The 72,089-nt window shown below is 41.1% G+C and overlaps 3 protein-coding genes across 12 annotated transcripts; 1 reads left to right on the top strand and 2 right to left on the bottom strand.

Annotated features, from left to right (window-relative positions):
- Positions 1-12,797: 12,797 nt before the first annotated feature.
- Positions 12,798-55,919, bottom strand: rnf144aa (ring finger protein 144aa). 9 transcript variants are annotated; one of them, XM_034674803.1, is made up of 10 exons: positions 55,630-55,862; positions 55,249-55,521; positions 54,642-54,824; positions 30,552-30,702; positions 28,209-28,313; positions 27,159-27,219; positions 25,109-25,325; positions 22,567-22,714; positions 20,528-20,617; positions 12,798-17,892 (listed from the first exon to the last, which is right to left on the bottom strand). In XM_034674803.1, exons 3-10 carry the CDS (start codon positions 54,707-54,709, stop codon positions 17,761-17,763), a joined length of 972 nt encoding a protein of 323 aa, XP_034530694.1. In that variant the 5' UTR covers positions 54,710-54,824; positions 55,249-55,521; positions 55,630-55,862; the 3' UTR covers positions 12,798-17,760. The 9 variants fall into 9 exon arrangements, with proteins under 9 accessions (XP_034530694.1, XP_034530696.1, XP_034530698.1 ...); XM_034674805.1 differs by having other exon boundaries at positions 55,249-55,484; XM_034674807.1 differs by having other exon boundaries at positions 55,249-55,484; positions 55,725-55,843.
- A 5,244-nt stretch (positions 55,920-61,163) lies between these two features.
- Positions 61,164-64,713, bottom strand: rsad2 (radical S-adenosyl methionine domain containing 2). Of its 2 annotated transcripts, XR_004629717.1 has the most exons (7): positions 63,360-64,713; positions 63,119-63,280; positions 62,712-62,941; positions 62,478-62,627; positions 61,815-61,847; positions 61,258-61,513; positions 61,166-61,220 (listed from the first exon to the last, which is right to left on the bottom strand). XR_004629717.1 is itself a non-coding variant. In XM_034675622.1 (6 exons), exons 1-6 carry the CDS (start codon positions 63,682-63,684, stop codon positions 61,349-61,351), a joined length of 1,065 nt encoding a protein of 354 aa, XP_034531513.1. In that variant the 5' UTR covers positions 63,685-64,713; the 3' UTR covers positions 61,164-61,348. The 2 variants fall into 2 exon arrangements, 1 of the variants encoding a protein (XP_034531513.1); XM_034675622.1 differs by having other exon boundaries at positions 61,164-61,513.
- On the top strand, positions 64,201-69,873 carry cmpk2 (cytidine monophosphate (UMP-CMP) kinase 2, mitochondrial). The gene is made up of 5 exons (XM_034675621.1): positions 64,201-65,168; positions 66,421-66,535; positions 66,870-67,071; positions 67,258-67,491; positions 69,289-69,873. Exons 1-5 carry the CDS (start codon positions 64,578-64,580, stop codon positions 69,407-69,409), a joined length of 1,263 nt encoding a protein of 420 aa, XP_034531512.1. The 5' UTR covers positions 64,201-64,577; the 3' UTR covers positions 69,410-69,873.
- Positions 69,874-72,089: the final 2,216 nt, after the last annotated feature.

Genomic DNA, 72,089 nt, shown 5'->3' with positions numbered 1-72,089 from the left:
CTAATGTTGTTTTGAGCTGAGCTGAGCTTGATGTGTGTTGGCAGTGAGTGAACAAACCACAAGCTAAACACCAAATAGCAACTTTTTATATGTTCTATTATCTACACAGTGCATCTGGTCTACGTGAGTTGGTTCACTGAAGTGTAAAGTCTATAAGTTGAGTCGGAGAAGAGCTTGCAAGCTCTTTCAAGTTATAAATTTGTATTCAGTATACCTTTGAGATATTTAAGGTGTCAGTTCTACTTTGCTGTGTGCCGCTGCTGCTGCTGCTGCTGCTGCTGCTGCTGCTGCTGCTGCTGCTGCTGCTGCTGCTGCTGCTGCTGCTGCTGCTGCTGCATTGCTCATTTGCAAACACTTGCTCTTGCTGCGGTTTCTGCAGCTGGTTTTATGCTGTGCTGAGCTTATTACACTTACTTTAGTACAGCATTTATTAGCCCTGCTTCCATACCCGGAATCCACCAGTATGCTCTGAAGGCCCCACAACTCATTGAAGGTGCTTGTTAGATGGTCCAAAACAACCCTGGAAGCCCCTTAACTCCACACCTGGGCTGGGTTGTGTCCAACATTTTCTGTAACTTTCAGCAACTATTCACAACCACTGCACACAGCGACTGGTGAGGAAAGTGGGCTGGGGTGTGAACTTTTCTCTCAAGCTTTTTTTTTTGCATTCATCACACAGCTACTGCTACATTTGCATGTTGCATAAACTGCTTTATCTTCAGCTTGAACCAGCTCCGAGACTTGATCCACGTAAGACGCAGACTTTTCCATGTACTCCCAAACCCTGAGCTTGAATGTATGCTTGTGATAAGTGAAAATGCCAGACTCATGAGCCAATAATTGCCTCCCTTTTAATTTCAAGGTTCCTCACTCAACAAAATTGTCACTTTTTCAAGAAGAGATGATTCAATCTGGCCTATTTGCACATTCTTGTGGCCCCTGACTCTTTGGTTTTACTGAAATCAATCAAAAATAAACAAAACATTTTATTCTCCACCAATCCAGAAGATGGTTGTCTAGCAATGAATCTGTCTGTACTCGAGTTTTCTGCCTGTTAAAGGTGACATATCATGCAAAATTGACTTTTTAATGGTTCTTTACCTGAAATATGTGTCCCTGGCATGTCTACAAACCCCCCGAGAATGAAAAAAATCCATTCTGCCCCCGTTTTGATTTCTACACCTTTCTGTAAATGTGTGTGAAACGAGCCGTTTCAGACTTCTGTGTTTTTGTTACGTAACAACAATATCCGGTCTGTCACGGAGTCAGAGCTCGGAGCTTGTTCAGCCCAGAGACTGTATAAAATAATACTGAATCCCTCCTCCGTTTTTCATTACCTGCACAAATGTGTGGTAACAAGGAGCTTAGGAGGGAGGCATGCTAGTTGTAGGCTGTCTTAATAAACACAAAGGTCGGTTTTACTCCCCACGTCTACAGATTTGAAGATCTAGAGGATGATTTTTATTTATCATGGATAAGTGCTAGCGCTAGTTAGCATAGCTACATAGCTACATGTTCGTAGCTGTGTACCAAGACACACGTCGACATACTGACAAATAAAACAACAAGAAACACTAAATCTGTGACCAATCCTTCAGAAAAGGTCCCGCTGCCTTTCTGGTAGAGGTCGGTTTTACTCCCCACGTCTGCAGATTTGAAGATCTAGTGGATGATTTTTATGTATCATGGATAAGTGCTAGCGCTAGTTAGCATAGCCACATAGCTACATGTTCGTAGCTGTGTACCAAGACACACGTCGACATACTGACAAATAAAACAACAAGAAACACTAAATCTGTGACCAATCATTCAGAAAGGTCCTGCTACAGGCGCCTCTCCGTCAGGATCAGATTCTGGATCAGATTCAGAGGGTTGAAGTAACGCGATCTCTGAGCAGCCGTGTATATTCAGCCAACATGTAAACATTAGATTAACGTGCTGGAGAGCCGAGGCACATCCACTTCCTGAGGGGGCGTGGTCAGAGAGAAAACAGAGTGTTCTGAGGAGGACTGAAGAAGAGGGATTTTCAGGCATGCCAAAATCTGATTTCAAAGTGTTTTTTTGAGCATAAACTTTAAAGACATGTTTTGGGGACCTCTTAGACCAATATATATTGATGAAAAAAGCGTGATATGTCACCTTTAATAGATATTTTTCCTCGCCACAATTGCCAAATACTTGCTCATGGGTTGATTTATGTTAGGTTTTTGCAAATAATATCACACACTGTGGTTTATATGTGATTTGGCGCTTTATAACAAAAAGTGATTCATTGAAACCAGTAAAGAGGTGTCAGTTTAATTTTATTTGGTGTTAGACTCTCAGGGATGTTGATGTTTGAGGTAAAAACCTGGAAGATCCAGAAGATGCCTTGCGGGCCTCAAATACACAATCACTGCTGCTGTGGTTACATTTCATAGAGTCTTGGCATTCTTGGTCTCATCTTCAGGAATGGGAGTGAGATAACTTGTTGTTGCGCATGTTTGTGTATCTTTTCAGAGGGAGCACTTTGGCAGGCACCATTACCGCCCAGCAGTAAATTGCCTTGTAAATTACAGTGCCGGGGTAATAAAGCCAGATTTGTATATCACCGGGAGTGGAGACTGTGTCTGTCTTGTAAATTTAATTAAACAGCAGGTGCAAAATCAGGTCATATGGCTTTGATGTGCCCCATGTGAGAATGACAACCAGACAAAGATTCTAATACGGGAAGCATTTACATATTTTTGCATGCGGCGGGCGGCTTGTACAGAGGTAGGGGGAGCCTTGCCTATCACCTTGTAGTGTATTAAGTTTCCGCCAAATAAAGAGGATTCAAATTAGCTGTCACCTTCAATTTTAACAGATCCACTGCAAAATAAATGGTTAAGCTCCTCAAAAAAAAACAAAAAAACAACCGTATGACTGTTGAGAGTGTGCATATAAACTCAGCCATTACCAACACACTGCCGACTGAAACACTTTCAGACTAATTGGCTTTTATTGCTTGTCTACTGTACGTTACATAAACTCAGGATGAACCCATTAGAATCCAATTAAAATACTTCTCAAGAACTTCAGTTAAACAAGATTAGACACCGAGCCACACCAGCACCTGAGGTTTAGAATATTAGGTATACTGTTTATTCTTGGCAACTAGAATAGTGTTTTAATATAGATCTCCTTCCGCCTGATGTGCACTGAAGCCAAAAATCATCCTCTTATGGCTGTACTTGACCTTTGACACTGTCAACGTGCTGTCTGGGCACCAGAAGGCCCTTTTCTGTATGTCGGTTTGAGCTCACTGCCAGAGAGCCCACGAACGTGTCAGCGGCATCAGTTGACCTGACGGCAACACCTTCACTTGTTTCTTTTTTTGTGTGTGTTGGGAGGAAGTGGTTGATAATTACCACCTAGGATGTAGCCATCTGTGCCGCCCTTTCACGGCCTGTTAAGCTCGCTTTTCAGAAAGTTTACTGTTGACAGAGGGCACGCGAGAGGAGTGAACGCCAGAGCGCGTAAAAAAGACTGCACACTCAAGCAATATTAAAAGCAGCTCTAAGGAGCTGATTTACAAGCAGAAGGTAGAGGAGGAGGCAAGGGAGGAGAGGGGCAAAGTGGGCGAGGAGGAGGTGCAATGATATGGAGGGGGCTTGGAGAAATTGTTTAGGTCGCGCACAATTATTAATAAACTCTTACAAAGAAGAGTTATCTTGTAAACCTGTTTTGAAGTACAAGAGTATCAAAAAATGTGAAAAGATTGAACTGAAGTTTGTCATAAGTGATCATATTCATGTGGCAGCAATTTTGATTTTTGACCATATTCAAGGTGTAAAGCACAAATGCTGTGTCATTAATATTTCAACACTTCCTAAATAGTCAGTGACTAAAAAGACAATGAACACTGAAAATTGGAAGGTGTCTTCCTTCCATTTTTTTAAATGAATATGGTATTTGAATACCCATTATTAATATTCACATTTAGCATATTGCTAACTCCTAGCTCATGATACAATCAGTTTAAGACCTGTATGCTCACATAACCTTTAATAGTGTTAAATAATAAGATATAAAAAGGCAATAACTTTTTAAACAAGGTAGCAACATAAAAACACCTAATGTAAGCAATCGGCACCTTATTTGCTAACATTAGAATTAGCTCGGAATAGACACCTTCTCCAACGTACTTAACCATATGGTTACAAGTGCATTCAGTCACTTCCTGGGTAATATTACTGTTAGCCCAGGAGGGCTTTAACCCTAGAACACTATGGCTAAAATTAGTAACACCAATATACCCAATAAAAAGTACTTGTCATCAAAATATGACAATACATGACATATTAGAGTAGTGTTCTTTAAACTGTGCCAGGTCTAACAAAATGAAAAAAATGCATCATTGGAAGACCCTATGAAAAAGCTCCAAAATGACTGAAAAATTTGGAATTTGAGACCAAAAATTCCCAAAACAAAAAAAATGATGAAACTGGAAACTTGGTGTTCGGTCCACTCATTCCTGGGGCATTTGAGACTTCCCTGGTGAAAGCACAGTCTCAAACACAAACAGCTGCAGGGGAGAGAAACAAAAAAGGGTGAAAATCCCCCGAACACATGCCTGTAGGAAAAAGCGGGTTTTGGAGTTGGGAAACACTCACGTCTTCAAAGACCTCAAAGACAATGCTGAAGCTACCCAGGGACCCATGACAAATGCAACATAATGAAAATCATGTAAATGTGTTTGCTCGGGTGAAAATCACCCGGCGTTAGTGTTCTAGCTAACATTGCCTTTTGATAGTGTCACATGACAATATAGGAAAGGCATTAAGACTTGATAAAGAAAAAGAGCATGTTTGATAAACCATTAGCTAGCCCCAGACACCAGCTCATGGTAGTTCTGCCCCTTTCCTTATAATGGTTCTATAAGCTAGAACTTGTATTGATGCTAACATCAACAAGCTCCTGTCTATTGGTAGCTCATTGTTGATTAAATATGCTGTTGTTTGAACCTGAAATATGGCAAATGTCCCTTCCGAATTCAGTTTTCTGTTGTTTTTTTTTAGAATACGTATCAATGAGGAAGTGACAAGAAAATAATTATCTGATTCCTGATGGTCATAAAGCTAACATCCTTGAGGCACAGCAGTAAAACATCATAGCAGCAGTTGAGTAGCCCACCCTGAGCGTGATGGTCGTGGAAAAGGCCGAGCGTGTTGATTATAAACTGACTCACTTTCACAGTGGCCACACACAAGTTCACAATCCCTATCTTGTTTTAGTCCCAGCATGTTCTCCACTTGTTCCAGCTCTGTAACTTTTCATCAAACCCGTCCATCACTTAGAGCTGCCTCTTGTCGTCAGCCATGAGGGACACCTGTGTTTCTGCCATAAGGCAGCAGTTATCATCAAGCTGTCGGATATCTGTCACTACGACTGGATCTATGTGGAAGCCTTTGCTGTCAAAACCTGTCAAATATCACTGAGTCTTTAATGAGAAAAAGCCAAGTTGAAACCACAGGCACAAGTGTGTGCATGTGTGTGTGTGTGTGTGTGTGTGTGTTTGTTAGAGAGAGAGAGAGAGAGTGTGAGGTAGAGCAGGCTGAGGGAACAGGTGCATGGCTTGAAGCTGTGGTGGTTCTGGTAGGAGCAGTGTGGGCTCAGCGCAGTACGTCATCTCTGATAGCTGACGGTTCCAGGCTCACTAATCAAACCCAGATCATCTGCCAGAGACTAAAAACCTCATGACTGACATTACATAAAGAGCAGTGGGATGGATATTGATCCGGCTCCATCTCACAAACTTCCAGATAAATCCTCACATAAAAGTATTTCAGTCTTCTGTAGCCTCAGGCGTTAAAAAAAATCTGTGTGTACGTTGTATATAAAGAAAGTTTCCTGCAAAACCAATTGTAAATCAAATTTGAAAACACTGTGATTTCTCCTCAGATCTCTTTACACCTGGCAATATTGTAATCAACTCAAGCGTGTTTGTATTTGACTATGCACTCATCTCAAACCAAATCCCTGAGGTCTTCGCTGTTCTCAGCTATGTCATCATGACAGAAAACAGAGTTTGTTACTTTCCCTACGGCCATTGACAACCGTTATCCTCACCATGCAGGCCTGCCAACCTAACAGGCCTGTCAGAGGCCAGGTGAGCAGGCTCAGGTGAATGACCCCAGGCAAACTTTCCCCAGATAAAGTGGAGAGAAAAGGAGGGAGAGTGGGGAATAAAACGGTAGGCAAGCGGAGCAGGAAAGCAAACACAGGTGGAGGTAAAGAGAGAGCGTCTACTGAATGAGATGACTTGTGAGATAGACTGAAAGAGTGAGTAGAGAAGCTAGAAGCTGCAAAAGTTGTTAATGAGATTAGCATATTCTTATGAAAGAGCCTCTTGTAAATATATAAATATAGTGTTGTGTGTATGAGTTAATTAAAAAAGCGTTCTTTGTTTTCATGCTGAGGAATAGATGATGAGATGTTGCCCACTCTTCTAAAAAGCACAATTTGGGGAATGTTTTTGTTCTGTTTTTGTTGACATCAGGAAGACACTTCTTTTGGTAAGAGATTAATAAACGAGCAATACTTATGCCAAGTTTTAAAAAAGAAAGTACAGTTTGCTAGTTTCTTTTTAACTTTTCCTTATTTTCCCTTTTGGACAGAGCCAAACTAGCCATCTCGTAATGAAACCACTTTGTGCTTCCCCGAGCTCAGCACTTTTGTGTTTGCTCCCATTTTTCACAGCTTCATTAAGAACTCAGATTTTATCCGTGCACAGAAGAGAGCATTTTTTCTGATGAATCTTGTTTGTGACCACTATTTTGTATAATAATCCATCCACCTGGAAGGTGTGGCATACCAGTATGCTGATTTAAGAGCATGATTATTACACATCTGTGCCTCAAAAGAGGCTTCGATCAGACAGCAGGCAGATTTAGTTTTCAAAATTAGATTACTAGGGCTGTTTTCGAAACGGCAAGCTACATACTACCTACTAATGTAGTAGGCAGTAGGTGCTGTCTACTACATACTGCGTTTGAATTTAGCATGTAGTATGACTGCTCTGTTCGATCTGTGTTGCAGTACGCTGAGCCAGACGTCACTGAATTTCTGGTTTTGGAATGCGGAAGTAAACAACAACCAAGGTGATCACAAAACTGCTTCTTTAGCATCAATTTCTGATTTAAAAAGTTAGGAAGTGGTTTATATGTAATTTAATAATTTTCACAGCACATAAAAACTGAGTGTTCCCCTCAAAAAAAAGAAGAGGAAAGGAAAAGTGGAATGCGCGCTGTGCATTGTGGGAAACAGTATGCGATGTATGGAAACAGTATGGTCCGATGCATACTGAGAAATTAGTAGACATCCGGGGAGTTTTGGCTTACTGCAGATTTTGCACTTTTTCACATACTACTTACTACATACTGAATTTTGTCCAAATCAGTACGTACTGCTAGTATAGTAGGCGGTTTCGAAAACTGCCTAGGACTGATGGTTCACATGGTAGGGGTGAATCCAGGAGGTGGCTAGGGGTAGTCTCCCCCCCCCCACCAAGTCTGATTGGGGACCCTAGTGGCTGCTCTAATATCCTAGAACGGAAGGCTCCAAGAGTCATAAGTTCAGAGAGTTTCAATGACGCTCTACAGACTTCATTGAAACTCTCTGAACTTATGACTCTTGGAGCCTTCCGTTCTATCCTGAGGGACAGACAGCGTGAGAGCACTGAACAGTGCCTGTGTTTTAAACCTTAAATTATTGCTTGTTGTTTTGTCACAGCTTCCACTCCTCTTATTCATACTGTAAAACACTATGTATTTATAAAGTGTACGTTTTAATTTGTGCTGTCATTTTCGTGTGACTGTTTTGTGACATGTGCTGCTGACCTCTTGGCCAGGTCACCCTCGTGAAAGAGATCCTGATCTCAATGGGTTTTTACCTGGTTAAATAAAGGTTAAATAAAAAAAAAATAAAAATCCTAAACCATGATTGGCTCTCTGGCCTTGTCAGAAGCTGGACTTAAGTTCAAATCAACCACTTTAGTAGTTGTCCTTACATTTAAATCCTGCAGCATCTCTTTCTATTAATATTTTACTAAAATTGTGACTCTGGTCGTAAATCTTTGTCCGTAAAGATTTTAGTTAAGTAGATGTATATTTTGTAATTTTGTTGTGTTAATATTTAAATTTAAAAGATATACACAGGAATATAGCATTTGCATGACACTTGAATGTAAGTAGTTAAGGTGTTTTTGATCAGACAGAATGGTAAATGAATTCATTTTTGTGTGCACATATACGTCATACCACCCCTGAAAACATCAGTGCCCCACTTTGGCCACCCCATTCGAAAAAGCTCTGGCTCCGCCCCTGCATTCTGGTATTTACAAGTGATTATAAAAATACGTTCAGACACTAGACTTCTATCTGCATGAGTTGCTGTAGTAGTGCTGAATGTATATACAACTTTTTCACGCTGCTGACGCGACATTTCAACGTGCAGCGTTAGAAGTAGAGTCATGATCTGTCCCTTGAAACAATCACAATGTCAAGTCAGGTCACAGAACTCATCTGTAAATTACTCAGGAAGCCTTTTATCCACTTCCTTCCACTCTGGAGTTGATGTCAGCATTTTGTGTTGTGTAAGGAGTGACGCAAAAGATGCTCGAATTTGAGGCTCCAGTGTCCAGACTGAAACACTCAGTTTTTCATGTAGTTTGTAGGGGATGCTCAAACATTCTTAATTCATTCAGGGAACAGTCTGGATACTCTTGAAAAATGAATTTGTGCTAACAGTCCTGAAATGCCACTGATGTTGCAAGTTTTGGGGAAGGGTGTAGTAGATGTGATGACAGCTGGTATGTATGTGAGGCAGCTGCCTGTGACAATTATTTACCACATTATGCCGTCTTAAATGCCATTTCCAAAAATTTGGTAGGATGTCCAACTGGCCTGACAACTGCAACCAGCTCCTTGATATCTGGCCTCTTCACCTGCAAGATCAAACTTACCCAGCTTACCCAGTAAGAGAGATTTTATCACATCAGCTGTTCTTTAATAACCTTAATAGATATGTTTCTGCCTACAACTAGTTGCTGGAAATGAACTTCTCCTTGTCACAATCTCACCAATTACTGTTCAGCAACATGAACAAACTGTGTTGTTGATGTTCACATCCTTTGTTGTTGATTTGACAGGCCTGAGTGCCGTCTCTAAACCACAGGAAGCTAATGAGAGCTAATAAGTGTCATAGGTTTAAGGGACAATGAGCGGCACAACTGCATGCTGGGATATGTGGATCAGAGGCGGGACCCTGTCATCTTATGTCAGTCACTGGCTGATGTACAATGGCCTCTGGTCACAATTAGAGTCCTGTGTGCTGTGTGTGTGTAAGCATGACTGAATGCACATGCCTATTATTAACCCTTAACCCCCCACAGAGAGCTGGCAGGGAACTCTTAGCTTTTAATGTCAACGTGTGTTTATGCCATTCCTTGATCGGCAGGGATGACTGCTGCCCATCAGCGGGGCATGTCAGGGCTGAGGAAAGACCCCCAGTTGTCAGCATCAATGTTCAATGAAACAGAAGCAAAATATGGATGTATACTGAAGGATGCTGACTGTTCCGTGCCATCAATGACACACCAGCAGACAAACAAGGGTGCTCATTTGACCGTAGGTGCTGTGATATTTTTCGGTAGCCTTGAAAAACGTGCAGAAGTGGACTCGCTTTAAGGACAGGGAAAGAACATTTCAGCTCTCAGTGTTTGTCAGAGTCAGTGTGTTTGTTGTTGACAAACAGGCTGTGCTGTTTTTGCAGCACTCTAGTTCCCTCTTCTGGCAAGCAGATTTACCATAAACTTCAAGTTAGTCATTATATTACAACACATGTACATCATGAGCTTCTGTTTCTCTGTACTGTAGTATTTAGAGAGAGTTTCCCTTTCAGATTCCCCTTGGGGGGACAACTGCAACCAGCTCCTTGGGGACTGATACATCAGGTCATGTGAGGATCAATGGCAAGTAGGGGTATTCATCCAACCATACATGCAAACAAACATACCATATTAAGAAAGCTGGTTCTGTATTCAAAGTCAGGTTTAAAAAATAGAAACAGATAATGAGGCACAGTCAAAAAGTCAAAGCTTAAATGTACTTCCTGTGCAGAGGACTGAGCAGTTTTGAGGATGTAATTTCGACTACACTAGTTCCCAACCTTGAGTCTGGGATTCTTTATAGACTGTACATAAGAAGCAAATGTAGCTCCCATTGAACCCAGTGGAGTAGTGTTATAAACCTGCTTTCTTTCTAATGACCAGCAGAGGGAGACTACAAAAGAGCAAAAAAGCAACCTGATGTAAAATGGCCTTCTGTTTGAGTGTCAGGTTTTAATAGCTGGTTCAGGGTCCTCTTCAGAACAGCTGGTTAAGCCTCAGGAACCACCTTCACCTTCTCAATGACAATAGTGACCCACATGTCTCAACTTTGATTGGGCACTAGCATGAAGGTGCATGACTGCCACTGACTATGTTGTAGTTTGAATAATTAACACTAATACTGCAAGTGCACTTTGTCATACAAAACACTTGGCCATCAAAATAAAATATTGTTTTTACGGCACATGTTAATGATATTGATGACTAGTGATGGTGTTGAGGACAATGTCATTGATGATGATGATGATGATGATGATGATATTAAGGTTAATTAAGATTCTGGATGATGATAAAGGTTGCTGTGAGTGATGAGGACATCTATGAATGTTTAAAAATTTAAACAACCCTGCTTCTAAACACCCTGTGTGCTGTCTAGCTCTACATGTCAGCAACTGTGTCCGTTTGAATTGAAGCAGTTAGTTGTCTTGCCTGTGTTGAACTTACTCTCAGATGTACGTCGCTTTGGACAAAAGTGTCTGCTTAATGAAACCGTAACATTTTGACACACACCACCCAAATGAAATTTAGTCACGCACACTTTTGGGTCCTGACCTACAATTTGAGAACCTTAGCAGTAGGGTGTGGCTATCCTCCCTGGCTAATGGCTACCACAGTGACCTGTCATCCAGGATTGAGTTGTAGCAATTTTGTCAAGTCTAGATTTTTCCACTTTTGGTTCCAAAAGAAGGAAAAAAAACAACAATCTGGTGACAGCCTAATGCCAAGTTTGAGGCTTTGAAACTGGAATTCATGAACCCATTCTTGATGGAAAGAAAACGGCAGCTGTATCCTTCTAAACTGTGATTCGCTTGTGAACACTTGAGTTGTCTATTTGGGCATCAAGTATGGGAAATCTGTTTGGATACCCTGGGATGAGTGGTTTATTGTAACTTCACAATCAGAGCTGAAAAAAAGTGCTGGTAACCTTAAGACTCGAGTATATCCAGAGAATATTTTAAAATATTTTCAGTTGCATAGAAAAGACGAGCACAGAAGCAGAACAGTGCTAGAAGAGATAACCTTGCATGACTTGAACAGGATTTCCATGCTGGAAATGTGCTTTTGTGCTACAGTGTGAGGGCTTTAAGGTTAAGTTGGTTGGTTGGTTTGTACGTGCAGAGCAGCAGAGGAGAGGATGCTGCTGTGGAGCAGCAGCAGCAGGAGGAGGACTTGGCAGCGAGGTGTTGGAAGGTAAAGCCAGCTCAGACCAGGCTGATCGGCCTGCAGCCAGCACACATGTGATAGCTGAACCTTGTGTTCTATACAGAGCAGGTGCGAAGGCCTTGTCTCCTCTCCTTTCATCCACCCCTCTCACAGCCATGAAGCTTGGCTCTCCCTCTCTGGTTTCTCTGAGGTCCAGCGCTTTGTCTTCCAGGCGATGCACTCCTCCATGTCTCTCCAAACCATCTCTCCATTTCCGTCCCTCTCTCCCCCCCCACCTCTGTCTCTGACTATCATACTTCATTTGCTCAAGATAACACATCAGCCTCGACGCCCATCCACAAACTCTTGTCACCATGATGCCCACAGATGGTAACTTCCTGTGGTCCTGCCCAGTGATTGGTGGAGAGACTTCCAAACAGAGAACAGCTGGTGAGGGATGATATATCACCGAGCGTTTGCACTTTCATTTTCAGGGTTGTCTTGTTAAAGCTCCCGATCCAGCATCTGGCAGGAAATAGACACAAAGGCAGAGAGAGGGAGCGGGAGAACAACCTGTTCTTTGGCAGACCTTAACAAAAGGCTGACACATGTCTGATGAACACACAGGGCTGCCACAGAACAGGGAGAGATGTTTTGAAGGAACGAGGCTTGACGCAGGAGAAACAAAGGCTAGATAAGGGGATGTGAACATTTTATGTAATATGTCTTTGTTTGGAGGATGAAATAATGAATGTGCATCCTGAGCATCAAGAAGCATCATAAAAAGTTGATGTATGACTGAATGCTTCAGTCTGCCTTTTTAGTAAGGCCTCAAACTATTAAAAAATTGCTAATTTTGTAGAATGAATCCTCATTTTTTCTTTTTTTAAATTCCCTGAAAAAATAAAATAGGGACTCTTGAAGGGAAAAATATGCTTTTGTAACCTTGCCTTGATAGCAAAGGAGAAAAAACTCAAACTGACATTTTTTTTAATCACAAATTAAGTTATTCAATTATTTTTCTCATCATATCTTAAGGAGACAGAAGTAAAAGTTGAATATCTTACTGGTTTTGATAATTTGTGCATAATTCCTAGTACAATGTAATCAGATCTACTCTTAATGAAAAGGTGTAGTTTTCACTCTGAACACCAGAGGGTGCCATTTCACAGCCAGAGTTTTCACTATGATTGTGTTGCAATCTTCTTATTTCAATACATTATTGATAAAAATGAACGGAGCAGAATCACAAAAAACAACAACCTTTAATACCTGGTGTCACAGTGTTAGTGGAACTGTAGATATACTGAGATGCTGATTCTAAGTTGTACAGAACTGATCCAATATATGCCGTTTTACAATGCAGATCTCTTTGTATCGCCCAGGTCAATTGAACCATCAGTAACTGACTAAACTAGTGACACTGTTCACCATCTTTAAATACAGAATCGTAGTGTACACACAGCATTTTCTCCTGACAAGAATTCACTTTACTGAGGTGACTGATTGAAACAGAATCGACCAATCAGGCCTGAAGAGTTCCTTTTAAAACAGATAATGCAAATACAACGAAAAGTAGATGTAACACATGTATGAAAAAAAACAATGAACAGTTAACATACACATGAAGCCAACCTGCCTATAAAGAGGAAGGCTGATGAACGTTTTATATCATATGGCTGAACATGACAACATAGTTTCTTAAAAAAGAGAGGGGGGTAAAAATCAAAGTGAAAACCTGACAGCTGGGAGATCGAGTGACAAAGCTACCATTCCAAAGATCTGTAGAGGCTACAATATTGTAATATTTAACATGTAGAAGTCAGAGAAAAATCATGCAGCTTCATCTCTTGACACAACAGGTTATAAAATATAAATTGCTGCTCGTAACCAAACTTGATCTGAGAACAGCTGCAAAGTACGTCTTTAGCCTTTTGTAAAAGAATTATGAATTTGCCTCTTGCTTAAGCGCCAAATCTTAGAATCAGTAAAAGCGTCCTCCTCTGACCCCTGTGCTCTTATTGGCTGTTACAACGAGCCCTGAAAGCCCCTTTCTGGCCCTTTTGTAGAACATGATTTGTGCAATGTAGCACTGCAGTGATTGTAATGTCTGCTGTTTGGCCCTTTTATGTTTGTTGCATATTACAGAATCTACCTGTTCAGTGGTGCCCTGCCAACCTAAAAGAATGTGTGAAAAAAATGAGTGGCTGTAGTGCCAACTAAAGCTAAATGAATATTTTTCGCACTATCTCATACATGTTTGTTTATTCTTGTGATATCAGCCCTGATACAGTTTCAATCTCTCATATGTATCGACTTTTCTGTTGAGTTGACATTGATTTCAGCTGCTAAACTCCTCTGTTTAACGCAGCAGGCACCATACCACACACACGCGCGCACACACGCGCACACACACACACACACATCACAGATCATATCAAGAAATAAACAATGAAACCCATATGCAGTGCAGCGTTTTACATAAAGAAGCGTTAAAATAGTTTCCACTCTGTAAAAACTGTTAACACGTTACCAATACATGTCAAAATGCACATACAGTAGACAGCTCTGTTTCCTTTTTCCTCTTCCAGGAAATCTGCTTGGCACGATTGTCATAAAAACAACAAAAGCTTGAGGAACTTCAACTAATTTGCAGGGGAAGAAAGCACCGAACTTTCAAAGATAGAAATTGGACTGACTTTGATATTGAATAATCATGCTTATACAGTAGATGAGGTCAGTGAAAGCAACACAGGCTACAGATGCGATATTCTGAAAGTTAAGGCTACCAATGATGGGGATTATAAAACTGAATACCAGAGCTAAATTTACAAGGAGAGGAGGGAGCTGCAGATGATCAGCTACTGTTGAGCTTAAATGAGCTACTACTGTTAACTAATGATCGCCTTTCTTTTGGTTGCTGTAGCCAGAACGTGCCATGAAATGCTACATGAACTCCGGTAACTGACACCAGGAGGGAGGGGAAGGTAGCAGTTGTAAATGGCTTTTTTCATAAAGGAAGAATGGCTTTGCATGGTAACATAAAAAAAAAAGGTGTGAACTTTAAAGCTCCTGTGAGGAACTGTTGGCTTGTGTCGATTTCGGCGCCCCCTCTGGACAAAGCAGTATATCTTACCTCTTTGCTGTTTTCTGCCCTGTATATGTGTTAAGCCTGGTTTATACTTCTGCGTTGACACTACGCAGCAGTGACCGACACGGACGTGAACACTACATACTTGTGCATCGTATCTGCGTAGCTCTGCAGTACTTCGACGAAACTCTAGAGGGCAGTGTGGTCTATCTCATAGTTGGATCGCCTGCTTCCTGTCCCGTTACGTGTCCTGCTTGCTTTTTCACAGCGATCCTGAACATTTTATGTTAATTTGGAGCAGACACTTGTCGCTGTTTATAATACAGCAATTATTACATAGAAGAGTAGAGAGGAGAAGTCAGAGGAGATTCAATGCAAGCCTGTTGTACTGCGATTCCGAAAGTTCTGTTAATGCAGGAAATATGTTGTCGAGCGGACCAACCCAGGACATGCAGTCTGCGTTGTTTCGACACAGTTACATTTTGGAAGAGGTGCACGTAAATGGTAAATGGTAAATGGACTTGTACTTATATAGCACTTTTCTAGTCTGTCTGACCACTCAAAGCGCTTTTACACTACTCGTCACATTCACCCATTCACACCACATTCACTCACTGATGGTAGAGGCTGCTACAGTAAGGGACCATCAGTGTTAGCTAATCTCATTCGATCATATTCACACACCTCTGAACAATTCGGAGCAATTCGGGGTTCAGTGTCTTGCTCAAGGACACTTCGGCATGTGACTGCCGGAGCTGGGACGAACCGCCAACCTTCCGATTGATAGACGACCGACTCTACCCACTGAGCCACAGCCGCCCCATAAACGTCCACGTCAGGCTATCTGTGTAGGCTTTTGTGTTGAAAAAGAGCTACGCAGACCTTCGGCGTAGGCTGTGAGTCGATTCGACGCTGAGGTATAAACCAGGCCTTAGTAGTGTTTTGGGCTGCCTTCAGTCAATTACTTCTTTTGACACCTACCCCCGACACTGGTTCCAGACATTAAAAATGACTATTTAGAAATTGTTTCTTAATTCTGATGGTCTGGTTTGCTATTTTAGGTCATTAGGAGGCATCAATTTTAATTTCAGCCAGTTTCATAACCAGATAAAAACCCCTCACAGGAGCTTTAAATATAATGTAGGACTAATTGGTTGACCTTTTTGCTCGTACTGACACAGACTAATGTAAGTTGTGCAACCATAGAAGACCTCAGAGACTTCCCCCCCTAAAACAAAAACTCAGAAATTAATGATGGCTAAATTCTGTCCCAGTTTTCTTGTTCACAAATTTGAAAGCAAAGTCAAAAGACGGGCGGATCACAGCAACACATGATGATGATGAAAGTCAATTCCCTGACTTCATAAAAGCCATGATATGCACATGTACGGTGACATTCTGCCATTTTCACTTCACGAATCCCACGACATTAAGTCTGTTCTGACCAATCCATAGCCTCTTCAAATTAGTAATGTACAAACTTGCATAGATAAAGTGATATAGTATAGAGCAGCTTCTTAATTATGCGCCCCAAAAAATTGAACATTCTTTTATATTTCACTCTGTCATCTGGCGTCCCTGTGAGGAAGTAGCTGCTTGTTGTTGGAGGTCTAACTACCAACAGAACAAAACATCAACACTCAGACCACTAACATATGCAAGTTTGCAATTATGGACAGGAGTATGTGTCGATTCTCAAAGATGTAGAGTTAAAGTTCAGATAGTTCGGGATGACGGTTTGGTGTATCTGCTTGAAAAGACCTCAGTCACAAAACATCAGGTTAGGAAGGTTGTTTTGTTTACTTGTTATTGTTTTTTTTTACAGTATGGCTATAAACAGTGTGGCATATGGACGACATCATAGAATCATCTGAATATAAAGGGCTTCACAGACTGCCTGCAATGCTTTAAAATGCAGTTAAACATGCTTTCCCTGGGATCATTTGGATTTTCTTTTTCAACTTTTTCTTTAATGCACGGGGGGAAATGCCGGATTTTGGCTATTCTCAATTTAAGGCTATTCATTTCTATTTGGCTAAACCACCACCTGGGGACTGAGAATTACAGGAGTGACATCTCTTTGAATGTAGTATTAAAATGGTTCCACAACATGTGGATACTCAGTCTTTGATAGACTTTCACATTAATGCTGAATTTAAAGGGGAGCGCCACTCAAATCAGGACATTTCTGGCTGTATGACCATGAAAAGCAACTTACAGAAAAAAGCCTCTGTGAGAAAAATGGCTCCAATGTAACGACTGTTCGTATATAAAAGATACAGGTCAAAGTGATGGCAATGTTATTTAAAAGAAAAAGGTCATAAAAGATAAGATGTTTTCAGCCTTGAGTGGCAATCCCCTTTAATAAGTGTACCTTACAGTTTGGAAAACATTTAAAAGTACAACACGCAGACACTACTCTGAGCACGGTTCTATTAAAAGCAACAGGTTATAAAACATTGACATCATCAAGAGGACGTGCTGTACATTGAGTTGAGAGTGGCGACAGCCTCCCATCTCTACCTCAGTCGTGAGTGTGACGCAGGAATCACGCTCTGTGTGCAAATCGAGTGAACACCAAACATGCGTGGTGTGACTCTAATGCTACGGACTGAATCTGTAGAGCTACATTGAGCGTGGCGGTGGTGAGGGGAAAAGCTTTTGTTGCGTACGACAAACCGACAAAACAGAGCGATAAAGTAAAAGTTCTTGCATGATATTGTCCGTACAAGAGGAAAGCCTTTCTTAACTTGAACTTTGTCATTGCTCATAAGTTCACAACAAAAACCCACATCAAGGTCCACTTGAAGTTGCACCGGACTTTCTCCACGTCCCCAATCCACCAACGTCTCACACACACGCGCGGACACCGTGGTCCTTAGTAAAGTTGGACTTCCTCTGACACTTGACCTCTCCTTCCAGGCCGAGGTTGTATGGTCGTTTTTCCACCACGCCTCTCTCATGCAGAGCGATGGATCCCAAAGCGGCTCCGGGCTGCTGCAGGCTCAGCCCGAAAAAATGAAGCGTTCAAAGCTGGTGGGAGATAAAGAACGTAAAGGGGTGAAAAGGAAAAAAGATGGCCCATCCTTAAAGCGGCTCCAGCTTTTGTTGGCATGTTTTAGGTTGGCAACGGGTCGTCATCGCCTTTGCTGCACTTGCACTTGCAGCAGAGGACGATGGGAGTGGCCAGGAGGAGGAAGGGGGAGGCAACCAGCAGGAGCAGGCCGAAGCCGGCGAAGATTCCAACAACCTGAGGAGGGAAAAGAAAACCGATAGATGTTAACACAATGTGTCCACAAAGCAGGAGGATATCACACCAAAAATCTAACTGGGCAAATAAAGAGACATCTATAAAACAAACTGGCACATCACCATTGTAAGGTATAAGTAAACTGGCACATCACCATTGTAAGGTATAAGTAAAGTTTCTTTTTAAATACATTTTTAGTGAACTAAACTGAACAAGATATTGAATGTAAGTTTCTTTCCTAATCACAGAGGCTTGTGCTCTGTATCCTTCCCAGCAACTGCAATACCACAAAATGACCAGCAGATGGCAAGCAATGACTTCAAATGCTCTTTCAGCACATTTCTTTCCAGTAAATAGAGAATACTTTCTTTTCCCCGAAACTCAACAAATCTCTATGACTACCTCTCTCCATGGCACTAATTGACCCATTCATCACACACATTTATGCTGCATGGACAGAAGCCTCTTTGTCATGATAAACAGAAACATGTGACTTGATTGACCTGAAAAGATGACATGGTGCATTGAAGTACAAAAACAGGAACACATTCTCTTGATTCAGTACTTTGACACAATCTAAATGAAATCAGTTGGTTAAGTTTAGAACAGTCGTGTTTACAAGATAAATGAAAAGTTATCATGACTGTCTTTTATTGTCATGCATTGCTTATTTACTTCTCACAACTCTTGATGTATTCATCCAGATCCTGCAGGAAGCTTTGCTCTTTCTCTGTCCCAGCATTTAAACCATGAAACCTGTTGTTTGTGTTTCTATTCTTAGTTAACAGAGATGGATGATTAACCGGCTGATTAATGCCATTTAGAAATAATCATCATCAGCTCAAGTGTGTGCTCCAATTAAATAAAAAAAAGTCTGCAGACATTGCAGGTAGCCTCGTAAGTGTGGCTGCTATAAAGCCACATTAATGCCTCCTAAATAATGACACATTATCCTCTGGAGCCTATTCCAGCTGTCATTGGGCGTAAGGTGGGGGACCCTCCGGACAGGTCGCCAACCTATCACAGGGCTAACACATAGAGACAGACAACCATTGTTTTTGGACTGAGGGAGGAAGCTGAAGTGAACCCACGCATGCATTGGGAGAACATGCAACCTCCATACAGAAAGGCACCAGCCAGACCAGAGGGGGGGGGGTTAAACCAGGAACCTTGAGGGGCAAGGCAAAAAGATGCAAATCTACAGCAGGTACTTTCTGGTGTTTCACATCAATTCTTTTATGATGTAAAGATAAGATAACCATGTATATAAGACTGTGATGTGCACGGACTGATGTATATTATTATTATTATTAAATTGTTGTGTTTTTATCAAATGCAAAACATCAACAACAACAATGTAACATCAGCTGTCAGTCGACCTGCTCTCTGATTATCGGCTGTTGTAAAATATCATAACATTAGGTGTACAGATCTGATCTATAATTAGCATGTTCTCACTCCTCAGCAGAGATTGCAGTTTGTTTTCCTTCAATTTCATGATTTCACCACAAGGGGGAGCCAGAAACCAGCGAGTCCAGAGCCACAAAATGGAATACATAACAGGCAGTCACATGCAACAGTGACTTATTATTATTAGCGCATTGCTTTTCCTCCTATTTGAGGGCAAACACACGTCTTTATGGGGTATCACTCGCAAGCAATATTCTGCCTGCTAATGAAGGGCACATTTAAACAACTACACTCAGTATGGATACTATAATACGGTGTCAATTATAGTGTTTGGACATAATTAGCTCTTATGAACAGACCCTGATGATGCTAACATGACTGGGACGCGACCTTTCTCCTAACTGATGGTACGACTCTTATGGAAATACAGAGCCTGTGTCCTCGGATGAGGTCAGAGGAGAGATGATGTGTTATTTTGGCTGGGTTTGCCCTGGTACATCTTGTATTCATGAAGGAGGGAGAGCGAGGCTTTTTGAGATGCTGAGACAGGAGGTGGGGGTGAAATGAGGGGAGTAGGGGAGAGACAAAGACACACAGAGCAGTGAAGCTATAGCTGGCTGAACTGTAATCACATGACTGAGCTTGCCCCACTGGGCAACAGATGCCAGTGTGTATGCTAATGTTGACAAAATAACGAGTATGTTGGACACAGGGACACATTGCAACCCCATGAATAGATAATACCACAAGCAGAGATGCAGAGGAAGTGTTTGGAAACTGAGTGATGAAATCAACTTCTTTAATAAGCTTAAAATACATGATCAGTGAGGGGGGCATTCTAGGTAATCCCCCATGTGTAATCCAGTATTCCACATAAAGGGAATGACATCTCATATTCAATCCTCTATCTATAATCTGTGGTTATATTTGTTTACCTATCACTGTCGAGGGACCTCAGTTATGTAAACCTGTTTTTCAGTGAAAGGAGGACATAACAAGCTTAGCGAGAAACAGCATGACACTGACCACAAGACACTTGTCGATGCACGCGCATCAAGCTGTCCTTTTGCTATTGTGCTGTGAAGATAATACTAACCCATCACTGAGAGACAGAGGCAGAACACGTGTACGGCCTCATGCTGCAGTGTGGTAAAATACAGGAGTGGGGGGGGTTCCTCAGTGGGTGTGAAAGACAGGGTTGGGGCGGGGGGGATTGGTTTCTCACCTGTGTTCTGTGCCAGATAACAGATGCCCTGGAGTGGCCCAGTTTGTTTCGACAGGGTCCTTTGTCGTAGTGGATCAGGAGGAAGTCGTCCTGTCACATAGACACACAGTGCAGATAAAGATGGACCATTAGCAGTCTGAAAGGAGGCAGCAGCAGCTCTTCTCAGAGAATTGTATTTTAAATGACCTGCTAGGAGCGAGCGTCTGCACACACACACAATTAAGATTACAAACCGCAGCGCTGCTCATACAAACCGAAAACAAATACATCTTCTGCCTTTCTTATCAACACGAGGTTAGGCTTCAGATTCCTGAGAGTGAAAGCTATTGCTGTCGCAGGGAGACAAATGATGTCTGCATCGAGGATTGTCTCAGTGTGCAAACACAACATTAGAGAAAGCACGATTTTATTCCTGCCTCGTATTGATTCAGATACATGATGTGCAAACCAGCTGATACCATGTACTCGACCAACACTGAAGCCAAAGTCTAGAATAAAATAGCTGCTTACTACAAACTGTGTATGGGTGTGACTTCATTGCTTTGTCTTGACTCGGGGAAATTATTTCAATATATGAACAAATAAATGCCAAATGACTTTGTCCTCGTGAAGTTGAGAGTCAGTCATATGACATAGAATAAACATTGTAGCGAACAGACAACATCTTTTAAGATCCCTTTAAAAGATGCTGATTTTTTAATTCAAACTATTTCATTAAATGATTTATATGCGTATAATTATAAGGCCTGATTTAGAGAAGAAGAAACCTCTGCTTATAATTCAGCTTCCAGCAAGAGTAATTTGAAATATTAGCTAGTGTTAGCTGGCGTTAGCAGCAACTTAGCTCATAGCCTTTATATCCTCTGTTTCAGCAATATTTCATGACTTTAGAAATTCAGCTGCGGTAGGCTGCATACAAATGGTTAATGTACAGTAGTTCATATACTATTATATCTTACTATTTTTTATAACATGACTGGAATGACTGGCTTTGTTTTGTGTTCCTTCAAGAAAGGAGAAAAACATAATCATAGTTCAGCATCAAAAGGAAGTGATCTATAATTGTTTTTTCTCCTCCTGACTTTTAGTCTTGAGTTTGATAAACTGGCGGATCCCAAGAGACTTTCACCGACACACACGGCAGAGTGAGAAATGATGTGATGCTGCTTATCACTCTGATCAAAAACATGAGATATGACAAAGAAAAAGGAATAACATCCTGATAACACAGTTAAATATCAACTGTTTTTTAAATGTGCATATAGCTTCTAAGTTCTGGACCTGGATCACATCAAAGCTAGTTACAGCTTTTGTTATGAAGACCCAGAAATAAAGCGCTGATGGAAACCAGATCAAACTACATTAGCTGTGTCATTAGCTGGTGGCTAATAGAGTTTCGTAATTTGACGTGCTAACATGGCTCACTGCTGTCTATTTACAATAACAGGTTGAGTTCAAGCTCAACACAAACATCAGCAAGGATGCTTAGAAATTGAAAGTTTAACTGCACCTTTCAGATGTCTTATTGTACGATTTGTTTTTACGGATATTAACTCAGTGGGTTGGGAAATCCAGAGGAATCACATCTCTGAATTTCAGTGAAACTATAGCTATCAATACATGCTACCTTGGTCTATAACTGGTCCTGGCTATCGTCACATGAGTAATTACCAGGAAATAGTTATTGAGTTCAAGTTTCAGGTGGTAGTCTTTGTATTGCGTGGTGTCACGTAGATGTGAACCCTTTCCAATGCAGCAGTGCATATTGCTGTATCATCCAGTTTTGGAGCAGCAAAGAAGAATCGACTGATGGTAAACAAACACTTTTTTTTCTGGCTAATCAATCACAGTATCGGATCAAAGACTGTTGTACTTCCTGACTGATACCCGATCGCACATTTTAGGCTGCGTTCAAGGATTTTCTGACACGTGCACCAAAACACATCCTCAAAATGTTACAGTATAAAACTAAGAAGTTGGAAAACATGAATCAATCTTTAACTGTGAATATCAAGGAATAAAGAAATGATCAAACTCACATCCAGAGACTCCAGACAGTACCAGCAGAAGGCATGTTTGCAGTTCTTGCACATCATCTGTGCACAGCCCTCGTCCCTCTCAATGTAAACTTTACATTTAGGACAGCGCTTGATCGGCGCGTCGTCCTCTTCATTCTTGTAGAAAGAGCTGCAGAGAGAAAAAAAGAGACACAGCTTTCAGAGTTTTGCATTCCTAACAAGATAGAAAATCCCAAATCACTCAGCTTTCACTTTACAAGGGGTGCTGGGGATGAGGTTGCTTTAATGCAGCGATCAATATTTACAGTCTTTGGCATCGCCGGATTGTGTGAAACGGTGGGTAGCCTTTGCTCACGAGCTGACAGCTCTTCCGAAAACCACCAATCACTAAATGGCCTTGAACTCCCTCCAACACTCTTAGTCTTCCCTTCTGTTGGTGTCAGGTTGTCTGCATCTATTTCTCCTGTTTCATTAAAGTGCTGACTCGTGGGATCAAGAGGCTGAGAGCTGTCATTCTGTGTATTGTCCGAGGATTGAAAACTAGACTATTAAATCCAAATGATAACGGTGTTAGAAACTGTAATAAAATGCTTGGGGTGTCAAGTGTCTTTTTGAGACATCCTGTAATGAACAGGTGTAGTTCAAAGACCAAGACTCTTTATATTTAAGAGCAGACCTGCTAATCCTCCTTCCACTGCGGCCTTTGAGCTCGGCCCTGAACCTGTAGAGATAGAGGAGAGCTCTGCAGAGCTAATGACGTCTGAGTAAGAGGATATCACAAAGAAACAGGTCAGCTGCACATGTCACCAAGACGCCCTCCTTTTAACCTCACAGACAGGTCCTCCATCTTAATATGAACAATAAGCCCAGACGGCCTCACTGAACTTTGACTTCAGCAGATTGTTTTATATCTGCAGATTATTTTGTGCCTCTGGCTGAAGCCCAAGTAAGCTGCAAGACTGGCTGTCAGTCGACACTACAGTGTATTGAAGAAGGGAATTAATGACTGCTGCTCTGAATTGAAAAGTCGTTCAGGTGAGCTGAACATGACACGTGGGTCTGATTCCAAATCTGAGCAAATAAATGTCACATATGCCTGAAGATTTTTAGAAATTTTAGGATGCCCGCCCCTGACTTTATCCAAAGTTGCTAGTTCATGTGTCCCTCAAAGATTGAGGTCTCTCTTGTTAGACACAGGGAGAGCTGGACAGGGGGGGGGAGATGAGTCCCAGGAGGCAGGCGAGGACAAAATAAACAATAATAAACAAATAAAACAAATAAACCAAGGCGCTTCGCTGTGATGACAGTTTCTTCATTTATATCCATGCTGTGTGCAAAGAGACAAATGTGAAGACATCTCTGTTCTCAGGAATGTCATCACCCCTGTCTGCTTGTTCACAATGAATTTCCCCAAATATATCCTGTTGTGCTCTCACATCAGCTCATTGAAAAATTCAGAAGAAAGTCAGGGTGTTGTTTGGGTTCTAATGTGTGAACACACACAGATGGTTCCTGGAAGTTTCAGGAGTTTCGTGGATTTATCAATACAGCATCACTGGGATTGTGTCTGCAGCTGAAACTGTCCCAGCATGTCAAAACAGGCTTGTATGACTAACTGCAAGTATATGAGGAAATAACGTTCTGATAATAAATAATAGTCACTTCAAAGTTGTGTTTTCCAGGTTTGAAATCTTAAAATAATGCTATCAAAACCTGAAATCATGCAATTCCTATCAACATCTAGAACCAACATTTCCAGTTTTTTGTGTGGGTTAGAAAATCTCAAAATATTTAGTAAATAACATCTAACAGACCACCTGTTGTTCTTCCACCAGTGTTTAATCAGTCTCAATCTTTATTTAGATTGCACCAAATAACAATGATGTCATCTCAAGACTCTTTACAAACAGAGCAGGTCTAGACCGTACTCTGTGTTATATTATATTAACAAAGACAGAACATCAAGACAGGATAAGATCCAGTCCCATCTTGCAGACAGGACTCAGTTTGATCTCATTTTAATCCACCATGAGCAGAGCACTTTGCAGTATTTAGCAAGTCACAGCAGCAAGGACAAACTTCCTTTAACAGGCAGACACATCCAGTAGAACCAGACTCGTGTTAAACAGAGACTGACTAGACTGAGTTGGGGTTGGAATAAGTGGAAATTACTTGTGTGATTAAAACGCAGCACTAACCTGTTTTATGTACCTAATAATACACTTTGCAAAATCATTAAATAAGTGTATCTACAAATGAATTATTGACTAATTAAAACATTTGTTTTCATTAACTTGTGTATCTGCATTAATGAGTCAATGCATTTCTAACATTGTGGTGTGTGGGATGAAGTTTTAAAGTCACATCACAATTGTTTCAGCCTGAGCTAACATATTAAAGGTGCTGAGACTTAATGAGCACCAGAATAGAAGCACATATGGATGTGTTAATTAAATCATCAAGGATACACAGATGTCTGAATACAGATGTTAGAGAAAAAATCCTTCCAACATATTTGATCTGAAAGACAGATTACATTTACAACAACTGTAAAGAGCAGTACCTGTTTTCTCCTGGTAGAAAGGAGGTAATGGGCAGGTTGTTCTCCTGGCAGGCCTGCCCGGGATGCCAGTTGGCCTTGCAGGCCGAGCAGAACTCGAGGGCACAGACGGCGCACTGGACCAGCTGGGGCAGTGCTGGGGAATCTGCCTCCTTTAGTTGGCACACAGCCTGGCAGGTCGAGGAAGGGCACCACGTCCGGCATGGGTCCAGCAGCACCTCTGATGGAACAGAAAAAGGTGGAGGTGTAACGGACTGCAGCTATTTTTAAAACATCACTTAACTCAGATCACATTTTTTAAAACAAGTGTTGGGCATCGTCCTTGTGTGATTTTGTTGAAAAAGAGACTCTACCAGGTGGGTGGGAGTCAGTTTACTACTTTCAGAAGCCCTTAAAGTTAAGGCAGCACACAGCATAGTCGTAAAATGTTATGATGATGTGATTTATTAAGCTGGCCCTGATGTGGTGCTGTGAGAAGACCTAAAAAAAAGTTGAAAAAGTAGTTCCCGTTTTCTACAATCTGAACACAAAAAAGGATTTCCTTGATTATTTGAAAGACGTACAAAAAAAGACTCAAATAAAAAACGGGTTAAATAGTTGATACCTTCTGCAACAGCGTGACCTTTTCATGACAGACATGTTCTGTCACGTTCAGCTGCTCCCTGTTCACGTTGTAATCTGGTTCTGTTCTTACTTGCTTTTAAAGTATTTTCTAACTACCTTCCATAGTTCTCAAAAAAACAGATCTTATCTCGGACATCTCAGGTAGAAAATAGACCATTTTTTGTGCGTTGTGCCAGTTCTGTTCAGTTCATAGCATGATGCACTTGCCCTCGTATCCTCGCCTTCCTTCCTCTTGCATCCCTGCCAAGAACTCAGCGCACACATTCCACTTGCACTCTTGGCTCGGCCTGAGAAATATGGAACGGTTACAGCGCCTGTTCTGCCTGACTGGACTGGGACATTGATGAGACGGCTCGCTGCCCTTATCCAGGCGGCATCAGCGGCTCTTTCTGAGTCATTCTGAGGATTTTTGTTCATTTACAGGACCCCCCACTGAGCTGCTATACATGTGTTTGTCTTTACGTCTATTTGTGCGAGGGAGATCTGCATGTTCCGAGTACAATTTGTGCCTGTGTGTAGGTGGAGAACCTGCAGGGCGAGTACCATTAAAGAGAGATAGCGCAGCTTGGTTACAGCGTACTCTGCTAGTGAGGGAACTCTAATATTAGTGATTAGCATGTCTGTGCTGACAGCACGTAGCAAAGTGACACAGACCTGCCATTATTTTTCCAGCTGGCCCTCAGCAGTGGTTAACATTTATTCAACAAACCGCAGACATGCCACACACCGCAGCAGAGATGAAATGGATTCAACTAAAATATCATGCAATGCTAAGAGACCTGCCTCCATCAGAGTCAGCCAGACACTTTATAAGTCGAGAGCCGAACCAATCCTATTAGAATCTCTTTAAACAAAGTCTGGGAGGCTTCCCCTTTCATGCATATTTGATGGGAAATGGTGTTACACTTTGATGAGGCTGACAGGCTTGAGTCAGAATACTACAGTACAAATCAGACAAATGTAAGGCTTGAGCACCTGTCACAAGGATATGTCTTGCTTGCCTGGTTTTTTTTTTTTTTAGCATTTAGCTGGTACTGAATCCATCTTTTTTTTTTTGCATCAAGAGCCAGAACTGAACACTTTTTCCTCCAGCAGAGGACAGCAGTTAAGTGTCAACACGTGTCAGAGTTGAAGGCTGATATTTACTGAGCAAACAATCATCGCTGAAATCTTTCCTTTTAGCTTTCCACAGACACCCCGTGGCGGAATTCAGCAGCAAAGAGACCACAGGGGGAAGAGTGAACGACTCCAGATGATGTGAGCAGCACTTAGGCAATACTTGAAAGGTGGAATTGTCGTCATGCCTTTGTGTGCTGGTAGAATACAGTATTCACGGAGCACAGCAGGGCTCACGTGTTTCTGCAACATACAGCCGTTGCACACACGTCAGCCGACTGAGAGGTAACACTGACGTACTGCGTTGACTCACCTCTTTCAAACTGAAGCTTCTTGTATCTCTGCATCATCTCTGTGGCCACCATGCACTCAATCTACAGGGAGAGAGGAGAGGAGATAGGTAGGAGGGAAATGAACAGGTAATTTTGCATATTTATAGGCCGAGGACGCACGGAGAAATTATGCAGTCAAGTACGTGAATATTATACCCTGAACAATGTCAAATTCAAATTTCTACAGGCGCAGAATTGCAATTTGCTTACAAATAAGCTCTTTAAAGCCACTCTCAGATAGAAAAAAAACACTATGCAGTCAAGGTGCATACCCGGGCCCACTAAAGTTTCAGTGTTCTCATTTATTGGGCGATGAAATGAGCATTCAGCCTTTGTAAAAGAGCAGTCAATTACAAGGTGCAGGCAGAGCTGTCAGAGCAGTCAGGGATGAGGCATGCTCCGCCTGACTGGCAGGAGTAACCGCGCTTCCATTAAAGACCAGTGACACTGATTGATTGGAAACATGCGGCCGTGCTGGGCTGTGCTGTGCCGTGCCTACAGGCCTGCTTGACCAAGTGAGAGAGTGAGTGAGTCCATCAAACAAACTGCCCGGAGGGATGAGAAGCAGTTTGCCCACAGATTGACCTCTGCTTGGAAGGCAGGATCATTAAAATGGAGTAAACACTCCGGCAGGTGGAGCGCAGTGGTCTCCTCGAGTAAAGCTGGAGCTTTGAGGGAGCATAGGTGTGACTGCACACGTGTCAGTTTTAGTTTCATATGTAGGAGGGAGAAGAGCAGGAGGTTCATGACATAGAAAAACAGCCCTGTAGGGTGACTGATTTTTTCTTCTCATTCCACGAATTTCAGCTTCTACACGTGCTTCAGTCACAGACAGAAGGATGGTTGAATAAGTGCCAATGAAAATTCTGTGAATATAACAAGCGACTGCTGTATCTGTCGTAGCATCTGTGTCCTGAGTTAAGACATATTGGACATTATTAGACAATGTCACAAGCCAGAGGAGAGTTATGGGATGTTACTACTTAAAGGAAAAATGTGCTTCTTAATAGAAATCTGACTTTTATCAATACCTCATTTTCCTGCAAGTGTCCTCTCTTAGGACAGGCAGAGTCTGGACAGCTAATTGCAGTTTCAAGGCCCTCTTTGATCAGGAGTTCCACGTACTGCTTCAGGCACTGGAGGAGGGGGGAAAAAGACAGACAAACAACATTGACCCAGTCAGAAAAGTTGGTAAACAAACACAGGACCAGCAGAATGTGAAGCAATCTGATGAAGGTACTTGATTAAAAAGCTCAAAAGTAAAAGCAGACCTAATTCATATTTGTATTCTAAGTGTAAATGTTAGCCCCACCTACTTTAGTGTTTTGGTTTACTGGTGCAACTTCTATATTTTGGTTCTTCTCTATCCAACATTGTCATTTCTAGCCATGACAGGAAGCTATTTGAGCCAAAACTAAATATTTTCAAGCTTACTGCCCGTCACCAAAGAGCAAAATGATGACTTGATGCTAAAGAAAATGGGGCATTTATCATTAAAAGATATCTTCAAAGAAAAGGTGAAGACCACAGCCAAACAGGTCTTATGGAAGTATTAATGTTGGACATACAAGTGCACTGAGGACACATGTTTTAACACATTTAAAGCTATAGTTGTTTGCTTTTGATGTTCAACTTCATCAAGCTACAGCATCAGTAGTTGTTTCAGGCTAAGCAGAGAAGGCGGCTTTGGTAACAACTTGCAACTTTCCGTAGCAACAGGTGTTTTTCGACCCAGTAACTTTGCCCCCGAACTAGGGACTTTACCCAAGAACTTTGTGCTTTTGGAGCACAGGAACCAGGGTCTAAATTTAGTTCTGGGGTAATTAGTCTCCCCCCTGAAAAGCCCCTACTTGGGGGATAGGTACTCTGCACAGGTCCAGGAACTTTGATGGGCAGGACCTGCAATGCTAAACATCTCTGGTAGAGTAACCACAGTTTTTGTTTCACCGTCCGACCACAATAACATCACACACAATAGTGATTCACTTGATTTCTCTTTCTTTTAATTGTTTTTATGTGTTCATTTGTTCATATATTGTCCAAAAAAAAACCAAAACCGTGATTCACTTGAGTTTAATAGCTTTGTAACAGTCATCTTCTCCGAGCCTACTGTGAATGCGTCACAGTCAGCTCCCGGTGTTACAGTTTTAAAAGTGAACCTGTAATCTGGAGACCCTAAGCTGAACGCATCAGTGTTTGTTGAGTTAACAACAGCTGTTGAAACACAGAGGTAGTCCTCATCAATGCATCCTAGTTTATTTTTTAAGTAAAATGTCAAATTATCCTCAACAGATTGTGAGGGACACATGCCACTGAAACTCAACAGTTTACAGGGTCGCTGTTTAACCCAAAACACCGGTATACAGTCAAAAGTTTGGACACACCTTCTCATTCAATGGTTTTTATTTATTTGAATTATTTTCAACATTGTAGATTAATACTGAAGACATCAAAACTATGAAATAATCTGGTTTTGCCATAACCTGAATTACAACAGTAGTCAAATAGGGCTATCCATTGTGTACTAACCCTACCTCTGAACAACACAACTGATGGTCTCAAACACATTAAGAAGGCAAGTCATTCTACAAATGAACTCTTGACAAGGCTCATGTTAATTAGAAACCATTCCAGGAGACCACTTCACGAAGCAGACTGAGAGAATACCAAGAGTGTGCAAAGCTGTCATGAAGGAAAAAGGGGGCTACTTTACAGAATCTAAAATATAAAACATATTCTGGTTTGTTTAACACTTTTTAAAAAATTAAATAATTCCATACATGTTCTTTCATAGTTTTGATGCCTTCAGTATTAATCTACAGTGTTTAAAATAATTAAAATAAATACAAACCCTTGAATGAGACGATGTTTCCAAACTTTTGACTGGTAGTGTATGTATGTAGCTCTTTTTCAGGAAGACAGTTACAAAGCTTAAATATCACTTCAGTAGTCTTGAACAAGCTTCTGTTCTCTGTCTGTGTTTTTAAAACAACACTTTTGCTTTGTGTTTTCTTTAACAGTTCTACATCTAAATATATAAAGCATGAGAAGTAGCCCGAGCTAAATATCAGGCTGTGTGTGTTTATTTTGTAGTTGACCTTTGTTATATAAACTTTATTAACCGGACTCTGATCATTACCGCCACCACCCACATTTTGTTCTAGGAAGTGGCCTCTATTTTTAGCATTCATTCTCAGCCACTATTTCCTCATGTCTGAACCAGTCCAGGTCCAGTGTAACGCAGGAAGGACATCAAAGGCTTGGGATGGATCCTGAGCTCATTGCTGAGTTTATTACAGTGATGCATACACTTTGATGTATATCAAATGTCTTTAATGCTGTACAAACTTGATACTGAATTTTATCCCACTCACCAGTGTACAGAAGACACATTGGCACTGTGTGATGGTGGTCATCTGCTCCAGAGGGAACTCTCCAAGGCACAGCTTACATGAGACCAGGGGATCCACGGCCAGCTCCCAGGTGGGACGGTACCGTGCCGTGGTCATCTTCACCGCCACAGAGCTGAAACATACAAGAGACAGAAGACGCATGGTCAAAAAATATCCCAACGTATTAAAAAGAGAAAATCCGAACAGTGAAGCTATATTTCCCTCCCTTTTATTTGTTTCTATATGCATAATAAGCTCAAAATGTTGGTATGATCAATTAGAGGGTGGCTTGCACACACGTGAACAGACCTGCTGTTTGCAGAATGGCACCAGCTCCCTGCAAAAACAAAGTGCCCACCCAGTCAGCTGTGTCCATTTTTATTCATGGCCTCATGCGTCTAGAATTCAAAACGAAAATACACCTAAAAGCTCCAGAACATCCTACAGCAATCAGCCATCTCAGCTCCTGGTGAAATTTTCACTCAGGATGAAATAACTGCTCCTTTTTCCTTCACCGCGCGTCATCGCGTCTCTTTTGTGAGAGCCAGAGAGGGTTATTTTAGGCCGTCTCGTCTCACTCTCTCCTTCCCTCTGTAGCCGTGAGCGAAGAGAGCTCTCGGCTGTTTACAGGAAGTAGTCCTGCGCAGACAACGTCAACACTGTCAAGCTCTCCTGGTGCTGCTAAGCAACCGAGCTGAAGGAGGATTTTTTTTTGAAGGTGGAGGGGGCAAGGAGAGATGGTGGCTTGTTTTCACTAGTCTTAGTGAAGTCTGCCTCAGTATGCAGGATTAGACAAGAGGAGAAGGGTGAGTGGGTGGTAAAGTTCACATGATCACTCCGTGGACTCTTCTGCTGTCTACGTGTTGTACTGAAAGAAGGGAGGATGAACAGTGCGTTCTTGTTTTCACTTCTCATAAAACTAAGTCACTCTTTTAGGGAGGAAGGAGAATGCAGACTGAGGCATTACAAAAGGAATCATCTTCAGGTTGTAGCAATCCAAATATGATACATGCTAGAGGAACATCTTGAAAATGTGTTTTCAATTATGGCTAAAACCAGTTACTGCACAAAAAGATGGACAACATGACAGCTCCTGAAAAGTGAAACCAAAACATCTGGAGCTCCCCTTACAGAATGGCCGCAGTGTATGTCTTAAGCCTGCCTCCTTCATGCAAACAGATGGGATATGGGCCAAACTTTAAAATAAAAATGATTTAAAAAATCAAATACATTTTCCACAATCATGGTTTCTGTCACGGTGATTTACATCCACGCTATATCTTTTCTGGGAAGCTCCCTGAAAGTGTTTTACGCAGTCACAAGACTTCCTAAAGTTAAAACTGATACATCTTCATGAGCTTAAAAACAAGTGGATCATAATCATACAGATTTATCACTTCTATATAATTACTTATAATGTCGGACTCACTTACAGGGGTAAGTACCAGATGAAGTTTGTAGCAGAACACTGCAACTACAGACTTAGTTTATATTTTTTAGGGCAATGATTTTCAGTGAGTGGGACCTCCAAAAGTTCTTCCGAGGAGCTTTAATTGACAAATGCGGCTACTGTGGAACTGTTTGTACCTGATTAACCGTGTAAGGGAGTAATAGCAACAAACACTGACTAGGGCTGTCAACGAATACTCTAAATTCGAATATATATTCGAATATTTAAAAAAAATGGAGATTCGATTGTGAAAATTAATATTCGACTGCGGAAAAAAAACACATCGGCGGCTGTTTTGCGAGTGGGCGCACTGCATGACGGGTCAGGGACAGGTCATAGGAGTCGCACATGCACAGCGTGAAGCAGACGGCAGAGAGAAATCCTTCCGTCCCCAGATCCTCAGTGCGCTCTGAACGTGTCTTTTCCTCCGCTGGGAATATAGTGAATAAAAAGAGATCGGGCCTCTTCACACTGACTGTCTTGTGTTTTTGGCAAATAACCTGTCAGGCCTAAGACCCTACATTGACAGTGGACTAAAAGAGCCCGACAATCAGTGACACTGGGATAAAATGCAGTTTTTCCTCTTTGTTTTTATACAAGCGCCAAGAATGTAAGTGGACTACTTTTTCGTTTTTAACTTTAACTTCAATTAATGTTAATAATATTTGCTTCAATCACTGAATGAAGCCTGCCTATACTAGGGACAAGAGTCAGGACCTTTAATTGCTTGCACAAGTCTTGTTCAGCACTCACACAGCGCATTGCGCACAGAGAGGGGAGCGAGCGAGCGAGCGAGCGAGAGGTCTACGGTCTTCAAAGTGTTACGGTATAGACCATTAGGTCATTTACTTGTTTTGTAATGTGTAGGTATGTTTTAGGCATGTTATATCTTAAATAAAAATACATATACAAGTAGTAATGTCTCCTTGTATTAGTTTGTCCACCTGTTATTGACATAATGCGCAAATATAGATATTCGAATGGTTCGAACCTATGGGATTTTTTTAGAGCGAATATTCAAACGTCATTTTGGAGCAATTTTGACAGCCCTAACACTGACCCAACAGTTACAGAACTCTCCAAGTGTAACTACTTCCAACAAACTCAAGAAACTGTTGAAGACTATCCCGACTTGAAGGATCTTTGCTGTTTAATCTGTTAGTAAAAAGTGTGATTTGGTTAGCAGAGGTCAATACATCAGCTCCACCAGCCGATCCATACAGCACTGACTGGTTACAAAACACTGACTGATATTGGGGGGTATTTCGGCTTCACTTTTGTACAACAGGAAAAGGTGAAGACACATTGTCCATATTTATAGACACCCAGTGATTAAATAAATTAAGTCAGGCATTTGGTTTCCTCCTCATTGCTTTTGTTTCATATCTCTTTATATCTCATCATTCTTCTGACCCCACTTAACACTGGAAAATATTGGATCTGCCATCACTAAGGGCATCTCGGTTCTCTTAATGCTTAATGCTCAGTGATGCAAGGAGAGAGAGAGAGAGAGAGAGAGAGAGAGAGAGAGAGAGAGAGGAATGACTCCCATTGGCTATTTCAGCGAGGAACATTAGAGCACCCTATCCTTAAGACTGCCTTTCATGAAGAAGGCAGTTCACTTCATTGACTGATTGGATACAGAAGCTGCAGAAATGAAGGGTATAACTATATTTCACAACACGCAGAGAGAGAGAGAAAAAATAGCAGCAGAAAAGTAGGTGTCAAAAGCTGTTTTTTTTTCATATTCCTCCTTAAGACAACTTTATTGGGTATGTATTCAGAGAGGGATTTAGAAGCCAGATGGCGTCTTCTTTTCACAACTTTAGTTTAGTATGCATCCAAGCACAGTCGAGGCAATTAGTTCAGTGCATTGATTTCTTTTTTTTCCTGATGGTAATTTTTATTTATATAGAAAATCTTTATTTGGTCTCATTTCAGCATTAAACACTAATTGTCTCAAAGTGTATATTCTCCTATTTAGACTCAGCAGTCAGTCCTTAGGAACATCATCATATAATTTAATCTAATTTCAACCCATAATGAGACATCTCTTGTCATACGACGTGTTATGTAGTTATTCATTCACAAGATGAAAACTGTTCACTAACATAACTCCAGATGCAAATATAAAAAAGTGAATTAAGAGGGGAAAGTGGTGATTTAAGCGACAGTATGCAAAACGCTACATTTTAGACATGAAGCTATAAGCACGTTCTTATGGGATCCAGCTGTTCACTGAAGTTAAGTAAGTCGTTTTCATGCATATGTTACATGAGCAGACAAGTGTCTTGGATAAAATCTGATTGCCTCACTTCTTCCTCATCTTCATCTCTTCATGGAGTCTTAAGTGGGAGGACAGAAAAAACTTTCAAAGTGAGAAAAACCGAGAGCACAAATCAGAAAAAAGAAATGGGATGCACCTCGTGTCTGACTCACTCAAATCACCTGGCATCCATCCACCCATCCATCCACCATCCATCACACTGACCAGAAAGCACTGAGCGGTGAGGAAGATCTATTATGCAGGTGCTGAACTCCAATAAAACAGCTTAAATGGCAATTTGTTATCAGCACCGAGATGCAGACTTACAAACATGGCCCTCGGGGGTTGTGTGTGGGAAGGTGTGTACTCTGGTGGTCCAAAATATAACATGAAAGAGAACTTCACCACTGATGTAATGATATCAAGCTGGCATTGACGCTGCATAGGTATGCCTTAGAGGCAAAAGTTCAGATTACAGGAGTATCAGTCATAAACATTTCAAAATGATTCAATGAGTGATGGAGAAGTGAACATTTTTTTATTTTTCTGAGTAGTGTTAGTTTAAGTTGAACTACAGAACAGTGATAAACATTTCAGAGGATATGTGTAAAGCTGGAGAACTGGTTATATATCTTATCTGAAAGGCTGACAACTTGAATGACATCAGCTACAAGAGGACTTAACTTCTTTATACATCTCAGTGTCTAAGTTTCTGAACTGCATTAGCCCTGAGGCAAAAGCACCAGAGTTGTTCTAAAACTCAAACCGGCAACGGGAATGCTTCTGATACAGCCTACAGTACATCATCAGCTACTGGTGAGTATAAGAGTCAATGTACAGTACAATAAGAAAAACGATAAATACATTAAAACCCTTTCATCAATATATATTGGTCTAAGAGGTCCCCAAAACATGTCTTTAAAGTTTATGCTCAAAAAAACACTTTGAAATCAGATTTTGGCATGCCTGAAAAGCCCTCTTCTTCAGTCCTCCTCAGAACACTCTGTTTTCCCTCTGACCACGCCCCCTCAGGAAGTGGATGTGCCTCGGCTCTCCAGCACGTTGATCTAATGTTTACATGTTGGCTGAATATACACGGCTGCTCAGAGATCACGTTACTTCAACCCTCTGAATCTGATCCAGAATCTGATCCTGACGGAGAGGCGCCTGTAGCAGGACCTTTCTGAACAATTGGTCACAGATTTAGTGTTTCTTGTTGTTTTATTTATCAGTATGTAGACGTGTGTCTTGCTACACAGCTACAGCTACGACATGTAGCTATGTAGCTATGCTAACTAGCGCTAGCACTTATCCATGATAAATAAAAATCATCCACTAGATCTTCAAATCTGCAGACGTGGGGAGTAAAACCGACCTTTGTGTTTATTAAGACAGCCTACAACTAGCATGCCTCCCTCCTAAGCTCCTTGTTAGCACACATTTGTGCAGGTAATGAAAAACGGAGGGGGGATTCAGTATTATTTTATACAGTCTATGGGCTGAACAAGCTCCGAGCTCTGACTCCGTGACAGACCGGATATTGTTGTTACGTAACAAAAACACGGAAGTCTGAAACGGCTCGTTTCACACACATTTACAGAAAGGTGTAGAAATCAGAACAGGGGCAGAATGGATTTTTTTCATTCTCGGGGGGTTTGTAGACATGCCAGGGACACATATTTCAGGTAAAGAACCATTAAAAAGTCAATTTTGCATGATATGTCACCTTTAAATGTGTATCTTCACTTGAGAGAAATCTTGCAAATTTTCTCGCAATATATAAGGTGTCTCAGAATGACTGTATCCTGGTTTTATCCTAATTATGGGCCTCATGATACACTGTGTTTTCCTGTATCGTATCGATCAATCAATCAATCAATCTTTATTTCGATGGCGCCAAATCACAGCAAATGTTATCCCAAGATGCTTTACAAATAGAGCAGGTCTAGATCGTACTCTATTTTAAATTATAAACAAAGACCCAATATGAAGACTGGATAAGATCCGGTCCCCTCTTACAGACAGGACTCAGTCTGATCTCATCTTAATCCACCATGAGCAGAGCACTTTGCAGCATTTAGGAAGTTACAGCGGCAAGGACAAACTTCCTTTAACAGGCAGAAACCTCCAGCAGAACCAGACTCATGTTAGACAGACATCTGCCTCGACTGAGTTGGGGTTGAGAGAGAGGGATGATAATGGTGAGACGGGTAGTAGTATTGTATTGTTTTGTATCGTGAGTCACAGGAGAATTTGCACCCGTAGCATTGTATACGGTATATGTGGTATTGACGTGATATCAGCAAAAAGTAAAGCTATCAACATCAGGGTGGATACAATGGTATCAGAACGTCTCCTGGAATATTCCTGGTGGTAAAAAGTAGCACACACTGTACAAAGAATCACTCTCTCATAAAACTGAATGCCTTCCTCCCTCCCACACTTGATATTGGCTTTGCAAATGCTGACAGACCGGGTCGATGGGGACAAATGAAATTGTTTAGTCGGGATGGCCTGAGGAGAAGAGAAGGAGGTGGAGAGAAAGAGCGACAAAGGGAAAACGAGTTTCCAAGAGAAAAGGTGGTGCAGTGCCATCACTCTGCTGCATTATTAACTAGATGGTCCATTATCAGCGAGAAACACACAAACACACACAGTATATTTCCAAGCAAGTATATGCAGGCCTCTCTCTCAAATATAGCCCTCCAGAAGAGCATACATCAGTAAAGGGCAGGTCTCAGAGCTGAGGATCAATGTAGCAGGACTGAGTCAGGAGTCAAACATCCATCCTGAGCTGTGGTCACCATGTGTCAGTCATTAGTCAAACGGGGTTCCATGTACATTGCTCATCTAGCTGCAGCAGCACTCATGCTATAATGACTCCACATCCGAGAGACAAACACACACACACACACACACACACACACACACACACACACACACACACACACACACACACACACACACACACACACACACACACACACACACTATGCATTCACAATCCATTGCATAACAGGACAGGGAATGGTCATGGAGGAGCAATTGAGGAGAACTTCTCAGGAGAGATGGAAGCAAATGGGATTTCTTGCTGCAGTGTACATGAAACCATCCATTAGGGCTCGTTTCATCACATGTTGTGTCAAACAAAGGACATTTACACCGCACAGAACATAGCTATCCTTAGCCCTGAACACAGTACTACTTCTTATCTTTGCAGTATTAAATCACTGAATATCCCAACTCTAGTGAATCTTTCATTGCTGCATACAATACCAGACACACACTTACAGTACACTGGCTTACTTGTCTCATTATAAAGTGGGAACAACTGTACACTGTGTCTTGTTTTTCTCCAGGTCTGATTAAACTAATGATAAACATGCTGTTTCCAAGAGACGTCTCATATTGCACTGAGCAGTGCTCAAACTTTACTTGTCTGCACATGACTTTGGAAAGTAGAGAGCACATTTTGCATAATTCATTTTCTTGATGATGCGTGTATCTGCCAGCAGCAGTAAAGTCCTGATTGGTTACAGTAGAGCTGATTATGAGAGGAGTAGAGTCATAACCTGTTTTATTAGCTTGTTCATGCTGTATACACTTTCAAACTCCAGTATTTTGTTCTCAGTGGACCAAAATGTCATGATGACTGCATCAAGGAAATATTTTAAGAATTATTACCATGACTAAATAATTGTTCTAAATATTTTAAGTTCTGCATGGACAGTTTTAAAATTTGGCAGAGGCGTTTCTTTTTTTATTATGTTAAAAATGTTCAATCCTCAACTTTTACATCACTCATGACATGATGAAGACAATGCATTGGACACAATGTAACTGAACCCAGATGATTCAGTTGACAGGTCACACGTAAGATTCACTTTGTGCTCAGTAGAATTAAAGTATTACAAAAGTACTTGGAGTTTGAATAACCATCTACGAGCTAAGCATACAAGCGCAGTTAATCAGAATGTCAGTGAGCAACTGCATGAAAAAAAACTGCTTATTTTTTTGGAGTGTGCAACTAGCCATAGATCTGTGTATAAAGCTAAACTGACAAAGTTAATTGCAGCACTAGGAAAATCGTAAGAATTGCTTTATGTTGTTGAAATAGACTTAAAAAACTATTTTGAAAAGAACATAAATTAAACGTTAAATTTGGCATTAAAAAAAAGTGATTAATCGCGATCAACTTGAAACTTAGTCTCAATGAAATGCGCTCTATTGTTAAAATGGAACAAATTGGTTGTGAAAGACATAATTCATATAACTTCTTTCTGAAAGTGTGAGAACCATTTCTGTCGTTTGATGAGACCTAACTATGTTACTCAGAATCTTTGCTGCTATGATAATAATGTTAACTTCAAAGATGAAAACTGTCTTTTTTTTCTGTATTATTATTTGTTTTTTGTGTGTTTTCTGTTGTTGTTCTAATTTTTTCTTTTTTTTTTAAGTAAGTAATGTTTGTTAGACCACAGAATCTTTTGGAAGCTGGGGCAGCCTTCCTTAGTTTTTTAGATGTTGCTATTGTTAGCAACTCAGGACTATCTGTGGAGCTTTTAGATCTGCAACACCCTGCCTTTATTATCATCCATGGTGCCTTGTGTACTGTCTATTGTGTGTGGGTGTGTATATGTTAAGAAAACAAAAAAGTTACAAATAAAAGATAAGATAAAAAAAGAAACTTAGTGATTAATCCTGATTAAAATTTAATCAGCAGCCCCATTTATTTGAGATTAATTGAATCAGATTCCAGGGTCTAGTATCCAGAGGTTAGCAGTCAAAGCAAATTAGTAAAAAGATATATATTTATTATTATTTTTTTAATTACAAATTATTAATTATTAAAAACGTTTTATTGAGTTAAAATGCAGCTTCAGTAATATTTAATGCAACAGCGTTTCTCCTATTTCACTGCCTGTATCCACACAGGAGCAGGGTGACACTGCATTCAGAGGAATTCTGCTTCCTGGCGTGGAAAGACAAAAATAAAATTCAAATTCTCACCTGAATAGACTAGAGCAGAGGTAGGAAGAGAGAGCAGCCTTTCATGCAACACCAAGCCTCTCTCAGCATAGCAATGCAGACTTTACATTCATGAGAAACTCAACCCAACTCAATGCACCTTAATGCACCGGTGTGCACACACACACACACACACGCCATCGGTTGCTCATAGATACAAGAAAAGAAGTGAGGAAGAAGGAAAAGGAGGGAAAAACTTTCAGGTCTCCATTTTCACCAGGGTTGACATCTTTTATTGTATGTAATTATATAATGTCACATCAAAGCATTGCATAAGACTCTATTTATACACTTCACCTATAGCTGATGTGAAAGTAAGCTGCTAACAACTGTTTGCTGCTGTGGGAGTGTGAGCAGCCCACGCATTCTTCCCTCTCTCCTTCTCTCACACATACACTGTACACACAAATGTACATTCTTCAAAACATGCACAAAGCCATCTTTCAGCTGATGTGCAAGAATGTGCTGTCAAGCAATCTGACAAGTGGGAGAGGGTGTGATAAATACGGGGAACTGAAGGCCACACAGTGTTTATCTGGAGACAAACGCAGTCCTGACATACCTGTAGTCACAGTGGATGTTGGACAGTGTCATTATTTACTGCAGCAAAATGAATGAAGTGCGAGGCGTGATGTGATACGAGCTGACAGGAGGAAACTTTGTTCCAACCAGTCTTTTAAGCGAAACTCAATCTAACCTCAAGTTCGCTCTTGTCAACATTTCTGTCCGGCAAACTGCTACACTAATTTCCTATTATCTTTCAGATGCAGTCGATTCCACAACACAAACAAACTTGCAATTTCACCTCAAGTTTCATATATTCATTAGGTTAATCCAGGCACACTGAAAAGCAATTTTTAGTGAAGCAAAAAGAATAAAGATATCCAAATTGGCTCGAAGTCTTACTAATAAGCACTTAGTGATCCTGTCATCTGTACCTCCCTCCCTGTTTCCTTCCTGCCTTCCCTTCCTCAACAGACCAGCTCTTCTCTTCATGGCCAATTAGGGGAGTAAGGCCTTTAAGTTCCATTCCTGTCATTTCTTTCTCTGTGTCCACTGCGGCAAAGAAAAGGAGAAAAAAATGACATGAAAAGGAAGAAAGAGGAAGAGAGAGAGGACAGTGGCAATGTGCCAATTTTCTCCATTATCCTGACTCCCTTGGCTCACCTTTACTGCCTGCTATTACTTCTTGTCACCTTGTTGTGAAGGCTCCCACTGGGCATTGGAACAAACGGGCAGAACACACAACTGAAAAAAACTCACGCAGCCATGCACATGTCATGCCAAGAAAAGATGGAAAATTTCACTGCAGATGGACGGAAAGATACTGTAGTTTGACGCAAGTAATCCCAGAGGAGGTATCAGATTTGAGCTTTTGATTCATCACTTTTTCCCCTGAACTGATTCCTGCTGTTGACAAATAATCAATTCAACCCAGAGGAACAAAAATACCAAACTGTGTTTCCCCTGTCTTGAACACTTTGATTAGAAACTTCCATTCTAGGCGCATGCTGAGTATGTGTCAGCACATCTCAGGAAAACAACTATTTAGAACAACATTAAAAAGGGGTATTGCGCTAATTTTTAGGCTTCAAATCATTCCTCTGATAGCTTTGTAGTAGCTTTAACATGATTTACAGCTCAGGCTTGTGCCTGTAACCCCTCACTTCAGCCTTTGTTTGAAATGCTTCATTTCAGCTACTGTCTCTTTAAGGCACTCCCCGCAGTACTCTGGAAGCCTCCTCCACTGTTGCCTTGCAACAAAGTTGTGTTTCCCTTTTTTAAACAACAAATACGGAGGTTTACCAACTGGTGACGTCATGATTTGAGCAAACCTTGTGTCGGCCTTTTGAATTCTCATGTGACTTTTTGACCATGCAATTCTGAGCAGCCTGCAGAGGAGTTTGATGAGTTTTTCAATGATTTTGAAATAGTGTTAATCTTTGAGGGGCTTAAAGTGTATGCTGGTGTGTGAATGCTTCAATCATCCAGTCTTTATACACTACCAGTCAAAAGTTTGGGAACACCTTCTCATTCAAGGGGTTGTATTAATTTAAATTATTTTAAACAAAACTATGAAAGAACGTATATTGAATTATTTAATGAACAGAAAAGTGTGAAACAAACCAGAATATGTTTTATATTTTAGATTCTGTCAAGTAGCCCCCTTTTTCCTTCATGACAGCTTTGCACACTCTTGGTATTCTCTCAGTCTGCTTCATGAAGTGGTCTCCTGGAATGGTTTCTAATTAACATGAGCCTTGTCAAGAGTTCATTTGTAGAATGACTTGCCTTCTTAATGTGTTTGAGACCATCAGTTGTGTTGTTCAGAGGTAGGGTTAGTACACAATGGATAGCTCTATTTGACTACTGTTGTAATTCATGTTATGGCAAAACCAGATTATTTCATAGTTTTGATGTCTTCAGTATTAATCTACAATGTTGAAAATGATTAAAATAAATACAAACCATTGAATGAGAAGGTGTGTCCAAACTTGTGACTTGTAGTGTATAGTGCCAATTCACAATTAATGTAATTACAAGATGCTTTTTTATGCAGGTCTAGACTAAACTCTATGTTGCATTATTAACATCAAGACAGCTTCACTGCTCTTCGAGGAAAAATCAAATAAACTGTGTGCATAGTAACATTATTTGGACATTTATTGGGAAATTGGAGCACAAGTCATGACACCGAGGTTGTGATGGGAAACATTAAACTGGTACGTCTGCTCACATTTTTTAAGTTGACAGTACTAAACCAGGGTTTACAAAGTTTTCCTTTTTTCATTACAGTTAATTTTGTTATCAAAAAATAAATCATGACCTCATCACTCTGCATCATGCAAAAAGTTGTCTTGAACAAAGAACATTTGTATTCAAAAGATCTGTATTCGATGCAGTTTCTTCCAAAACAAATGCACACTTTTGCAAGAGCCACGTGTTTACAATGGGTGGTGGTGCCACCTGTGACCTGCAGCTCTCTTTAGTTTACATAATTTTCTGCTTTAAGAGCAGTTAAGAATTGATTGTAGAGCACTGTATTAAAAGTCTAAATGTTGTTTCTATTCTTACAGACAATATTTCTACTCTTACAAACTGCAAAGTTATTCTGTTGCATTATTTGTTACTCTCTGTTGTGTCCACTTCCTGGTGGGAGCATAAGAGTCTGGATGGTTGGTACACAATGTGACCAATGTAGGGTACAAATTACACCTCTAACATAAGTCACCAACCTCTCTTCAACACTATTATTAAGTCCTCTGCAGTGCTGCAGTGCTCCTACAGTGAGCACTGCAGTGAATCCAAAGTAAAGCCTGCTATTAACCAGTGCAGCAATAAGCAGTGGGTTTACCTTTTAATGGCCTCCTTGCAAAAAAAAAGTGATGGCACCAACTTTTCGTCCCAACCCAGTGTATCATGTTTACAACTTTAACTTGACAGCTAAACAACCGAGTGGAAACCAATCTCATCTCTTGTACAGTCAAAATACATTCCATTTTAAAGTCCTACAACTAAGAAATGATGAACCATTTACAGTCCTTATTCAATTTGACATACTTTATCTCCATCTGGATTACAACAGCAGCGCACTTTCAAAATAAAATCAACGTGTGACATGTCACCACTTTCATTTTGTTATGAGAGGATTACATTGTTAAATGCCAGCATCTATTTCAGGCCCTTTTATGATAAGTAGAATGTAGGTCATGGGAGTATATAGGCCATAGGTTGATGCAGATGACATAGAACTGAAACCACACAGAAGTCACGCTGTGCCAGGCTATAACCCACGAGCTCGGCCTGCCCGGGTGTGTTATTTCTCTGTATTGACTCTCGACTAACCCACATTCAGAACCCACAGAGACCACGCACAGGGACTTTTATTTTGGGACAGCTCAATGGCAGAATGTGAAAGGTGACATGCCTTGGTGGAGGATCAGGGGTTGGGGACAAGCCCCTGTCTGTCCTTGACATGCAGAGGGAGGGGGGGGCATGAGTGGTGATAGGCCTAGTTTTTCTGTGCCCAGAGGAGTTACACAATCACCTAGATGTATTTCGGAGTGTTGTGAAGAAGCAGTGTGTGTGTGTGTACGTGTGTCATGGTGACAAGTCAAAGTCCATTTGATAGTGGTAATGCCTTGGTATGTAGGGCAAAAAAAATAAACATTGTCTAATGCCAACTTAGTATCTTGCCATTTTTTTTGCTGCAATGTAAGCTAAATTCCCCTCTGCTAGCAGGGTTACAGTCAGATCTGTGACCGTCTGCTTGAGGTGATCTGTTCCTACTCAGGTTGCAGGCTCAGATTTGGTGACATCAACAGTAAACAGATTGAAGAAAGCTAAGTTATATGTTTTCAGTAATGCTAAGTTTCTATCATCCTATCTTTCAAATCCAGCCTTCAAACTAGGGCTGTCCCTGACTTATGATGTCACTAATTGACTTGTAGTTGTTGGGTCAAGCCAATAGTTGCCTGTTCTTTGCATCTTAATGATATTTATTTACTTTCAAAAATATAAATATTTGGTGTTTGTTTATTTGGATCCCCATTAGCTTCGGCAGGGCAGAGGCTACTTTTATTGGGCGTGTATTTGAAATTGTTTTAAAATCCTGAGCTGAAAATGAATCTTATAAACACTGTTAACACTGCACATTTTGATGGTCGTCACCAATTACTGAAACAACTAGTCGAGTAATCGTGAAATGACCTATTCCCGTTTAGCTATCAGCTGTTGAATTTAACATTACTCCTTTGAATTCTTAGCATGCCGTGTAAAAATCTTACTTCAAGAAATTTGTTGAAGTCCAACATGCCTTCCCTTCAACTGTTACATAACTGATGTGCTACAGTAATAAGAAAGGTCAGTTTTGCAAGTTTTGCAAGTTCTGCAGGCAGTTCTTGTCTTTGAAGAGTTGAGCATGAAATACTTCCTGACTTTAGAAGTTTTAGGACATAATGATCTTGCATCACCTGCCATGTTGCTGTTTTGTTCACCTGCTGCTTCCTAGTTGCTTTTTTTTACATGTGCAACACTCAGCAGAGATAGTAAGGAGTTATGAGGTCTCACTACTCAGTATTTTTGCTATGTTTTGTTTACCCGTTGCGTCCCAGTCGCTGTTCTGCCTGCGCCACTTTTAGCATAGGTAGGAAAAGTGCAAGATGTCTCACTCCTTGATGATTCAACTCTGGAAAGGGATGGCATGTTGAATGAAAACATGCATGAGGAAGTCACTGGCCACAGCAATTAAATTCATTGGCAACAAACTTTGTCATTGATTTTGAAGTAAAAACCAGTGATATAAGCATTTATATAACACAGTTTACAAGCCAATGCAGGAGGCGAGCAGCAGGTAAACAAAAACTCAAGCTGCACTAGCATTTACGTTAATGATTATTCATCTTTCTGAAAAACAGCCAGGAGACTGAACAAGTCTTCAAACCTGGTTTAACATTTTCCCTCATCAGCCTCCGTCCTGTGAACTGTTGTTGACAGTCTGCTGTTTTCTCTGTTTCAGATAAATATCTAAGTAATGGACATTAGTTGTGAAATGTTGTGGTCACGTTGCATCAAACAGCTGCTTTATTCACTCAATGCAGAAAACACACTCCCCATAAGTAGTGCAATCCAGATAATGTCACATGCAACACCCACAAAGCCACCTTTCTTAAAAGGGAGACTCAGACAACAACACCTCTGATGTGACTCACAGATACTTATCCAACAGACAAGGTACAGATATTTATTTTCTCCACTGTGGCTACCTAACCGATGAAAACTTGGCAGACTAAGACTCTTTTCATCAGCTAACATTTGGTAAACGAGTGGGCAGCTCTACTGCAAACACAGCTACGTGATACCGCATTAACTGATAAACATGGTGTGTCAGCAGGGAAGCTGTCTCACAACTTTAATGCCAACCGGAGAGGAAATAGACAGACACAAAGCAGAACAAAACAGACGAGTGAGTCTGGACAAAATAAAGAAAGAGGAAGGGAGTTAGATAGGGAAGGAAACTGGAAAAAGAAAAGCAGGAGACAGTCAAAAAGCGGAGGGGAAACGGGAGAAATTATGTAAAATTGAAATGAAAAAGGACTCTTTCTACATCCCTGTAAGCCTCCTAAGTAGACCGTTAGGCAAACGAGCTGCGGCTTTGGCTGCACTTAATGACTGACTGTAAATATTCATGAGATTCAGTTGCTATTTAAATGTTCTGTGTTGTTTCCTTGAAGTTTTAAAGAGTTTGCATTTGAAGAGAAAAATCACTGCTAGCATAAATGGAACCCTGGCTGGGAGACAACGCTTATTGACTTTCAAGTTCCTGAAACTCTTCTTCTGACTGCTGGTAAAATCAGGAAGCTTATTTTCACACCCTGGTTGACTTCTCAGTACCTGGGGTAGAGACGGCTCAACACCCTGCTGCTCTGATTTCAAAGAAAGAACACCCTCAGACTTGATGACATATCAGTGAGCAACAAGCACCAAAAACAAGGTCTTATTGTTTAGGGTAACATAGCCAGACTGTGCCGGCCGACGGTGACGGCATACAGTTTTCTACCACACAAAGAGTGATAAAGACAGAAGAGCGAGATAAAACAGCTAGAAGGACGTCCTTATCTGCTGCAAATGACATCATATCTGGCGGAGTACACAAGTCCTTAAAACAACTTGACAATGGGCTTGCTCTCCTCGCCAAAAAATGCATCCAGGCTACCATTAGTGTCTCGGATGCTAAGTGAAGACGACAGGCGAGCCACATGGAGACTATTTCTATTGACAGTCGCATAGAGCCGGAGCAAAGGGTCGACTTTGCAGGCGATCTGTTGTCACTCACTGATCTGCTGCTTCACTCATTAAGTTTACATGCCCACTATAACCAGATTACTGCAAATAATCTGATTAAGCACTCATGGATGTTCTGACCACCTTAAATGTAACCTGTGCTGTATTTATAGAAGCAAAATCTGACCCACACACAATCCAGAGGAGGAAACATTTTCTCCAATGTTGGGAAAATGCTCAGCTGAGCAGCCTCTTATCTTCGCTATCACAGAAGGTTGCTTTTAGTTTGTCCTTAAACGCAGCTATATATACATTCATCAAAATTCACTTTGTGCTTCAATCCAAAAAGGGAATCAACTGGCAGAACTCTAATGTTTCTTTCATCTTTGAAGTAAGCCTCATTGGGATTCCTTGTGAATTTCCTTACAAAATAAAAAGTGAGGAAAATACTGCAGTGGAAAACTCGCTCAGTCGGATATTAATGTTGACTCGATTGCTTTACTAAACTTCTTTTCTTCCAAAATAATCAGAATTTTCATCAACACAGCAAACAAACACAAGGTCACACCCACACCCAGGGCAGCGGCTGGATTCCAATGAATAAGGGCTGCATTCACAGTCTGTCTGAAAGTGACGTAGCCGAGCACATTTCTGGCAGCGTTTCTGAAACAAACACAAAAGACGCCTTTTGGCTGCTGGCCATCACTACTATATAGAGACGGATAACAACTGGGAGTTTTCCCTGCTGAAGAAATACATTTATTACAGTAGAATGTGTGTTAGCTCATTAAAATCCTCTTATCAGAGCCACATAACAGTGAGACATTTACTTATATTCAGCTAATGTGATCTGTGGCTCCATCAATGCTAACCATGCTGTTATTATATAAACACAGCAATTCAGGAAATGTACTGTCATTGGATTAATTCTTGATGACTGAATGCAGCACAAGAATGAGCTCATGTCACTGTGTTTGACGGCGAGCCTGAGTTGTGGGACTTGATGTTGGCGTGCAGAGACGTCTTCTCCTGCTCCACGTGGATGCAGAGGAGTTTTCACACATAATGAAGAGGTTGATCATTTAGTTGGGATTGTCATATCTTCACTTTAAATACACAGACTGTCTGATGAGACTTTATCAGCTTTATCAAACACAATTTATTCACTGCACCAATATTTTTTTTTCTGCTGTTCACCTTAGACATCAGCTGGATGATAACAGACAACTCTGCTTTGATGGAGACATACAGTTTGTAATATTGGAACTTGATCAGGCTATGGAAACAATAAGTAGCAAAGGTGAAAAAAATGTATTATAAGGGATGTTACGGATTCCCCAATAGAGGTATGAATCAAAGTTTAACGCCAGCCCGAACCAGCAGAGGAAACTATAGATACAGGGGATAGAGATTTGACAGAAGGGAATGGTTCCTAATGGAAATAGGAGACTGGTGGACGCTAGTCTGCTGTTTTGCTCTGGACAGCTTGGAGGTGAGTGGCGAGCCAAAGCTCCTATGAGTTCTAGTTATTTTTTTTTTTTTAATTAGTTGGGTAAGATTTTAAAAGACAAGGGCTGCCTCTCCAAAGTTCATGGGTATATCAGATGTTGAGTCTTGTAGTGGTTATCCCAGTGGGCGTCCTCTTCAAATCAACCACCTCAATCTTGTGATGTCATCTAAAAGGAGACCAAGCACTTTCTCAGGGCGCACCTCAAGAAAAGCTAGCCAACAAACCAGACATGACTGAACCCATTCCTTATTTCCCATATAAGAAACAGTCAAATTAAAGAGAATAGAAGAGGAGGCTTAAAGCATCCATCAATCATAACAGGTAGGTTATAGTCTTAACTTGCAAGCTGTGCTTCAAGGATATTCTTATAGTTCCCCAATATCCATTTTTAATGATACATGTGATTGGTAGAGCTGGACGACCTCACACTCAGACCATTCATTCTCATTGTAAAAGTGGTGGAGACACTCAAATTGGGTAATGTCACATAAACAGTTTTATCCTTTCACTGAGTCGGCTCTGATGAGCACACTACAAAGCTAACGAGTGTGACTGCTGCCCAACGAGGACCGCCGTCACTCGGCCGGACAATAGAGTTTTCATGGTCACAGGAGGAGAGAGCCTCTCCAACAGAGAGCCTCTCAGAGCCTCATCTGCAGGGAGCGCTGACACTCTTACCCGAGGCGGCCCAAACAAATCACGAGCACTCTCCGTAATGGCTGAGTTAACTAAAAGGTGCAGAGTGAGGGATTGTAACGTTTTGTGTCCCGGGATCTCCTGCACTCACTTCTGCTTCCTTGTTCTGAGACGCTCTTAACATCTTAACTTCCGCAGAGGGTTTCCTCACTTCTTATACACCTCACCGCAAATTACATCCTGCCGATCATTCTGCCCTCCGGCCTTCAAGTTAGTGAGCGGCTGCCTTGTAAAGTTAAAACAAGTCTCTGAGTCCCATTTCAAGAAGATTGGGAGGTGGGAGCCAAAAACCTGAGGAAATGCGCTGACGTCCTGTTGTTGGGCTGCACAGAGGATGTAAAGGCACTAAAAAGTGAGGAGAGGAAACAGTTCTATGTCTGCTTGTTGATCTACAAAAGACAAAGAGACATATTCAAAGGGAGAACTGTGAACACAGCTTTCATTGATCTGTTCATCTTTCCCACAGATACATTTTAAATTGCATGCACTTGGCTGGATGTTCCCGTCCTTATCAAGGACTTTATAAACCATATTAAAACATTTTATATTCCTTTCAGGGACTTTGGGTTATTTAAGGTTTAAGATCTCCAATCGGTCACAGTGTCACAACTGAGGCGTTCACTGTCAGGGGTGAAGACACGGTGGATTATATTACAGAAATATCAGACGGTAATAAGCATGGGAGGAAATTGTTATCAGACTCAGTGATAAAACTATTATTTTCAGGTAACCTGACAGAGCTGCAGTCTCATTATCCATCTCCAGGCCCTGACATTACATTTAAAGCTCAAAGGAGTGCCGCAATAAAAGCAAATGTTCGACTACTTTGCACCGCCTCGTGTCCTCAGAGTTGAAGTCAGAGTAAAACAGAAAAAAAGAACCAAAATATTTTAACAAGCTCACACCAAAATCCTTAGGAATATCTTGAAACCAAACCCCAGTCATGACACCATCAACAGTTGGTTATTTTCCTTCAGTCGCTCGTCTATGTCTTAGTTGTTTTTAGTAGATCCCAATTTCCCAACTGAATTCAGATTACTTACCAGGATTCGTGGAAGAATGAAGCATGCATGTATCTTGCCATCCAATGACTCTCTCCTAACACCATAATAAACTTGTAGTAAGTTACTGTTGGCACTACAAACAGTATGTTTTCGTTTTATGCTACTTGACATTGTGGAATGGTCACAAAAAAAGACAGTAGCTGTGTCCCAATTCAAGGGCTGCATCCTTCCATGATACGTCTGAAGACTGATTGTGTCACATTGCTACGCAGAAGGCTGTCCAATTTCAAAGGCTTCTTTAAATATGGCCGACAAATCCAGATTTCTCCGTGTCACGAAGGAGGTAATGTGGCCGAGGGAGTACAAGCGGGTGCATTTGGTTTCAATTTGATTGAAAAGCAAGCAAAATCAATGTTGAATCAAAAAAGACAGAGGCCTGTAAGCTAGTTAGCCAGCTAGCTACCTCTCAAGGCTGATTTATACTTCTGTGTCGAATTGACAGCGTAGCCTACGCCGAAGGTCCGCGTAGCTCCCGTACCTACGCAGAGGCCTACGCATGAAACTGATGTGTACCTTCTCCAAAATGTAACTACCCGTAGAATCGGCGCGGACCGCAATCCTTGTGATTGGTACCCTCAGCAGCATTGTATTTGCTGCATTTACAGCACTTCCGGGCACATCGGCCGTGTATTTCATCTCCCCCTCTCTATTCTTTCCTGTAAACATGTCTGCATGATAAACAGCAACATGTATCAGCTGTAGATTACTAGAAGACGCTCTGAATCTCTGTGGAAAAGTAAACAGAGATAGTAGTGGGGCCGGATGCAGGCGACCGGCTATCAGAGAGACCACACTGCCCTCAAGCGTTTCGGCGGAGAATTGCTGAGCGACACGGACACATCAACGCACAACGCGTAGGGGCGACACAGAAGTATAAATCAGCCTTTACTGGAGTGGCACTATGTGTTCCAAGTGTCAGCATGGGACCAGCCGGTGACACAAACAGGAAATCCTCTGTAGATAAGACCGTCTCATTTGAGCTCAGCCTGGACTGAGTCAACACTGCCTACGAAGGCTGGATCCTCCAATGGTGGATCTTTCGAGGGCTCAGTCCTTTAAAGGATCCTACCTCTGAATTGGGACACAGCTAATGTGTTTGCTTCCATAGCACGCTTTCAACCCCCTCACAAAGGGAACCAACAGTACTGTGGCATGCTGTTGTTCGGAAAGTGTCAGATTACCGTTTTTATCAGGTCACTGTTAAATCTGTTTTTCAGTGTCTTCTGTGCTAAGCCGACGTCAATTGTTTGACTGCACTGCAAACAGAAACTTGAGTTGCAAAGTTGCAACTTGAGGAGTGTTTGCTGATGTGTTTGATAGCACTTGTTATCACTGTAACATGGTAACAGGGTACATGATACAGTATGTCCTGAGCTAAATCATAACTAACATCTTGAGAATCTGAGCGTTCAGTCTGTGGTTGAGAGAATAAAATGTGTTCAGGTTTGATGGTTAGAAAAAAGTGTCTCATATGCTGGGACTATTTTAGTATCAAAGTTTTAGTCAGACTCTTCAAGTGCTGCTAGCATACAAACTACTTTACATATTCATCGTGCTGGTCTTTGCTGCCTTCCTCCATCGCATTCACTCGTGCTTTAAGCCACGCCAGGCTGCACCAGTTTTTGGCTCCTCACTGGCACTCCCAGATCCCAGCCTACCTCCTGACTCATCTACTTCTACTTCAGTTTGTGATTTACAACATTTCTGCAGAGTACGAGCCTGAACGTGTTGTACTGTGCTGTTTTTAAGTGTAGGTGGAGAGCATCAGTGATAGAGACAGACGTAGTAAGGGCAAAGTGTTGGCTTATTCCCAGTGGAGCTGAAGTGCGAGTTGTGCGTCTTTAATAAACATGAAACGTCATGTGTGGTGGGAATGTGTTGATGGAGGAGGTTGTGGGTGGTAAAAACTAAAAGATCTATTTATTTGGGACTTTTTTCAGAATCAGCCACTTTAGAAAAAAGTGAATTTAGCATGGCTGAGAAACAAAATTAGAAGAAAATGCTACCAAAAGAAATTCCAATGTATGATCTACCAATAATACCACCGAACCTTGGGGGACAGAGCTTTCTCTGTCGCCGCCCCCACCCTCTGGAACGCCTTACCACTTAACATTCGAAACTGCCCCAACCTGTCCACCTTCAAATCACTCACCAAAACCCACCTGTTTAGAATTGCTTTTAACATATGATTGCTTTTAAATGTATTTTATTCATGTTTTTATTATTCTGTTGTTTTATATGATGTTTTTATCCTTTGTGCAGCGTCTTTGAGTTTTTAGAAAAGCGCTTTATAAATAAAATGTATTATTATTATTATTATTATTATTATTATTATAAACTGCAATGGAAATATCTCAACATAATGCTGTTACATAATCTATTCTAGTCATTTACTGCAAGAGTCAATAAAAATACAACTAAAGTAAATGTATTCAGAGTTGCCATGGCATCTGTGTCTAAAAATATTTGGCTCTTGTTCTCATTAGTCAACACGCAGAGATGGATGTTGCTGAGGTATCACTGCTTAGAACTGGCCTGCGATGACTCTCGCCCGCTGCTTGTTTTTGTGGGAAGAGCCGGCTGCAATATACACATTCCCCGAATCCTGGAAAGTGTCAGACGGTCGGCAGATTTGGCGGTGCATTTATTACATAATGGTATCTTATGTTACAAGACATACCTGTGTGAAAAAATAGAGCCCCTCGGGAACCTTTGAAAATGCCAAGCAGCCGTCTGGAAGAGGCAAGGCGCACACACACACACACACTCGCAAGCATGGCATAATGCTCTCATAACAATCCCCATCTCATCCTGACACAATCCAAACTGTCTGGAAACGAGCCATAACACACACACACACGACTGTAGTGCTCTGAGCGACGATGAACATTAATTTCAGGAGAACTCAGGTGGTTTCATTGTTGACTTGCCTGGTGTCAGAACCAGCCCTGCGCAAAAAAACACACATTTCACCTGGAAACTGGCAGCTACACAACACTTACCGAAAAACAGGCTGCTGAAATGGCATTTAAGCTGTTGCATAATCCTTGGCAGACTACAACCCCTGGAGTCAGATTACACCAAAATGACTTCTCTAGACGTGCAAATGTTACGAGAATAAAAGCGTGATTCAACAAACGTACACTGCAGGAATGTAGCATATATCTGAGACAGCTTCAGAAATGCCAGTTACCTAACAACAGCAGCTTGACATTTCCTGTCGCCCTGACCTCAGACCTTCTTCAACTCACTCACTCTAATATGTCGTGGGTTGTGAGGAGCTGATGGTAACTGAGGTTTAATTAAAAGTGTATTTAAGAGAAACTTCTACATCAACTGCGTCTCAGGCTGCTTAATCTCCTTAAAATGAAGTGTTACAGCTGTGTGAGCTACAGTAAAGCTCACTCCTACACAGGCAGATAGTCCTCCTCATGACCTGAAAACCAAAGTGCTGCCTTGTTTATTCCCCAGACATGCGTGTATGATTGCACCAGAACGTAACATGACACTCAACAAATCAAAAAAGCAGCGTGTATACACAGTACATGCAGCGGGTGAGGCAGAAAAATTGCAACCCTTACTGTATTATTTTTATCCATATAGGCCTTGTGCTAATACTCTATCATTGCAGCATGAAGGAACAAACTGTAAAGGGGTTTGTTTTAAAGGAGAAGTGATTTGATTGGTCCAGAGTACTTCCACATGTGCTGACATAGAGTATAACAGCACTGGGACTTTTAGCTACATGTACAAGTCTGCTTCAGGTGCTCTTAACTCTTAAATGAAGTCCAGTTCATTGATAAAACTGGTACCTTTGAATCAGTCACGCTACCATATCCTCAGTCAGAAGGCTCTATTTCCTCAAATGAACGAAAATATATGAATTTACACATAATTCAAGCTAGCTGGTATGTGCATTGCATCAGCAAAGTAACAAAAGTGCAAGGAAATGTTTATATTTTGCTTTATAACTTATGCCACATGTAAAACTATTGTATAAAAGCAATATTACACTAATAACTCCAGCCATATTATCTATACAGGGAGATCTCACATGTCATACTGGTAGCTGTTTACATCCCCCCTCTGCCAACCCCGACTACAGCGTGCAACGTTCTCAACGCTGTCATGTAGTGCCTGAGTACCCTCTTCCTGATCTTTGTGACTTCAACCATGTATTTATTTTCTACATAGTGTATTATTGTATTTGTATAACTCATTGTATATAGAGCAACTGTAATGTCTGAATTTCCCTCCCTGGGATAAATAAAGTGCTGTTATACAGAATATCAGCACGGCTGTGATTATCTAATATATCGTAGCCATGCTGGTATTCATTACAACAGCACTCTGTCACTGCTGAAGGCCTGAAAAATGTAAATAAAGCCCTTCCTTCAGTCAGAAAATCTATCATCATCACCACAGCGGTTCTGAAAGGATCCTTTCAAAATAAAGTACTGATATGTTTCAGTACACGGTCATGCAAAGGTCAAGCAGACCTGTATGAAAGTCTTAAATAAACATAACTTACAGAGGGCTTTGCTGCATGAGGCAAAAGCAGCCCACCAAAACAATCCCAGCCACTCCTTGTTTATATAAAGCGCCCTTCACATGTTTACGCCCGCATGTTTCCATGTACACTATGTTTTCCTGACCATGGCTGTACTCCCCGTGGAGCTCCGGGCATCACAACCTCATTCCTTCTCACTCTTAAAGGTAAACTTATCTCATCTCTCCTCTTGGGAACTGACTGACTGCTGCTGCTGGTCACTCACTGAGGAATGTGTTGCTGTTTTGCACAGACCAGCTTTCTCTTGTTTTGAACAAATCGGCAGCAGGGAGTGTGATGCTTTTTATTCCCCTGATGGGAACAGGGCTCTCTCTGAGGAGAAGGGGGGAAAGTGCATCACAACATCGCCTGACAGTGCACGTCTCTCTAAATCCAAGTGAGATATAGAACATTCCTCAATGGGGTAGTGCATACATGTGTGTGCGAAGAGAGCAAGTATGTTTCCTGTTGTATGAAATTGGAGAGATAATCAATAGCAGACAAAGGGAGGGATCTAAAAGGGAAAGATTAGGAACAGGATGGATCTTGTGTATGCATAACCATGCTGAATGAAACTGAAAACTATTCCACACACTATGTGCCAATAGCAGTGAACAAAGGAGAATTACTTTTTTCACATGATTCTCCAGATATGTTTCGGACAGTGCCAGAAAAGACAAACCCCAGAATACCACAGTCCCTCTCTTTACAAACATGTACGCCTACCTGTCAGGTGATGACACAGTGCTGGAGATGAAATGACTTTGTCCAGGTAAGGTAGACATTAATCTCATGTAGCACACACCTTGGAGCCTTGGCCAGCCGCTGACTGCAGAGATGCTGTTTGTCTAGTAGCCTGGTTTCACAGCTCTGCCTATAATCTGACTGTACCCTGAGGGGAACATGCTGCTTAAAATGGAAATAGCAGGGCAGAGAGTGACCTTTCAGAGCTTCACTCTTGCAGCTGCTGTATATGAAACAAACATGATGGAACAACAACTACAGCAACTCTGATCAAGTGTCAGCAGGCACAGAGAGAGGCACACACACACACACATACACACACACACACACACTGAAATCTCACTGATGTCATATTTTAAAGGCAGCTAACTGCAGCCAAAGCCTTTTCACCTCTCCACCACAGCTGCTTACCTCCAAAATAAGCTAACAATGAGTTTAAAGGCGAGACAACTGTGCGTCAAGAGCGGCGTATCTATCTGTAATAACGAGGAAATGGCGAAAATAAAATGCGACAGCAGCTTCTGAGAGACAGCAGCGAAAGGGAAGGCTGTAGCGGCCTTACGCACTGAATAAAAGCGCAAAACCTTACCTGGCTTTCTGAGATAACGCCGTCTTGATGGTGTAACCTCAGGAAAAGGTGGAAAAGATGATCTCCTGAATTGGATTAGCGAAGAGGCAGCCAACCAGTCAGGCGGTGGAGGGAGAAGAGGAGGAGGAGGAGAAGGAGGAGGAGGATATCTCTGAGGGGGTGATGCCCATGTTCATTATGTGTCCCTCCAACGTCGGAGTGGAAACATCTGACCTGCTGCTGTCGCGTCAGGACCCCTGGTGAAGAGAAACACCGACCACCAGGAGAAATAAGCTGGCAGGAGAGGAGAAAACGCTGCAGCTGAATCTCTCTCTCCTCTGTTTTTGTTTGACAGGAGGATTGTTTGTACGCCGGGGAAACAGCGGTCTAAATCTCTGTTACCAAAAGGGTGCGCAACGTCCAACCACCACGAACGCAGCTGAACGCAAAGGGATATCTGGTTGCAGAGGAGGGGAAACCGGGGGTGGCGTGTTTACCTCTCCGTCGTCCCCGCTGCCGTGCTCGGTGAGAAATCAGCTGCTTCGCTCTGGAGGGACGCCATTTGTTCGTGAGAGGCTTCCCGTCTGCTGTCCTGCGTAAAGGCAGAGCTTATCAACCAGCACCTTTACACAAACGACAGCGCCCTTTGCTGGCGCACAGCTGCAATCGCAACTACCCCCTTTTTTTAAACGTCTGTTGCAACTGAAAGAAAAGTTTCAATTATAAACATGTTGAATCTTGAATTCAAGATTCAACATGTAGGCCAGGCATGTCCAAAGTACGGCCCGGGGGCCAATCACGGCCCACAGTCCATTTATTTATGGCCCCAAGCTTCCATTTTAAATTGTGTTATTTATAGCACAGAAATTAATCACCTTCTGAATCATCTAAGCATTTGCAGTTTCTTTCAAGTGCACAAACAAAACTAAAGTCAATCCAGAAACGTCTCAAAAAGCTTCATATGGACTACCCGTCTAAAAGCCAAAGCTCTGGGAATTCTGCAAGAAGGCAATACAGAAGGAACACAAGAACTCTTAAAGTTGACAGATTTTCAAATTAATGTTTTTATCATGATGTGAAAATGTTCTTTATGAACACTAAGAGTTCAGAAGACACAAAAGAGGACACAAGACATGATCAAAATTATGAAATTTTACAGAAAAAGTCAAATTTGGTGCATACAAATTATTCAAAAATAATCATTTTGTTATAAAATGTTGTCTGCTGGTCAGAAAAGTCTTAAATACAACATGAAAAAGAAGTGTGATGAAATCCAGACAGTGATCCTGCCATAGGAAAATAATGATACAATATTTTTCCCACATTGCCCGACCCTAATGAAAAATATTTTCCTCCAGAATAATATAAAGTTTGCTAATGTTAACATGGCTTGTGGAGAACTGAGGACTACCTAGTTTAGATTGAGTGAGAACATTTTTAAATAATTGTTATTAAATAGATATTTCATATATAACTTTTATGATTCCTAAGTCTCGGTAGGAGCCACTGGCCCTGAGGTATTCTGACAACATCAAATGTGGCCTTTTTTGAAAAAAGTTTGGACACCCCTGATGTAGGCTATGTCGTCACTCCAAATATGGGTAGAACAGGCCACAGACTGCACCACTGACCCCTGACCCCCCCCATGAACAGATCCATACCATCCCTGCATTGTCTGTCACACTCCATCATCTCATCCCGAACTGACTCTCTTGACTGCTGCTGGCATTATAATGCATAATATACTGTATTATAATTATCTTTGCCATACTACATTATGTTATATTACATTATTATTGTAACTACAACTCATGGTCATATTACATACCCATATTTATTTTTATTTAATGCTTAATTTGTCATTACCAACCAAAATCACACCATGTCAACCTGTCACTACTGAAACATTTTTTAATACTGCCTGTAATTACTTCTATTTAATCTAAATTCCATTGTAACATTGTATATATCTATATTGTATTCTAGCTTTATTTATCTATTTTTACTTATTTTATTTTACTTATTGAAAGGTCTTCTTGATTGTACTTATATCTGGGTTGCTGTAACAACTGAATTTCCCCCCCCCCCCGCCCCCCCGGGGATCAATAAAGTAATATCTTACCTTATCTCAGAAACATATGAGAAATATTTGCAGGATTTCTCAATTCCAAAGGGTATTTAATAATAAATATAAAACACATAAAATACAAAGAAGTCCAGAGTAAGCCAAAAAAAAAAAAAATTAAAAACATTTTGGAGATGTATACATTAGAGAATGTGTTGAAATAATGTTAAATACAAAGAGGTAATATTGCACAATTTCTTCAATTTCCATGCGCCCTCTTGTGGTAGACTGCTATGCAGACACTACAGTTTTTTTTTTTGTTTTTTTTTATTCGATTTATTTGTAAAGGGACCATGTACAATATTTAACATAAATGTCACCATCTTATGCATTGTACCAGAGTTAGCTTAAAGCTAATTTACATCTGCAGTCCCTTGGCAAGTCACATTGTAAAAACACTTGCTTGCACACACACGCACGCACACGCACGCACGCACACACACAATCAAACAAACAAACAAACAAACAGTATGTAAATCAATTTAAAAGTATCAAATCAGTGGTTGCAGTGTTGAGTGTCCTTTAGCAGACTTTTCAGTTTGGTTTTGAAGCTGCTGAGAGATTCACTGTTCTTAATGTCCTCCGGTAAGGTGTTCCACTGAGTTGTGGCTTTCACAGAAAAAGCTGACTGCCCAAAGGCAGTGCGGCGAAAGGGCACATTGCAATTTCTGAACGAAGAGATTCTTGTTGATTTAACGGAGTCCACTGACCGAAAGTTGATAAATTGATGCAGCGGAGGCGGGGCCAAGCCAGATACTGCACATGGTTATTTTCCAGGTCCAGGTTTGAGTCAAATTTATTCATGCCAGATCCCTCAAAGACATCCCATCATGAACAGCTCATCAGCCTGTAACACTAAAAGATCACTAAATAAAAATGATTCGTTTTACATTTACAGTTGTACATTTTTTATCAATCATAAATATGACCTAACTTGCACTCTACTTTGTAAACATCCATACATGCATTAACTGTAGACTTACATGACTAACCGTTTCATTCAGTGCTAATCATTTCCACTATTTAAATGTGATAGCCTACTTTAAATAATCATCTGACTTGCATAGAGATGTGTTTACTTTCATTATTCCTTTATGCATTTCTCACCTGATGGTGTATATGTAACAATGAACTGTGTATCATTGACAGCAATATAGACCAAAATTCCCTATGACTGTACGTACACTCGGCCAATGATGCAGATTGTTTAGTAACTATATTTGTATAAACTATAACTGAATATTAAAACTGAAACAATGAGAAAATACATGGAGGTATGTTTTAAGGTCAGTTTGGAGTGAATCCAGCTCTAAAAAAATCAGCTGACAAGACAGATCACATTCCTCTGATCTCATCTCTTCCTCCTGTCAGCAGATAGTAATGTTGTCAAGTTAAGTTTCGTTATTTCATTCCAATAATCTCCCAGTTGCAGGAAATGAAACCGATGTTCCTTCATCACGTAATCTTATGTGACCTTATAATGCTCATAGCCTTTTTTTGTCACTCAAGTTGATCTACGGTGCTTTATTTATATATTTTTAAATATGAGTACAGCTCTTATCAAAATGTTGAACTTTGTATTTGATCAGCTGTTGTCTACCAGGAGAAAACCCTAAGATTAAATCTTCCATTCCAGTTTCAATGAAACCGAACAAGACTCATGTCAGCAGCGAAACAAGTTTGTGCTTAAGCTAGGAGTTGAAGTTTTGAGGTTCCTCTTAATTTTCAGTCATTCATGACTTCTCTTAAACTCACCTTCAAAGTATGTTGGCTGTATTTTTGAATAAATGCAGAATCTGCAGAAATGAGCGTGCCAAATTATCATGCAAGTTGGTGATAAAAGCATATAACTTGTGAAAATTAAGAACTAGGCACCATTTTAAACATTCTGTTGATTGAAAATAATAATATTTACTACAACTGTTTTCAAACTTCAACAAAAACAACTGTTTTCTTTACATTTGTATACAAAATAAAACTGTTAATGTCTTTGAAACATTTAAAATTTAAAGTGTTTCTGAAATTTCCAATATAACCTCCTTTTCTTTCAGTGAGGGTCAGAGGTCACTGGTAACTTCTCTGCTGACACTGTGTGCTGCACCTTGTATGGCTCTCCAAAGATGCTCTTTTGAGCTGTATTTCTTGCCATTACTGTAAATTATCTCCTTTATTATTGACCACATGTTCTCAGTCGGGTTGAGATCGGGTGAGCAGGCAGGCCAGTTCATGAGGCGATCCTCTTTTGTATTTTCCTGCATGGAGGAAAAGACATTCAGCTAAAGTGAAAAAGATGCTAGTGTTCATGCATGAGCACAATGCACCGTCACATGCCTCACGTTATTCCCAGGACAGGATGGCATCTCAGGGCTTTAAAGAGGATCGCCTCCTGAACTGGCCTGCCTGCTCACCCGATCTCAACCCGACTGAGAACTTGTGGTCAATAATAAAGGAGATAATTTACAGTAATGGCAAGAAATATAGCTCAAAAGAGCATCTTTGGAAAGCCATACAAGGTACAGCTCACAGTGTCAGCAGAGAAATCATCAGAAACCTCACTAAATCTGTTTACCAGTGCTGCTATAGGCCTAGACTGCCGGGGGAACTGGCACACTGACACACTGGGATCCTAGCTCACCCCCTTCCCCCCAACCCCCTCATCACTTACTTTAACTCTGCCTGTCCCATTAAAGTTACTAACCATAGACCTTTCTGGAGTCCCTGAGCTCCATTGTCTCGTAGATTCCTCTGAGCTGCCGTAGTCGTCCTCCTGCTGTGGACGATCTGGACTCCAGCTGATACGGACGTGCTGGACTCCAGCGGCAACAGCTTCTACGACTCGTCTCATCACTATCACCTCTCTCTCTTACTCCCCTCTATCTGTCTTTCCAGACCTAACTCGGTCGAGGCATGATGGCTGTCTAACATGAGTCTGGTTCTGCCTGAGGTTTCTGCCTGTTAAAAGGAAGTTTTTCCTCACAACTGTAACTAGCTAAATACTGCGATGTGCAATGCTCATGATGGATTAAGGTGGGGTCAGACTGAGTCTTACCCTGTCTTGGTGTTGGGTCTCTGTTCATAATTTGACATAGTGTGGTCTAGACCTCCTATGTTTGTAAAAGCGTCTTGAGATAACGTTTGTTTTGATTTGGCGCTATACAAATAAAGATTGATTGATTGATTGACCTCTGACCCTCACTGAAAAAAAAGGTTATATTGGATGTTTGAGATACACTTTAGATTTGAAATGTTTCAAAGACTAACAGTTTTATTTTGTATACAAATGTAAAGAAAACAGTTGTTTTTGTTGAAGTTTGAAAACAGTTGTAGTAAATATTATTATTTTCAATCAACAGAACGTTTAAAATGGTGCCTAGTTTTTAATTTTTACAAGTTATTTCCTCTTATCATCAACTTGCATAATAATTTGGCACGCTCATTTCTGCAGATTCTGCATTTATTTAAAAATACAGCCAACGTGATTTGAAAAACATCATTTTAACCACAGTTGAAGAAATATATTCACTATCTGACTTTTTGACAAATATGAAAACGTCTGTTAACATAGTTTTTAACATATTCACATAAATACTCACGTGCCTAATAATTGTGCACGCAGTGTACATTGACCTGTCTTTGTTTTACAGCATCAGGAATAAAGATCAGGAAACAACTTCCATATGAACTTTAGGCTGGACTTACATTGGCCAAAATTAAAGATAATGACCAAAAATATTAATGAAATAAAAATGAAATGATACACTTTTGCATTTTGTAATGAAAAATATCTTTATTTTATTTTATTTGTTAAAAATACAAGTGCAAGTGTGATCTACAAAAACAAATAAGTGCAAACATATTTACAGAGAAATCTTTTTTTCTTATTTTTTAACAACCATAAGCAGAAAATCAAGTTCAACATGTTAAATACACAAACAAAGAAACTGGTAACACTGCACAAATGACTTGAAATAAGGTAAATCAAATAACTGTAGCCGTTCACCACTCCAGCTTCATATCAGCTTTGCTCCACACATATTTTCCTCCTCTCTTTAAAAACATCTTTTCATCAAAGCCGCTGAAGCTAATGGCCTCTTTCACACCGACATCAAGGATGGACTTTGAAGGGTCCTTCCTTCCCTCTTGACAGTCAAGAAAACGCATCTGGAAGAAGAAGAAAGAGTGAATGAGTCACAGGTTTAAAGGCTCTTCAGAGGTGGTGAGTTACCTGTGTATTCAATAGTTAGAAGGCAAAGAAGAAACTAGAGTTTTTCCTCAGCCAAGTATGTAAAATCTTGCAAATTCGAATGGTTGAGTTGAGCCAAGCTGAAGCTTTAAATCTCAGTCTAAGCAACCAAAAGTGAAAATCTTCAAGAAAACTTCATGGCCTGTCATATTCATGTTTTAATTGAAGAAAGGATCATATGAACTGTTGTTAAATTCATAAAGAATATAAAGTACTTACATATTCATCCAGGATCAGGTAGGAGTTCCTCATCTGTAAACACAACCAAGACCACAAAGTTGAATTCTGTCCAATTCTGAACAATCTTCAACTGTTTACATGCTAACAACCCTTCAGATGTTTCTTCACTCCTAATACCTGCCAAAATATGACCACTGACAGGATGCAGGGCGGATTGTTCCTCACCATGTACACTTTCTTTCCTGTTTGCTTGTTTTGCCAGCCTCTACAGGCATGGATTGTGCCAAAGTGGAAGCAGGCAGAGCCAAAAGAGGGTGGGATAGAACCGACTGGTGGCTTCACAGCTCTTTTAACTTGATACATCTGTTTGATTTCATGTGGATGACCTAGGGGAGCATTTTTTTTTTTTGTAAACCCATAATCTGGAATCAGCTTTCACTTCCCTTATTGTGCATTCACATTCACCCCACCCTCCTTTTTTACACTTTACAGTCAAACTTCTCCAAAACTATTGCAATCCCCATCTGCTGTACTCGTTAACTCAAACCTGCACTGATGAACAAAGGAAAACATGGTCCAGCTGTAAACATGAAGCTTACAGCAACTAGAATATTAGCAGGATGTCACAATGTACCTACAATTATATATATATATGGCTTTTAGCTACAGTTATATATTTTACCACAGTAAACAGACCCCTACCTTCTCATTGGACTCGGGAACCAGGCAGGAGACACTGCTGTGTCTATCCAGAAACTCCTGAAACTGTTGCTCACTGATGACGAACCTCTCTGCCTCTCTCAGGGCCGTCTCTCCTGCATTTTCCCCATCAATCAACAAACACTGGAACACCTGAAAACACACACGAGAGGCTGAGTCTGTGTGTCAGAACACTTCCATACCCCCAAAAAATAAACACTCTGTTTTTGTCCTTACCTTCCAGCGCACTGGGTTGAGACCGCTGATGGCCTCCGCCATGTCTTCATCCACGTTGAAGGTGTTGATGACAGAGTTGATCTTGAACGCCACCTTGTACTGCTGGCACCAGCTGCAGATCTTGTAAAGATTGTCGATGTGGCTCTTCTTGCCTTGAGTCCTTCCAATGAGCTGGTTGGTTTCCTCATCAAAACTGTCGCAAGAGATAGCGAGGATGTCCAGATAGTCACCTGGTGGAGTGAGGGCAACATTTTTGAGGCCAAATATCACATTTGCATCAACTCAGATGAAAGTATTAGTGTTCAGATGAAAGCTTTCTTAGACTTTAAGCACCGTAATAATAATCTGAAAAGAACTAGTTAATATGACAACAAATCAACAAAGTTCACACTACTTTGAAAGCGTACCATATTTCTGGAACCATTTCTCCTTGATCATGCTTCCGTTGCTGACGATGCTGACACTTGGGAGTTGAAGGTCCTGTTTACAAAACTGAACCATCTTCCCCAGAAATTCTCCTCTATCGTGTATGAAAGGCTCTCCTCCAGAGAAGTTAATCTTCTCCATGCCTGAAAAGCAAAGACATACATTCAGGACTTCTGACACCATGCAAAAAGACCAGAATATTCACTGATTTGTCAAACTTACCAGCTTCCTTCAGGAGCGTCAGGCCTCTCTTGGCTTCCTCTAGAGGCAGAACGAAGGAGGTTTTTGCAGTGTGGAAGCAAAATCCACATTTGTAGTTACACTTGCGTGTAAAATGATAGTTCACGCTTGTTGGAGTCGTCGCATATTGGACCTCCTTGTGATCCAGTTTGCTGTGAACAGGCGGAGTAGAAGAGATTGTTCCCTTGCAGGCTCCAGCTCTCCAGTTACAAACTTTGGAAAAGATGCTCGCTAGGAAATAATGCAAGGAGCGGATGAAGAGCTGCAGCAGGAGCATGGGAGACGAGACTACAGAGGAGAATTGCATCTTGAGACCGTATCACACCTGCTCTGTCCTCTCTGTGAACGCGGATGCCTCTTAAATAGAGAGGGGTGGTGATAGGAGGGAGGGAGGGAGGGAGAAGGAAAGTCAGTCAGCTCAGCAGCTGAGTTTCTGTTTACAAACATCGAAAACGAAACTTAGTGGGGTGTGTGGCCGGTAGATGACTCAGGGATGAAATGTAATGCTGCAGACGAAGTGATAAAGGGTCAATTATGGTTGCATCATTTCACAGATACGGTGGGAAGGAGTAATTGAAAGTGAATATAGGCAGTCAGGTGCATGCTTGTGGACGTTATTTCTAACACTTTGCAACTTTTGTATATTCCACAATAAACCTGCTTGTTGCAGCTTCAAAAGACAACATTGAAACAATTCCCTGTGCAAGCTTTGGAAAATGATCAGTTTTCTTAGAATAATAAGCTTTATAATCATGTTTTGTTTTTATTTTACGTCTACAACCATTCTTCGTTATTTTCACTTAAATTTACGCACATTTTTGTTATTATTTACTTATTAATGCATCATGTATTATAGGCTAGATAAAGTTATGTCTCAACTTTCTTCAATGAGCTTGACTCAAAGTAATCATCAACCAAAGGGACAACGCCTCGTGACACAGCCAGCAGGTGCAGTCAGCAGGTATTCCTCCACCTATCAGTGGCTTTGATTCAGTAAACATCACGTTGAGACGAGGACAGCATTTATTTGCATGAGCAACACATTTGCGTGCGTAATCTCACCACCCAGCTGATAGTCTCTAAGTTTCGTTTCTCCTCTTGGGCGCAGTTACTTTCGTTTTCCTTGCAGTGGCTCATGTTATGTAAGCGTAAACACAGAAAGCCTGTTTGGAAAGTGACCGGGACATTAGCTCTTGGGAGATGTCTCGTCGCGCCATGTCTCTTCTTACTCAGTGGTCCTCTCGTGTATTTTCAGTGGAGCTAGATGGAGCCCCTTTCTATTTTGCGATCCAAGAAAGGCACCGGGGAGAGGACATGCCACAGGTGTTCAAAGAAGTCCAGGGACACGAAAGGTGTTACTCAGTCCTCGTCTGCAGCAGCGACAGAATCAATCAAGCCAGGTTTTACGCACAGCTGAAGGATAAATTGCTAAGAGACTTGCCTAAAGGGTGCGACTTGTCTCCTATGTCCTCGTTCCTACCAAATATCAAGGATTCTCTCTTGAAAGGCTACTTTCTAAAAGAGAAATCGGCGTGTTCACCCCTGACAGAAGGACTTTTGCGAGATGTAACACAGCATGATCCGGTGCTTGTGTGTTCTTACTTGAGAAGTGAGGACGGCGATCTGTGGACTCAACGCCTGTGGAAAGATGCAGACAGCCAAATGATGGAAATGTCAAATGATTATTGTGTGGTGTCATCAGAAGCGCCAGAATATCACCCAGCTACTCTCAACATCATTAACTCGGATGTTTTCTACAGCTTCGAGGAGGCCTATGATGTCCTAAAAGAGGTCATTGTCACATTATGATGTTTGTTTTTCTTGCTGTAAGTAAAATGTAATGATGAATACATCCTATCAGAAATATTATGTCCACATATCATATCTGAAATTGAAACCATGACTAGTAACAGTGTGGCTCTAGTCTATGTATTAAATGTTAAAACAGCATGCCATTGACTGAATATCTATTACAGATACCTGTAGTTAAAGTATTGCCAGTTAAAATAAGCATTTCAGGTATTCACAATGTTATTCTTATTATCCACAACGAACAGCTTAGATATATCAGTAATAGTGTTTCCAAGTAAAAACTCCCCTTTCAGATACATCTAATCCACTTTTTAGATATCTGAAAAGTTTCTTCTAGATATGAAGGATGACATCTGAAATTTAAAGCCACATACACATGATTAGTTTAAGTGACACAACTTGCACTGGCATGCTTTAAATGTAAAAAAAAACATTGTCCACAGCAAAAACATTGTTTATAATTGTGATTCTTATTGTTACCATTCAAAATTTCATATGTGAATATCTGTAATGACATTTCTTTTTTAAAATCTTAAATTAAAAGTTCCTGTAACAACTGAACTGTAGATAGGCCTATATGAAAATTGAGTTATCCCAGGAAGAATTATTTGTTTTTAAAGATATATTTTTGGGCTTTTTTCGCCTTAATTGGATAGGACAGCTGAAGAGAGACAGGAAACGTGGGGAGCAGAGAGTTGGGGAAGACACGCAGCAAATGGTCAACCGGCCAGGAGTCGAACCAGCGACCTCTGCGATGAGGACTATAGCCTCCATACGTGGGACGCTTAGACTGCTGGGCCACCAGTGCCCCAGTTCCAGCAAGAATTCTATTACAGAATTCCAAAATGCTCCTTCTGGATAGGAAGAATGATGTTATGGTTATCTGGAATTAAAACTGAAGCAGTTAGAATCTGGAGGTAAATCTATATTAAGATATATTCAGAGGTGTCTTTCCAGTTGCTGGTCAATTGTGAAACTATTAAATACAAACAAATGGGTAACCCTAATAAACTAGGAGCAAGACATTTACAGCAGTGTGAGCATGGTCAAGTGCTGTATTTGTAAGAAATGGTTAAATGGTGCCCCCATGTGGTAGAGGAAGACATAGCAGTGTCCACCAAAGTAGCACCAGTTTCCTGCATGTATCTATCATTGCCAGGTGGTTCATACCAGTGTGTATCTGTGACTCCCTCCTGCCTCTCTTCAGCAGCAAACTGTGTCTGTTTTACAGAGCGCTGACATCATCCCAGAGGCGACGTCTGCTCTGGAGCTGCTGCCCAGTCGAGTGGAGGCCAGAAGTAAACCAGACTTCCCTGTGATTGTCATAGAAGGCCTGGATGCCACAGGTTAATGCCATTACGCCGTAAATAAATACAGGAACAGTTTGATGTATAGATGTCTCGCTAAAGTGATGGCCAGTGCTCTCTGCTGGAGCCATTATCTGCCAGTGAGCAGGGCCTAATGGAGTATCATGTGTCATGACCTCAGAAAAGTTACATCACCGTGGAAATGGTTTATTGAAGAGCTCGCTGATCTAATACTCTTTGCGAACCTCATGAAAACTCAACATTGTAGGTTGGAGGGAGGTTTAAGAGTCACTTCAGCCCCTTGATTCATTGAAAATAAGGAGGGTTCTGTCTTTTTTTGAATCTTTGATTTTGAACTCTCCCTCTCTCACAGGAAAGACCACGCTGACTGAGTCTCTAAGGGATACTCTCGGGGCTGTTCTTCTGCGGTCCCCTCCCAAGTGCCTGTCCCCCTTGAGGGCCCGCTTTGATCGGGAGCCGCCCCTCATCCGCAGGGCCTTCTATGCTCTGGGGAACTACATCACAGCTGAGGAAATAGGACAGGAGGGCATGAAGACACCTGTCATCATTGATAGGTAAAGACAGCTGAGGTGCTGTGAAGTTTGCTTGTTTTTTGACCTGTTTTATGAAAGAGGGGACAAAGATCCATCCCACAGGGATCTCAACCTTGACTTCAGTGTATAACACCCCCTGTTCCTGTTCCTGATCATCTATCTATCCGTCTTGATCTTTCAAATCTATCTTCCATTATCCGTCTCCAGATTCTGGCACAGCACAGCGGCTTACGCCATCGCCACAGCGGTGAGCGGTCCAGTGTGCAACTTACCAGCAGACAGCTCGGAGGTCTACAGGTGGCCCACTGACCTGCTGCAGCCGAGCCTGGTGGTCTTACTTACCCTGGACCCTGAGGAGAGGAAGAGGAGGCTGAGGGACAGAGGTCAAGGAGAGACGGCAGAGGAGCAGGAGCTGGACCACAACCAGCTTTTCAGACTCAAGTGAGATATAAGGATTACCATAATGACCCAGATATAGAGACAGGGTTTTTTTGTCCTTGTAATACATCTGAAAAGAGCGAGATCATCTTATATTCAGGGTGAAGATATACAATGCCAATATTTATTACAACGACAGAGAGCGCCACTTATCTGTAAAGTGAGGGTACCCCTCATGTGTGAGGCTAGCTGTCATTCACTGCCACAGTACCAGGGGAGATGGAAGATAGAGAGACAGTTCAAGACAAGTCAACCAGCAACTGAGGCGCAGTTAAAATGCTGATTTTAAGAAAATAGTTATCAATGCAGCAAATTTATTAAACAACCATTAAGCAGCCAAGAAATAAGGTGACATGTGAATGTAATATCCAGAGATGTCCAGCATAAAAAACATTTTAAAATGTTTGTGTGAGTATGTTGTTAAAAAATGGATCAAAGGTGTCCCCATTTTCAGACCTATTATTGAATCGATAGACTTGAGGTTAGTTTGAGTTTTATGGTTCTTAACTTCTGATACCTAAAGAGGTTCATTTGCACACACGATTATATTTTATTTAATATAAATGTGATGTTTTAACCTCAATTTTAAAAGACATTGACTTTTCAAAAGATGATAAAAACATCACCCTTCCTCCTTTTAGTCAGCGTGTTTTTCTTATCAGTATTTTTAATGATATTGTTTTTTTTATAAAAACAAGATTAGAGTCTTTTTTTAAATATTACCACTGTTAGAGGCTAGTGAAGAAACTAAAACCTAACTCTGAACATCATTAGAAATGTAAGTCAGTCAGTTGTTTGTTGGTGAAGTCTAGCAAGTAAAGTGTCACTCTAGCCTTGACTTGCCTTTGCTGAAATTGGTTGTTAGAGTTGTTTTTCTCCTAAATTTCCCATAAGTATCAAGTTAATATTGTCATCATGAGGTGAAGATATGATATTATGACAACCCAATGTCTGAAAGTCAGAATTATTTACACAGAAAACAAAAATAATCCACAAATGCTTTGATTTGACTTTCAAAATCACGTATTTGCTTGGTGTCTTTAATCTGCCTTATGTCAGGTGTAACAGTTCTACTGTACAGCAACCAGAGCGAGTAACTACAGGAAAAGAAAGAGAGAAATCTCAGTAGACACACTTAGCTGTGTGACATTTGTGGACAAATGTTGTACAGTCTGTGATGAAAAAAAGTTCCCTTTGAGTGTGAGAACATGGAAACACCACAGATGGAGGTTCACACTGCACTACTCGTTTCACTGAGTCAGGTCAGCTCAGTCTTAGTCTGATCCATCAAACACTTAACAATCAATTACTGTCCCGTGGGGGGGAAGCGGCTGATGAGAAAGAACAGGTGATTAGTTGCTGAGCTGTTGTGCTCCATTAAGCCGGTCAAAACTCGCAGACACTGGCTGCCCTGTTAGTCGCTGCGAAGACAGGTCGATGGCTACTTTCATTCATCCTCTGTCCTGACATAATGGCCTTTCCACACGGGACGGCCAGATGTTGGGCCAGCAGAAAGAGAGAATGGAGAGAGGTGACTGTGAGTTGCTGAGAGAGTGAGAGATGGTCAATCTGATTCTTCATTTGTCTCAGGAAACGGCCATCTGTGTTGTTCTCATGATGATATTTTTCACATTTTGTCTATTTTATCACTCACCTTATTGTTCGCCAAAACACTGAGCTGCCAAATTGCCTAAAGTCGTTCTGAAAAATCGCAATATTCAGTGCAGCGGAAGTGTCATTTGTAATGTTTATATCCTCACTGTCCTCGGTTGTTGATATGATGTTTGTGTGTCTCTTCAGAGTGGAGGAGGCTTACCGAAGGATCAGCGGGCCAGCCTGCATCACTGTAGATGCGAGTCCTCCTGCAGACCAAGTGCTCCAACAAGTGCTGCTTTTAATTAGGGGCAAATGCCACTTGTAAACAATCATCTCCATCTCCCCCTGCTGTCGGCCAAACATTGAGTGGATGCAGTACCTCCTTCCACCACTGGGTGCCAGTAAGGTGTCGTAAATGTGACAGCTGGAGGACTCGGACGGGTGGGACTGTGGTGAGGGGATGTTGTTCAGAATGAGTAAAGGTTGAATGGCCAGGGGCCAAAACGGTGTGCTACAAATCAGAAATACATATTCATACAGACACATATGTGCATGCTTGAATTTGGACACACACACAAAAATGCATACACAAAAGTGTTGTACAAGAAGGAGTACATTTAACTGCTATTTGGACTTCTTACAATTCATGCAGAGTGTTGCAGCACTTACTGACAATGACTGTTAAAACATACTGAGACACATTTGTGTAAGCACCAGTTTAGTTTCATTCAAATATCCAAGCAAGAAAAAATCTAATCTTTAAGAATACACAAAAGCCACACAAGACTTAAAAAAACAAACAAACGAGTATTTACATTAAGATGAAATAAACAAAAACTTTAATATGTTTAAACACAGTTTCAAATAAAAAGAAAATTGCACATAATATCTGTTGGGAGTCTCTCTTTGATCAGAATACATCTTACATAAGCCTTACACTGAAGTTTGTCTTACTAATTATATCAACCTGTGTTCTAGCTTGCATAATAATAACTTCTAATAACTTTTTTGCATACATATTGTTTGTTATTAACAAAAATAGTCCCCTTTGCAAAGCTCTGCAGATACCAATTCCCTTCAGTTAGGCTGTGTGATGTTGACACAACTGATGTCCCTTGTATTGATAACCTGTGTGGCTCACAGTGGAGCTGAAGAGAGAGCACATACAGTGCTGTTTGGACTTGATGTTCTCATGGGTACAGGCACTCACAGGTCTGCACATATAATGCACACATGCTCACCTATGTGTGCTAAAACACACACACAGGCCCGCACATTTACTAAGAGCACATACTGTAATTCATTTATATATAGAGGAAGTGTGTATTTGGCCTATGTGATGGGAAGATTAATTGGAGGTTTTAGTAATTATGAGCTTGGCAAAGCTGCGGGCTGGAGAAGACAGAGTGACCCATCTCTTTTACTGTGATGCATCAGCAGAGCGCCAACCACTGCAGACCCTATTCATATGGCAATTAATGGAGCGCTGTATATCAATGTCATTCCAGTGCTCCCCCACATAAGCGCATGGATTACTCCTTCTACCAATTACAGCAATCCAATGTTTTACTGAGTGGAGAGGTGCCGTGGATGCAAATCATAGCATCACATGTAATCAAATAAAACTGAAATAAAGTGTCATTATGTTTATGGAGTATGGATTCCTACATGAGGTAAGTATCTCCGAGCATTTTATTGAACTCATAAGCCCTCAGCTGCCCGGATGACACAAAATGAATGTAGCATGGTGCAGTGTGGAATTTTGATTGCCATTAACACAGTAGCCGGTGTCTCAGGAGAGGCCAAAATTTATGAAGTAGGAGAGCAAAGCAATTATGCATCGCGCCATACATCATACCTGAATGCAAAGTTCTGGTGTGAGCCATATTTCCACGTCAGATGTTGTTATGCTTTGTTATTCTTGGCAACGAAAAGTGAGCGGTGCTATCGTGCCATTACTGCCCCATAACACGCCCGTAATATGACATTAATGGCCCATAATCACGGCACATTAAACATGCTCCCAAATAATTCTATTTACAGTTTGGAGGAGTGTTTTTACTTATTAAAACATTAAGCATTTGTCCTGTTGTTTTTGTCAGATAGCCAAGAGACCCTTAAATGACTTAATAACAACAGCTCACATTCACACATAGACAGTCTGTGTTGGAGGAAACTTTTTAACTAATACAACCTGCTTCCATTCTGTGACCTCACAGCCAAAGATGCAGGATAAAAGTCCACATGGAAAATGTAGGATCTGCCTGAGAACTGCAGGATACATCCACAAAAATACTGTAGACTTGCACTACACAGACACAAACGAGCAGACGAGCACATACACACACACACACACACACACACCTCGCCCTGTATGGGGCCACTTTGCACTACACTCCTCAACTTCAATATTTCATCTGCACAACAGAGCAGGAGCAGCGGCGAGGAGGAAAGCCCTCCATGAAATAATTAAAGATCCAGCAGGGATGCAGCAGCACAGCAGCCGCCGTCCCATCCTAAGTAATAGATCAAATGAAAGCTGTCCCTCAGATCATTAATAATGAGTGTGGTATGGAGACTGAGGGGTGCAGGGGAGGGGGAATGGGAGGGCATAGGGCTGGTACAGGTTGGGGGGGGCATCACGGAAGCATGAGGTGTTTTTATGTATGAGTGTGTGTGCGTGTGTGTGTGTGTGTAAGGAGAGTGGTCGGATGGGGGTTTGAATAGTAGTCTAGGTCCCCTGGCAGAGACCCTGGTGGGCCTCAGTTGGCAGCCACATGAAGCGGCATGGCAAGAGGAGTCATGCATATGATTTGGCAAGCAAGTGTCTGCCAAAGTCTAACGACCCCTCAGCAATGTCTATATGCATCCCTTGTCAAATAAACAACATTTAAACACAGGGAACGGGCAGGTTAGCTAATAATGCCCCCTTCCATAAGTGAGCACTGACTGGATTTACAGCAGAAGATGGGGGATTGTTTTGGGAGAGCTGAGTTTAATAGACA

Source organism: Notolabrus celidotus, chromosome 22, assembly GCF_009762535.1.
Source record: "Notolabrus celidotus isolate fNotCel1 chromosome 22, fNotCel1.pri, whole genome shotgun sequence".
Lineage (NCBI taxonomy): Eukaryota > Metazoa > Chordata > Actinopteri > Labriformes > Labridae > Notolabrus > Notolabrus celidotus.
This window is presented reverse-complemented; position numbering and strand designations above follow the sequence as displayed.

What these genes read in the sequence shown, in the direction of transcription:
- rnf144aa (XM_034674800.1), bottom strand. Translation starts at nt 40,343, where the DNA reads ATGGAACTTAAAGGCCTTACTCCCCTAATTGGCCATGAAGAGAAGAGC. An exon ending in GACACTTGCAGGAAAATGAG is followed by an intron (nt 27,220 to 28,208) that starts GTATTGATAAAA and finishes CTCTCCCTGTAG; the next exon opens with ATTGAGTGCATGGTGGCCAC. An exon ending in TTATCTGGCACAGAACACAG is followed by an intron (nt 17,893 to 20,527) that starts GTGAGAAACCAA and finishes TTCCCTCCTCAG; the next exon opens with GTTGTTGGAATCTTCGCCGG.
- rsad2 (XM_034675622.1), bottom strand. Translation starts at nt 63,684, where the DNA reads ATGCAATTCTCCTCTGTAGTCTCGTCTCCCATGCTCCTGCTGCAGCTC. An exon ending in GAAATGGTTCCAGAAATATG is followed by an intron (nt 62,942 to 63,118) that starts GTACGCTTTCAA and finishes TCACTCCACCAG; the next exon opens with GTGACTATCTGGACATCCTC. An exon ending in ACCTGATCCTGGATGAATAT is followed by an intron (nt 61,514 to 61,814) that starts GTAAGTACTTTA and finishes TTCTTCTTCCAG; the next exon opens with ATGCGTTTTCTTGACTGTCA.
- cmpk2 (XM_034675621.1), top strand. Translation starts at nt 64,578, where the DNA reads ATGTCTCGTCGCGCCATGTCTCTTCTTACTCAGTGGTCCTCTCGTGTA. An exon ending in CCTATGATGTCCTAAAAGAG is followed by an intron (nt 65,169 to 66,420) that starts GTCATTGTCACA and finishes TCTGTTTTACAG; the next exon opens with AGCGCTGACATCATCCCAGA. An exon ending in ACACCTGTCATCATTGATAG is followed by an intron (nt 67,072 to 67,257) that starts GTAAAGACAGCT and finishes ATCCGTCTCCAG; the next exon opens with ATTCTGGCACAGCACAGCGG.